The sequence below is a fragment of the Phoenix dactylifera genome, chromosome 14 (genome assembly GCF_051530095.1).
Source record: "Phoenix dactylifera cultivar Ajwa chromosome 14, Ajwa_hap1_PhDact_Kaust_v1.1, whole genome shotgun sequence".
Lineage (NCBI taxonomy): Eukaryota > Viridiplantae > Streptophyta > Magnoliopsida > Arecales > Arecaceae > Phoenix > Phoenix dactylifera.
The window spans coordinates 12,551,357-12,623,445 of NC_143203.1; the positions used below are offsets into that span (position 1 = coordinate 12,551,357).

Sequence of the window (72,089 nt, forward strand, 5' to 3'; positions counted from 1 at the left end):
TTTTGGTGAGATAAGCAGGATCCCTCGAATGCTTTATCTTGTTTATTACAATAGAACATCCTTTCCCACTGCTAAGGGGGAGCAAGAAACTAAATCAAATGATTGTTTTTTCACCAGCGCCGAGAGCAATGTAACTTCTACTTTCAATGATTAGGTGGAAAGGGAGTTCATCCCTATGTTAAATAATTATGCATTAGCTTTTTTATTTCTCTAACCCACCTAGGTTCTTAGTCTTTTCATTGTTGATAGTTGTTTGGTTAGTGAGATTTATGCCAACCAACTTCATCCATATAAACTTCATCCTTGTGAGTCAAATATGTTCCCAAAGATGTTTTACTGTAATAAATATGGTTAAATTTACTTTGAAGTTAACTCTTTAAATTAAAAAATAGTATAAAACCTTTCATTTGATGAAGTTTACCTAATTGGTCAAATGGTGCCTTCAAATTTCTGTTTATTGGTTGAGAATACTTGGATGGTAAATCCAATCTCTGTCAAAGATCCCTTTTTCCTTTTTTTTAAACTTTACTTCATGTTCTTACAACAGTTTGCTCCAGGTCAACACCTGGCATAGTCAGAAAGGATCAGCCAAAAATCTGTTTAAAAGGAAGTCGAATTTAGTCAAATATCATCCTGTTTTGTCTCAAGATCGCTAGAGTTTTCAATTGATCAGTGGATCAGTAGAGTCCTGAATTATTCGGTTGTTTTTTCCACAATAGTTATGCTCATAGTCTACATCACATAAATGAAGTTTGGTATAGCATAATTGTATCTTGTAATTAAATCTCCTATAATCCCTGGTACGGTAGGCTTTTGCTCAAGCATGATACAAATAAGCCTCTTGTCCATTGCTCCTGTCTCCATTTGTGAGACCGCCCTCCTTGTGGCCTTTTGTTCTTGAAGAAGTAATGGAAGAGCAATTCTGTTTGCTCTTGAAAAAATAATTACATAATTTACATTTACTACTTGAAAAAGGAGTAAATGATTTTAAAATCAATGATATAACATCCAAATATATAATGCCTAGAAAAATGGATTTACTACACTAGAGAAGTTGCTCGGAAAACACAAGTTATATATTTTGGTGGTTTCTAACCTATTTGTCAAATTGGCACAAAAATGGGTGATACTAATTATACTATTGTAATAAAATACATGATAGGGCATATAAATTGAAAATCCACTTTATGAAATCTATTGTATGGATCATGATCTATGCATCTTAAAACATGAGTAAATTTTTGTTCGCAAGGTTTTGATGATTAAATCATAGTAAAATGTAGTATCATGTTAATAAAATTGTCTATTCTAGCACTTATTTGATGACTAGATTAGAGACCACCAAAACATAAGTTTAGGTTTCTAGGCTTTCGAGGCATCTCTCTTATAGTTTAGATGATGTTCGAATATTTTAGATCTTCAATTTGGATAGTCCTATTGTTGGTTTTGGATCGTCTTCTCCTTTTTTCTTTTTTTTTTTCTTTTTTTTTCTTTTTTTTTTTTTTTGGTAAAAACCGGCTACTCATTCATATAGATCTAACATGAGTACAACCCGCCACGTCTGTAGAAAGTAAAGACAACAAAAGGAAAGGAGCGTCTAGAGCAGACGTCCACAAAACATCCTCGGAATGCCGGGCCACAAAAGAGGCGACCCAGTCTGCGGTCCTGTTCGCCTCTCCTTTTTCAAGATGTTAATGTAAAGTGTGTAATCCAACCCATATAAGGATGCTTCAAGTTGTTCTTGAAGAAGTAATGGATCAGAACAGAAGCAATGAACCTAATCAGAATAATGTCCAGTTATATATCTTTAACTAAAATTATATAATGGGGTGTAAAACTTATGTGTGTCCATATCAGGTTATCAATTTGATCTTCATATCTTCATATTAGGAATTAGAAGAATGTATGAAACAATTTTGTTTATGGAATCAAATAAGCTTAAAGAATAGATAAAATGCGGAAGTGTCATGTGGGTACTTGGACCAATTCCTTTCTATGTTCTCAGTTGATAGCTATTGTTTTACATTTGGTCCTTCATATAGGCCCTTTTTTTCTGAACGGGAGGCAAAGCCACACAAATTGATTAGACAAAAGATTGCACAAGCAGAAAAATAAAAGAAAAGAATGAAAGGACAGAGTGTCACTGACAGACTACATTTCTAATAAGTTTCGACAAACACTAGGGAGGTGTTTTTAAGGGCAAAGTTTGAACCATTCATTAAACAATCTCAATCCTGTCTTAAGTGTATCTGGTTGTCGAATATTCGAGAATTTCTCTCTCTCTAGCAGGACGATGAGATAACTGCCATTAGTAAGAGGAACTGCAGGTTGGCACCCTTAGGAATATTCTGTTTCCTCCATTTCAACGAGAAGGCTCTAAAAGAATGGGGTAATCATGTTTGTTGAGGGTGCTTAATACTTCTGCCCATATGAGTTTGATAAACCGGCACCTAACAAATAAATGAAGTTGACTCAGCCGTATCCCATGCAGTTCTGCCTCCAAAGTCTTTCCTGTTCTTCCTTTTCAAATTCTCCCTTGTGTTTAAACAATTGCTGATACATAACCAAAGGGACATTTTAATCTTGAGTAGTTTCCATTAGGGATCAGAGACCAAACATCTATGGCCACCGGTGTTGAGGAACTTGGAGTAATCACATAGGCCTTTTGCTCCAGCACCTATTTCTGGAGTAGTGACATACGTGTTCAGTAAATTGTACTAAATTTCTATCATATTTTTGCAATTTCATGTCCTTATGATGTTCTAGATTTGCATGATGGAGAATGATTACACTCAGAGCTCATATTTGACAGTCCCGGTAGAAATGGTAGTACTTCTTCTAGTCTTTCTTGGTCGCCAGGCCTTTCGTCTGACGTAGAAGACGCAGGTAACCTAGGCCCTCAATCTCCATGAGGATTTGGGTTTTCGAGGCGGTGAGAGGGGCGTACCTCCCAAACTTCTGAGAAGGGCTCCTAGGTCGTCACAAGCTCTTCTCTCGCCGAGGTGAGATACCCTTCTGCTCTCTTTTCTCCTTGTCCCCCTCTTGCCTCCTCGGGGAGGTCTCTCACCGGTAGACTCGCAATGGAAGACCATAGCCTCCTCCACATTAGTATACTTGTCTACTCATGCCAGCATTTCGACAAAGTCGACGCGGAAATGCTTCTCCATGGAGAAGAGGTAGCGCGACGGTCGTAGGCTGCTCTTCATCGCTGACATCACAACTGACTAATCTAGGTTGCAGACCTCCAGTGACATCGCGTTGGAGCGGCTGATATAATCCTTAAGGGACTCCTCTTTTTGTTTGATGTCAAGCAGCACATCTGAGTCAGGATGTCATCTTCTACTTGAGACGAAGTGCTTTGCAAAGAGGAGGGCAAGCTGCTTGAAGGAATGGATGGACTCGGGCCAAAGCTCTGAGAACCAGAACCGAGCCGCCTTGCAAAGGGATGCAGGAGAGGTCTTGCAAAGGGATGTAGAAGAGGTCTTGCAAAGCACGTCTTCAATAGCTCCACGCAACATCATGAGAGCCTTGCATCTCTTAAGGTGATCCAGAGGATCCAAATTGTTGTCGTATGGATTTACTTGAGGCAACTTGAACCGAGATGGGATCGGTTCCTTCATAATCTGCCTGGTGAATGGGGGCTCCGAGGAGAAGTTGAGGTTATTCTTCGCCCTCGGAGACTGTCCTTTGAGAGTCTTGATTTGCCACCCATTTTCTTAATTCTCCTATCAAGGAAGGCCTCTCGCTAGGGTGGGGACTCCACGAGGCGAATAGATGAGAGGCTCCAGATGGAGTCCCTGCCTGAATGGGGGCTTATAGTACGTCATTTTTCATCTCGGCTGGGACTGCTCCATCGAGTGCATCGGCTTTGGCGAGACTGCTCCAAATCTTGGTGTTGAGAGCGGTGGCTGATCAGGCGCATGCGATGCGTTAGTGATTGAGAATGGTGGCTGGGCTGGCCATATTTCGGTTGGCCGGCTCCACTCATGCCATTTCCTACTACAAGCCCTAGACTGCCACGATTAGTGTCTGCATCTATTGAATGAGCAGATCGAACTGCTCATTGCCCACAGGTGCGACGGTTGTTTCGGTGGAGCAAGTTTCGAGTTCTGCAACGACTCTCGGAAGGTGGAAGCATAGTGTTGCGAGGTGCGTGATGCACCGTGGGCTCCTCATGACCTCATGCTGGTTATCTCTTCCTTTATTAGATATCGATGTAGCTGGGGCAAGGACCTTCATCTAGCGCTATTCTGTTTCTGCAAGATCCATACCGAGCTTGGAGCGCAGCTCAGACGACCTTGAAGAAGGCTAAAGTCGACCTAAGCAGGCTAGTTGAGGCGTCAGGTGCCGGTATCCTCTGCTAGTGCCTACAAGAGGTCTGCTTCCCAAAAACTTTGTAGCGGGGGACTCTACGATACCTAAGTCAGAATAGAAAGAAAATAGTATGGAAGAAAGAGAATTTAATAGAGTTTTATTCTCCGAGTAGTATGGCATGCATACCTGGGGTCCCCAGGATTGCCCCTTTATATAGGAGAGTTGAATTTGTCATTATTTGGGCTAATGTGGCGTGCACTGATTGCCAGATATCAGTCGATAATACGGCCATGATATGAAGTCAATCTGCATGGGCGGCATGCAGCACTGGTCGGGCGCAGACTGCAGTGTCGCCACGACTACATGGCAGCATGCAATACTGGTCAGACGTAGACAACAGTGTCGCTATGACTGCGAGCTGCCAGGGTTGTCAGTTGTTAGGCTTGTCAGTCCTTGTCGACACGTGTCGAATAGGCTCCTCGGTCGAAGGTGAACTTGCCCACTTCGGGTGGTCATATCCTCGGATGGGGTCGAAGTCGTTCACCTCTGACAGTCAGCTCCTCGGCCAGGGCCAGAATCATCTGAGATCGAGGTTGGTCTTGTTCGAGGCCGAGATGTTCAATATTTTCTCCATCAATAACCATCTACTCAACTCAAAATGTAATCAACTCAGAATGACGACAGCCTCCTCAAGCTCGTCGTACGAGAAAATTGGGTTGCAAAAGGCCTCAGTGGTGGTCTCCCAACCAAGGCCATGGATGAAGACGTTGCGTTGGGCCCGGTCCCGACCAACAATGGTCCGGATGGTGTCAAGGACAATGTCATCGCCGCACATAGCATCTTGAATCATGCCCAGGAGCTGCTCATAGGTGCTTGGTTCCACCATCTTGTGGGTGTCTTTGGGCGTTAGCCTCACTGGAGGCCACAATGGTCGTTCTGGTTGGAATTGTGCTAACCCGCTCTTCCTCTTCCCTTTCCTCTTCATTCGTTGGGAGAAGGCTGCCATTCTGCTGCACATGCAACCCCTTCCCCCTTTGTTCCATTTTTAATCTATATTCCTTTTATCTTAGTAGAAATAGAAAATGTAGAAATTAGAATAAATATCAAATAAAAAAAAAATTCTCTTGTGATTAAATAGCCGCTAATCTGTTTATGGTATGGTAGTTCGATATTTTTTGCATCTTTTATATGAGTTTCCCGTGCTTCCCATCAAAAAAACACTAAACCTCACCATTAGTCCTATAATAACTGATATTTAGGGCTCATGGGCCGACCTGGAGTGGCCAGGCCCAGCCTAACAGTGCCCAGCCCAGCCCTTAGATTTGTGGGCTGGCCCTAAAGAGGCCAGGCCCAAGGCAAATCGTGCTTGTGGCACGATGCAGAGAAGAGACTCCGGTTGGAGTCTTCTTCTTCTTTCTTGATTTTCGGCAAAAAATCAAGGTTATCTAGGCAATCCGAGTTCGATTAGAACTCTAGGTTGCCTATTTAATTCTCCTTCCTCCTCTTGGCTCGATCGATGAACACCGAGATCTAGCCGTCGATTTCGAGTTCCAATTCCGAGTTTCTTCCATGGATTGTCGCCGAGAAGAACCATCGAAAGCTTCGTCGTATTGAGATAATCGATCAAGCCTCTTCCTCCTGGTTTTTTGGCTCCATGGCCTTTGCCGCCGTTGATTTGGGCCAACATGCTACTGAAATAGTTTGAAACAGGGCATTCCCTGTTTTCTTCTTCTTCTCTATTTTTTTTTTGGCCAACCGCCGCTGGCCACCGTCAACCACCATCGCCCTTAGTTGTCTCTTGACTGTACGGCAAGCAATTGGCCGCCCCCCATGGTTGAAAGGGAAGGGAGGAAGGGAAGGGTTGAGCCCTTGATTCTTTCCTCTTTCCTTCCGTCCGATCGACCTTAGTTGTCGTTTCCTTCCATCCGGCCAACCTCAGTTGTCGTCGACATCACTGGGTCGGCTATCATTGTCGAGGCTAGGCTGCATAGTGGTCGTCACCCCTATTCCATGAAAAAAGGGAGAGTGGGCTCTCCCCTATTTTGAGAAGAAATAAGAGTCTTTCTCTCTCCTCTCTCTACTTTCTTCTCTGTTTCTCTCTACTTTGTCTCTCTAGAAGATCTAAGCAAACTAGAATCGAGTCCTGTTGATCTGATCTATGAACATGAGTTGATCCCTAAAAAGAGCCCTAAACTATCCTGATGCCTGGATCGCCTACCGGATCGATCATCCGGTCCTATTAAGTGTCCATGGAACCCACTAATGATGAACTATGTTAAACAACCATGGCCCTAATCGAGTCTGTGCCCTATAATTTACTGATCAAATCACTTAGGGCTGACCCACCCAAAATCGTCGAATGTCCATCCCTATTTCTTATTATTTTAATTTGATTAAAATCGTCAAATAGAGATTAATTTTTTCTTTAATATTGTTATAGGGTTAACTGAATTGCCTAGTGAAGTTTGGCAGTATAAGACGAAAAAGGTAAAGTAATTCTTATAATGATTATCTTATAATGATTATGTCTTCTATGCATAAATTTGCTAGTGAAAATATCATGCTTTTCTTAAAATTATGGATCTGTGTTATAAAAATCATGCTTTATTATAAAAAATAGTTTTATGAATGATTTGATGAAAATAGCTTTGTTATAAAATATGAATCTGATCGTGCCCTTTAGTATTTTTCATCTCTTTATATGTATATTTTAAGAAAAAGATATAAGTTTTCTAAAGGTTCTTAGATTGCTATGATCACCTCTAAAAATAGAGGTCAATCGACATCCTAGAGCTAGCATCTAATAAAAACGATCATCTGCCAATAGATTAAAGTTGGTAACAAATACGAACTATGATATCTTGTCGATTACGAAGATTGCCCTGTTAAAGTTGAAATAAGAGATTGGTGAAATGATTGCACAAACAAAGCCTGATGGGGCGGTTTCCACCTTTCTCCTTAGCCTTTGGTCAGCTTAGAAACTTTGCTTCAATTGGTTATAGTGACCATAGTACAAATATCTGTAAGCAATATTTTCATCCATGATAGGATTATATAATATGAAGAATGATTTATGAATTTATTTGTAATATAAATGAAACTATATTTATAAAAGATGGATGATTCGTTCATGCATGATGCTTTATAACTTTTTTTAATATATTGTACGATGAAATGCTTATTTTGGAATATCTTTTATTTTTTTAAAATGATGCATTGACATGGCAAACTTATGCTTATTCCGGTAAAGTAGTGAAAAGTTTACTTACTAAGTTGTGTCGCTCATATACCTCTATTTTTTATTTTTCTCTCTCTAGATAAATAGAGTCGATAACCATAAAGAATAGTCCAGGCTTGAAGATCGCACTAGCAAGCTTGGAGATCCATATAGCAAAGCAGAATTTTAATTCTTCAGTTGATTATGAATTTGTAGGAGTGATTTTTTTTGAATAGTAAGGATTAAGGCTTTAGTATTTATGTTTGGATTTAGACGCTCTAATTGTGAATCAGTATTGGTTGCATTTATTGGATAATAAAATTGAATTCCTATTTATTAATGTTTTGTTTGTGATGAATTTGAAGGCTAAATGTAATATTGGCTTCGTATTATCGTGACCCCTCGATGGCACGACCATGTCATGCTCAGAATCTGGGGCGTGACAAATCTGAGTGGGAAAGGTATTAAAGGAATAGAAGGCCCGAATTTTCATCTCGTGACATTTAGATCATCATAATTCTTAACAAAGATGGATGCCTGAATCACATTGCAACAAAATAAAATAAATTATGAATGTCTAAATGAAAAATTTTAAAATTTAAGATCAAGTATTTCTCGTCTAAATGTGAAAATATATAGTTGCAATTTACCTTTTATTTACTATGGTAATGTTAAATCAACCCGGACATAGTCCAGCAAATTTGACAAATAAGATTCCTGATTACTTCTTAATAATTTCCTAATATTTGAATATCAAAAAAATTCATGACTACGTCTTAATAATTTCTAAAAATTTGAATATCAAAAGAATTTGCTTGATGGTGAATCATTTTTGAACCATACTTATAATTTCTTAACCTCATTTTCCAGAGTCCACCCCTTGTTATTGTCTAAAAAATTATTTTTTATCGGTAGAATAAAGAAGATTTGATCCAAAAAGTCGAGCAAAATCTTTGAAATTTTTATTCAATGCAACTCCAACCATTCCAAATGATAAAACAAGAAATACATTATTGGAATAAAAGAAAGCAGTAAAAAGGTTTCTGGGTGCTTATATAAATTTACCATGATTCGGAAAAGAGGAGAAAGAAAGTAATGAAAAACAGATGGAAGATCAAGATGTCCATTCAACAAAAACCAAATGCATGGTGATATATATATACTGATAACGATTACATACCAATTCTATTAGTAGCACTAACACTACTAGTATAGCAATAAAACAAAACAGGTGGCTTTAATGTGCTCGACAGAACAATTGGATTGTTGGTAAAATAATAATCAAAGAATCTTTCCATGCTCAAAAGACATAACACAATTACTCGAGATATGTTGCAAGCAAATGCACGTCCCCCGCATGCTTATTAAGGTGTACCATGCCTGTCATAGGAACAGATTATAGAGATCTTTTCTTATAAATGGATAAATAATCAATACATTGCGTCCATGAGCACGTATGGAGAAAGTTGCGGACTAAATATTACAGAGTGCACCTTTAGCATATCCTCCAAAACTTTAAGCACATTTCCATTGCATGGATTAACACCAAAATTCACCAAATATACAACCGTGCCTTCTGTATTTATAGATTACAACACGTCCATATAGTTCAAACATACTGCCTACACATGAAATTACCTAAATGACAATATTAAGTATACTGCCTACACATGAATTATACAACCGTGCCTTCCGTAGTTATAAATTACAACACGTCCCATATAGTTCAAACATACTCCCTACACATGAATTTAGCTAAATGACCTCCTCTTTTGGTATAAAGCTAAAAAAGCTGTTTGAACCCTCAAAAACTGATTGCACACTTTGTTACTACTGCATGGATTAACACCAAAATTAACAAAATATAGAGCTGTATTATCCGTGTTTATAAAATAAAATGCAACTCATTTAGTTTAATGATACTGCCTATACATGAAATCAGCTAGTCCTTTTTTTTTCCAGGGAGAAATCTACAAAGCCTGCTTGGAATCCTGAAAGACTGCCAATTTGCCTGGAAGCATCGGGACCCTCAGCAGTGTATCTCATGGTTCTTTGAAATGGAAGTGCTTGTCTGTAAGTCTTGGACTTACTTTCATGAAAGAAAAAAATGCCAAGAAGAAAAATGGTAATTCTCATGGTCGCTAAGGGCTAAAAAATTGTACCAAGTGAGGTAATTCTTTAGCAAGATGTGAAGAACCATCAGCTATACAATAATAGGGTGATCTTCAATCACTCCAATTATGACTCTCCTGAGAATAGTGGACATATCCTGATCGTAACATATCAACTAACTCTTCATCTAGATCCTCAAGTTTGCCAGCATCAAGCAGCTTAGGATATAGAGGGGCAATGCTGTTGACACCAGCTTCAACTATTTTCCACTGACCAAGGTTTGCAGCAAAGCTAATAATCTCGACTGAAGATCTTTTGTCTGACCTCAGGCATGAAACCACCACTTTCAAGCTCTGTTCTCCAACATCTTCTAAGAACCAAAATTGGGCAAGTGAAGAAAGCTCTACATATGCTCGCAGCTCATGGAGCTGCTGCGCTGCATCCATATTGCTCCATATACAATCAATATAAATACCTCGCAACTCTCCTGAATAAAACCAGTTTACCAATTTAACTAATGCTTCCCAGCCAACAGGAACTTTGATGATCTGCGAATGGCTGCATGCAAAAATGGGCTTTATAGAGCAGCGTAAGAATATGATACAAGTACAGCACAGGCAAACATATCTAAATAATTGAAGGACAGTGAAAATTAAGATGAATTAGAAAAATTATGCAAGTCCAGAAATGAATCCTAAATAAAGTAGCTTTTTTTTCCCCTGTTTGGCAGAAAAAGACCTGAACAATAAGCTATGGAACAGGAGGTAGCGTTTCCCCAATACCCCTAAACAAGTCCCAAACTATGATGAAGGCAGGATGTGTTTAATTTTTATAGTTCTACAACCATTCATGCATGGGCTTATGCTTTTGTAGTAGAGCAAGCTACATAAATATAACTACATAAGTTTGATTTGGCAATTGATTATAGTTACCAGGTAAAATAATATATCAATAAAACGTGGCAGATCAAAAATTATTCAAATTTGGATATGAGCCATAAAGATGCATACACATCAACACCAAATTGCATTGCAGACTGAAAGTCTCAAGTACAAACTCTGCAAAGGTTGTTATGAAGGCTGCCTAACCATGTAAACTAATGTTCATAGCTTGTGTCAATTCTCCACATATAGGGGAAAAGAAAAAAACATTGTCTTACTACCAGTTATTAAAATATCAGAGCATATGGTTTCTTCTTATCCTATAATGTCCTTATCTTTCATCATTCTCAATTCTCATCCTGGTTCATTAAAAGATCAACAAACATCATCACAATCATGTATGGTATCAGAGCAGCAGTACTGCTAAGCTTTGTGAAATAAGCATCTAAGTTTTATCAATTTAGAAATTCAATGGCTCAAGAAATGAATTGTACTTTGCAACAAGATCATAAAGCCAATCCCGATCAAGTCCAAGGCCTAAGAAAACAAACATTAACAATTTGCACAAAGCCTTAAGCACAAGCTTCATGAGGAACATAATCAATAACATTCTACAAAAGCATTCCTCTATCCTTTCCATGCCCATGTTCCAACAATAGAAGCTGGAGAATGGAAGGGATTGTGTGGCTCAGATGGGCTAAAAAGGCATCACCATTGTGACATGAAGTTAACACGCATAAAGATTTAAGCAACTTGAACAATTAATTAGTTAGTTAACAACTTTGAGTAATCCGTTGATCACTAGCAGATTTCTGATGCTATAGTGAAACCTGCTACAAATTTAAAATATGAATCATCTTTCCATCCAGAGATGGGAAAACCAAGTTTGTCTGATGGCAAGTATGGTAGAAACCAATATTTTTAGTCAAAAAAGATGATAAAGCTCTGAGATAAGTTTATCCCCAAAATAGCATTCCAGTTGTACTTTTAACAAGAGAGAAAACTAGACTAGTACAAGGATATACCTTACAATTATCACTTGGTCTTGCGGAGGCCCATAGTTAACTTTTCCAGATTTTTGTGGGCCCATACAAGGTTTTCAGCTTAGCCCCTATCAAGAATAGCCTAGATGTACTCCTCATGTTCCAACTGTTTCTAAAATGGTCAGTCCAACTAATAAGATCGTTCTTGTTTATTAATCCTTCATTTTCAATATATGGGTCCTTGCGCAAAGTTTTAGTAGCACTTGGGCTATCACTTTACGTCCTTATAGGGAACGAATACAAAGAAAACAGTTGCTCAGCATGCTTGAGCAACACTTCATGTGGGAGTCAATGATCAAGATCATGCAAAGAAACAGCTGCATAAGCTGATCTCATAATATGATACACAAAGTTGACTATATTATATAAGTTGATTGTAATGGTCATAGATTATTATTTTTTTGGTGTGTGTATGTTGTTGTCATGCTGCACAAATAACACAGTTTAAGAAGCTGCATAAGGGCTTGTATCCAAATTGGGCCCAACCAAAATAGTCAATGCTTGAGAGCAGCTTCTAATTTCCATAAATGATCAACTACTGGGTTCATCTATATATCCACAAACCAAACCTTGAACATAATGCATTTCTTGAATACATGGTGAGAATATGATGTATAATGTCTTGTAGCCTTGTTGAGCAAGGATTTTCAAAATTCAATATTTGGGATATTAGAAGCACAGCTGTACTCTTATAGCTCCTGTATTAGCTAACCATTAGCAAGCATGAAGGATCCTTACTGCCTCCAATCTTGACTTTATATCATACAGGACAGTTTTGGGCCTATACAAAAGTTTGAGTGCAATGATCATTCAAAAGAACATACTCCTGCTCCCGACTATACAAAAGTTGAGTGCAATGATCATTCAAAAGAACATACTCCTGCTCGCGAAACTTGCAAAGGAGCGCATGATGCATCCACAAAGAAGGGATTCAACATGTACACATATATATGTATGCGTAGACCAGTAAAATACCAACTAATAAAAAGGGTAAGATTTTTGATGATTAAGATGCCATACACTATATAACTTACTTTATGGGATTAACAATAATATCTTCAATTATTTTCTCAAAGAATCATTAAACTGAACTATTGAATCCATTTTTCTGGACTATTTTATGGAATAAAAACTGATTATATTTTAATATTATATACTTAATAACAGTTTCATCAAGGCCTGGATAACATGTCTGAATAGATGCCAGAATACTTAATCTGCAAATATTATCTGCGAGACAGAGAGTCTTTAGGAAAAAATAATTTAAAGAAGTTTGAGTGAGTGAAGGAATTGTTGGCTCTGTTTTTGATGGATAAGATAAATCACTTATTTAATGGGATTTGTTATCCATACTCTTAAAGATTGCAGTCATCAGCAGCCTCCCAAAATCTGTCAGATTTTTTTCTTGAAAAGACTCTCAACAACTCCCACTCAGGGGGATAATTATCCAAGAATAGCGAAGTCAGTATTCAAAGAAGCTACCAAAATATAGGTCATGTGAATAGCCCACAAATGAAAATTTTATGTTCTCATAACTTTGATGACAAAATTAAGTTCACTGATACTATGGATACCTCAATGTTTTTTTCTTAAAAAAAAAATTAAAGACGGAAAATGGTTACTCATATCGATTACATCAAAAAATCTTAAGTTTTTAATAGGTATGTTGTTATTATGAATATAGAATGAAACATGATGAATTTAAAATAACCTACATTCTGCATTGGAAGATTAAACAAAAGAATCATGGATACAAAAAGGTAGTTCTGATAAGTTATCAAGTATGCAAATTTTTGTGGGAACGGATTCATGTCAAATTGGTGGCCTACATAGACATTCTTCGATGCAATGAAGAAGCATGATGAAAGATTTGAAGTGTTGCTTAACATTGCCGTTAATAAAATAAAAGAGCATATGTTATAGTGTTCTATGTTTTGACATGTTGAATTAATAAAACTGAAAGCTTATTAGTGACAACTTTGGGTTCGAAAAAAAGAAATGAAGAAGAAAGAAGGGAGGAAAACACTTGCTCATAAACCTTATGGGAAGAATTTCCTTAATATTTTACATTATACATTATAACAAGATTTAATGGAGAATGATGGTAAGACAATAGTGATATTGATTAAGTCATTGTTTTTAAAAACAAAATATTATTTTTTTAAACTGATATAGAGATTCAATTTAATAATCTTATTTTATACTGATGAAATTAGGTCACATGAAGGACATCAAAGGATCAAGGTTTAATGATAATCATCCTAGTATAAATTGTCATGTTCATGTGCATAACATTTCACCGACCTCTAGAACCATTACAATGGCTATGACAAATATTTTAAAGGCCAATTTTTTAAATGACGAAAGCTTAGGACATTGAATAAAAGGAGCAATCTTGTTTCCACACAATATACAGACAATCTCAATAGGTCCAATTAAATGATTAGTAGGCATCATAGTCAAGACAGGGCTTTACTTTGAGTGGGACTCCAAAATTTTCTAATCAGCATTCAGGATTTCCGAACACCAAAGAATATTGAGATGGACTTGGGAGAGGACTGGTGGTTAGAAAATGTTTTAGACAGCCATGATAAATCTAATTAGACCTGGAGGTAAATATATACAACATATATACACACAAATATAAAGGATTCAGATATTTGGGAAGAGGGTGTACTGATTGTCAGCTGGTACGAGAAGAACCATATTGGCAAAAGGTATGTATTGGTATGGTTTGGTAATGGCAGGTAAGCTTCTGTTCTGGGCTGTGTTGGTGTCACAACTCTCTTTTTTTCCTTATCTTATGATTTATTATTTTAATGTTATATTTTAGCATAAATATGATGTGCATTAATTTGAATGCCCTAGTCATCCTATTAGATGTGTGCTTAAATTTTGTTAGTTCATCACATCACTTTACATAACTTTAACTAAAAATGCATTGAAAATCTACATGCATACATTACAATTGAACAATAGGGGTTTTTAGGAGTGCCCTAGTCATCCTTGTTCTCACCTCCACAATCCATGTTCTTAATTGTTCACACCTTCAAATCTTGGAAAAAACCAAAAAGAGGGTTCAAAGGCTTCCTTGGAAATACTGAGCGATATTGATCAATTATAGAATGCTTCGACATTGATTCTGCAATCTGGCATAGGACGGACAGATTTTGGTTCGGTCAAACCAAAGAGTACTAGCTCGGTAACCAATATGACCAATATTTCAATCCTTAATATACACATATACAAAGGAATAGTATGCACCTAAAAGTATTATAACGACAACAAAATCAAAGGAAAATTCTCATTAAGCCATGTCATGAAGAGAACCTTTTGCCTTTTCCATTTGTCTTCTAGTTAGTTTCCCATTTAAGCATAGCTGAAAGAACCCAAGGCTCATCTCATCCTTGCATACTAAGGCTTCATTTGTCATTGTTTTTGGAGGACCAAAAACCACTTCTTGGAGGGCCAAAAGATCTTTTGAACAATTTTGAAATGTTTGGTAAAAATTTTGAAATGGCTTTCTATTTCCTTCAAAAGCTGAAAGAAGTCCACAAGGAAAAAGTTTCGATTTTGAGCTTTTGCAAAAGTTTTCCTTAAAAAGTGTCAGAAAGTTATTTTTATTCAAATTAAAAATCCATAGAGACAAAAACCAATGACAATATAATAATATTATAATACATAATGTAAGAATATTATTAATATGTATTATATTATATTACATGATTACATTGAATAATACAATAACATTATTTTATTACACTATGGTGACTATACCATACAATAATAATCATATTATGATAATATTATATTGTATAGTATAGTATTATTCCAATATTCTATTAAAATATTAATACCATATTATTTATAAAAATAAAATAATATATCAAATAAATAAATTATAAAATAAAATTGCTTTATAATAATAATTTTTGATAATTCAAATATATAATTGAAAACACTATGCAATATCCTTTATTATGCAAAGCTATAAAACAAGCTCTACTACCTACTACAATGCCAAATAGGGCCTAAGAGCCTCTTCAAGGAAAACCCCCTCCCAAATAGAAGTTCAAAAAAAAAAAAAAAACTCTCCCCCCTCTTCCCTATAATCTCTCCGGCCCTCATAAAATTTTCATGATCATTTTTTCATCAATAAACTTCCCACATCTCTCTTTCTTATCTTTTATGCTCAAAATTCCCATGAGATTATATCTCTTGAAAACCAGCACTGATAAATTTGTTTTGCATCTCAAACAACAAGTTTTATCATCCCTTTGTGATCTTTCATCTTCATCTCATTTACCACGCTACACTATTTTATTATGGCCAAGATGATGCCTAACTATTATACACTCATTATTATGGCAAGGAGATTTTTTTTCCTTTATAATTCAATACTAAGCATCTTTAATCTCCTAATTTGCACTACTGTAATCAATGATGCTATAGATTTAACAGACCAACCCATTTAGACGTAGTGATGGCCTTCAACTTTAGGGTTTCCCTACTAACATCACTACTAGATTGTGCAATAGACAAACATGAATTGGATGTCCCTAACAATGAGTATTAGGAAGACATTATACAGAAAGTTCCATTAGCCCAACTACATAAAGAAGGCAAAGTGCAACCAAGAAGAAAACCAAGTTTGATTTGTTTCAATTTTGGGCCATTCCTGAGCAAGGGTTTCTACCTCATTAGGTTGCTAGACCAAATTCTTAGGCCAGAATGAAATTCATGCTGAGCCCATGTTGACTGACAATCAACATGACCAAACCTGAAATTATACAAATATGTACAAAAAATAAATATGGTCTCTATTAATATGTGTCAAATAATCTTATAACTATAATATTCCTCAACATTTCTCCTTTGTCCAAAACCCAATAACTCCACCTTAATCACCTTTGCTCCCATTCCCCTACCTCTCTCACCTTTAACCCTGCTCCGTATACCTCTTTCACCTCAACCCTCATCTCTTACTACCTCTATCACCCCTATCCTTGTTCCATGTTCCCTCTGCCTCTTACTCTCAACCATGGTTCATCATATCAGTCCGAACTGAACAGTACGAGGTGTACCATACCATACCGGTTTGGTACCCGTATCCAGTACGAATGGCATACTGACACTCGGCACATCGAAAGATTCCGTACCGTACCATACCGATACAGTGCTAATTTGGCACAAGTACGAAATCTGGTACCAAGACGGCGAACTTTGCTCTCAACAGCCACTCATGAGACTACGACACTGCTCGTTGATCAAGTATGTTCCATCTTCCTCTCCTCTCTCTTTGCATACCTGATTGCCGCTACTACCAACTGTCACCATACTTACCAGTTGTGCAACAAATCCTTTGCTTCTAACTATAGAATTGCTCTTGAATTGTCAGATTTGTGCCCTGAAAGTTGGCCACCTTGAGCCATGTTAGCCCCAAGCTTGGAATTTTCCACTCTTGAATAGGCTCAAGAGAATAAAAATATGAAAATGAAGCCAAATTGGGTGGACCTTGGGTCACCATGCTGGACTTTGACACTATGCTATGGCCTAGCCCGAACCTGATCCAACCTGATAATTGTCCAAGGCTAGTGCAAACCATGGCAATCAAACCTTATGCATAAGCACACCACAGTAGTTTTGCTTTTAATGCAATCTTAGTTCTCTTTCAAAGGTCTAAAAACACACTAAACGTATCATCTTACGATATTATTTTTCATACTATAACTTATTTAAACAATCTTTCCTTTTGCATTGGCATCACATAAGATTTATAAATATGTAGGAAAAGATATCAGTTCTTTCTAATGGTATGTTAGTTGATGTAAAATATTTACATCAAAAGTCAAGCATACTTTGATAAGCAAGGTCCACAAAAACAATATTAGGAACTGTACGATTGGTACAATTGGTATGGTAACCAACACTTTTTTCTCACTCCAAGTCATAGCATCGAGCAATACCCGGCAGTACAAGGTGATTCTGCTAGCTTTGGACAAGTTTGGCTCGTATACAAAACTAAACCTTAGTACCGTGTTGGTACCTTACTAATATTATACGTTATGGTCAATACAACAGACCTTGATAAATATCGCATTAGAAGTGGTCTTATAAATTAATGATCTTATTGATAATTTAAACCAGAAACCCCTTCCATTCTTTTCTAAATAAATATTACTTTATTACAACCCTTATGATACAAAATGTTCATATATGTTCTATAATATAGTAAGACCTTCAAGTTGCTAAAATTAAAAATAACAAAACATATTAATGGAACTTAAAATCACTCATCACTCTTTGATCTATTTATTATTGTGTATATGTGGCATGCATATGTATAAAGAGGTAGAGAAATGAAAATATTGTTAATGTCTCTCTTCTTACCTGTCATGCATCCCTGATTGGAATAATGCTCGCAAATAATCACTACTAGACCACAACACAATTTTGTGTGCATGCTTGTGTGGCGATTGAGATTGGCACATAGTACAACTCCAAATCATTCCATCAGCTGCCCTGGCTTCCAAAATGATGTCTCTGCGGACAATATAAATGGTATGTACTTGAGTTAAAATTCACCACATTTAAACCCTTTCTATGACATAAGAACTCGCAAGAATACTTTCATGATGCAACTAACAAACATGACCTCCTTAAAAAGACAAAAGGAAAAAAGAAAAACTCAAATGCACGGAGATATCATAATTTGGTTATTGACAACCTGAATTTCAAAGTCAAATAACACAATATAGCTGAGTAATCTTCCTTCTATATTGTGTTTTATTTATCATTATTTTCAGTTTCTCTATCATTAGCAATAACTATTAATACAGCAGGATAAAGATACTCACGATAATGAATGTCCAGCTGGCTCCAGTGCTCCAGTGAAGTCACAACTGGGACAACTTGTGCCCCACGTTGGCAACTTTCGGTGAAGCATATCTGATAGAGACTTCAAGCCGCAGCACTTGGTGAGAATTTTTAATGGTTTAACAAGGTCATCATCTACATGAATAAATCCTGTATAAACATATTCCATGATCTTGTTTAAAGCAAGACTATCCACACGATTGGACATTCGAACTTCATGTCTCAATCTTCCCTCATCCTGCTTACTCTCTTGCTCTTTGGAAGATCCATCACCCCATGTTTTCTCCTTCTGAAAAGATTCTTTAGGAGGTAGCAAATATGGGCACCTAGCCACAAGAATGGCACCATGGACTGTAAGAGATTGACCATTCGAGAGTAATAATTTCAAGTCAGCAAGTACATCCTCATTAAGTGCTTTCTCCATCTTTCTGCCAAGCTTGCTTGGAAAACCATAAAATCCAAAGAAACTCAAAATGCGTGCACTGTACCATCGAGGTCCAGCTCCTAAGTTGTTACTCAAGATATACTGAAGGTTGTTGATTAAACCTTGAGATTCAAGCCCACACATTGTGCATAAAATAATCTCTCCAGATGTTTTCTTATGGTGATTACACAAGAGATTGGAAACCTCTATCAACTGAGAAAGTGTCTGGAGACTATAGAATAGAACAATGTCCTCACCTTCCCAGTCTTCCACATGGCTCCAGCAGCATGTTTTTCCATCAGAGCTACTACGCAGATGAGAAGCAACACTTGACCTTCTCACATGTATATCACTAGTTAAGCACCTCTTAATAATGGCAGACAATATCTTTATACCTTTACTTTTGACAATGAGCTTCTGAAACAGGGGCAAGGTTGAATAGCATGCCAAACTCATAAGGTTATTAACAGTGTGAAGACTGTCAGACAATAACGAGACTTCTCCAGTAGCATTTAATTGTAGGGAAGCTAGTATGTACTTCAAATGGGCATCACTAAAAGGTCTCACCATATCTGACAGACATTGCCTCGATCGTCGTTGAATGTATTTGGAGAAGGAGAAGACCATCAGTAAAACAGCCCTTAATACAGGTTCCAACTCAGACAAACAGGAAGATGATGAACTGCAACCTTTCCGCATCAAGTCTGCAGCCACTGAACTATAAGCAAATGATCACATCAGTACATAGCATAATGCACAATTTAACAACAAATTTGAAACCGGACGCAGAGATAAAATGCCTATTGGTCATATCCTAGAAAATATTGCAAAAATAAGGTAAAGATTTACCATGCACAAGAAATAAGAACATTCAGGCAGCACAAGTTTCCTCTAGTTCTGCTAAGAAAATCTTCTTCGTAATGTACCATCAGATATCCAAGGATATCCCATACATAGGGTCTTGCATCTGTAACATTATCATTTACTCGAGTTATTAACTCTTGAGGTGAGGGTTCTACATGAGTTAGACAAATAGCGCCGCAATTGCCAAGAATTATATCAAGGAGGATTATATGGATATCATGATTCCAAAAACATGAATGATGATTCCCGGCCCAACGAGTTAGTAATGCACAGCGACATGCTTCCATCACTAAGGCCATCTGATCAGTAGGAATCATCTGGGAACTTGATGACCTCCATTCACCCATTGCATCAATGATTCCTCTGACAACAGGTTCACAATATGAAGTGGTTACCATAGAGACTCCTTTTGCAGATCTCTGTAGGAGAAAGGAAACCAATCATAATGCTTTGTAGATCCAGATTGTCTAAAAAAAGCATATCCTAATTTGGTGTAAATTTAACCCATACCGTTAAATGTTGAAGAAGTGTTAAAGCCTTGACTCTAACACTATAATCATGCATCCTTCCCATGCTTTGCACAATCTTAAAAAGAAGCTCTTTACTTTCAAGAAGCTTCATTGTCCCATTACCGCATAGAGCTGACAAACAGATTTACAATGTTTATTTTACTAAAAATGAAAAGGAATGGACTGGACAGAGATATCACAGTAGAACAAATATACCTAGCACAGAGTATAGCTCCAGAATAGAAACTGCAATGGACGTATCAGTGTTTGCACATTTATCTCCTAGCTTGGCCAACAATCTAGTGTTATTCCATATGTGATATCTAGAGAGAGGCCACCTCCATAGAATTGTCTTGAGAAGAGACGTCATCTCTGTGAAACACTCGAGTGATTGAAATCTATCTTCATAATCTTGCAATGCACAGACAACACTGCCAACTGTACCAGCATTCTTCAAAACATTCCAAACTTCCTCGTGACTTTTGCCTCTCACTGGCCCTAGGTTTGTAAGGATGCAGTTCAATGCAATCGCAGATGAGAAGGCAGCAGGTAATCGACATAATGACAACAAGCGTGATAGAGAAATAATAACCTCCAACATAGGATATTGGCATATGGATTTCCCTAAGCTGTTAACTAACTTCAGGGTCACATCTGCTGCCATGTTTGATATTCTCTCATTTTCTGCTTGTAGAATCCCTTCAAGAGCTACCAGCATATCAAAAATGGAATCCTGGAAAGATAATGGCATGTCTGAGAATTAAATTACAGAAATATCAGTTAGCTCTAATCAAGGACTTACGTATCTAGTGCCATGTCTATATTGTTCCATGCCAACACTTTGCATAGACTGTCACGCTGTGGACACGATGCCAGTTGCACTGGCATGGACTGCATGCAAACATATGAACGATTTTCTTTGCTTTTTCAGATCATAGCACTTTACACATCTTTGTAATGTTGTTAAGAGATCTTCCATACATTAAAAAAAAAAATTTAAAGCTATATACAATGTCACAAATTGAAAATTAAGACATACAAGCATTTGCAATATTGTGCATCATGTTATTGATGCTAATATGACATCCTCACAATTCATTAACATAACATTAATGGCCATCTTTGATAAAAATACAAAGCAATTGTTTATAAATTTTGGATTGGAAAAATTGGAGACTAAGAATCAGAAGAAAAAGAGAAGGCACATGTGTTGAACCACTGCGTGTTGGTTAGTGTCATATTAGATCAAAATTTTGAAATCTAAGATGCAAATGTCAACTTCCCCAACTTTGGACCTGCAAATGCTTGGACATAATAGAATTTATAGCTTTTAAGATTTGAGAAGCTCCCTAGCATTTAAAGTCACCTTTTTGACCAAATTTCAAAAATCTAGAATTTGTTCTTGAGTTAGAATGTTGACCATCTAATTTTCATAGGTATTTTAGTTTCTATCTATCGAATTTTAAACGACATCCACATAAATAAAGTGTTTATTAGTTATCATAAGCAGGTGTGGGTGCAAAAGCAGATTGTTGTGGGAGAAGCAGATCTCTTAATTTTTTTATTCATAAGCATGTGCAGGAACAAGTTTCTAGGGAGATTTCGGAGTAGGTGCAGCACGCTGAGCAGAAGATTCCTTGTACTAATGCTTGCTTTCCCCTTTCAATTCCCTGCTTGTTGAGTTATAGGCTGTCCACAGAAACAAGAACCTCCAAGTCCCTCTCTAAGGTAATGAAATGGTGACAAAAAGGTGTTCAGAACCTTTTTGGCTCGGCACCAATCAGCATAGAGCCATGCCAAACCATATCAAAGCCGTAATGTTGGACATGAGGCAATACAGTATCACTGGGTACCTTGCATTGTGCAAGGTACCCCAGCCGTGTGCCTTGTGCTAGTCAAAGCTCCAACAATCACATGCCTTCATGGAAGTAATAGTTGCTTTTTGACATTCCCTAGCAAGATCTGTCGAATCAAGCCGAACCGCCTGGTTCAGACAGTACCGAACTGACCAGGTGCAAAACCGGATTGGTTCGCCATTTAAATTTGGTTCCGGCCCATAGGAACCGGAACCGGTCTTTGGGACTGGAACCGATCGGTTCGCACCAAGTCAAACCGGGTTGACTGTGGGTAATGCCACAGTGCCACTATTGCATGATTGGGGCCACAAGATGCCTTTGAAAACCACTAAAAGTGTTGGGAGGGCCCGAGAAAGCCTTTCCTACGAAATTTAACATAGGCACCGCCGCTTTCCCTTTCCACACAAACAAGACCGATTCAAGCTATCAGAAGAAAGAGCCAAAGCTAAATAAGGTGTGCTTCCTCTCTCCTATCTATTTTCTTTCTTTTTTAGAAAGATTTAAAAAATAGCTCAAAAATTGCAAAATAAGAAGAGATCATGCCAAATTGTTGATTTGGGCTTGAATTTTTTTTATATATTGTAGATCTATGGATGATGTACACACTGACATAAAAAATTTTAATTTTTGGATCATGTATAATTTTTCAAAATTTAAAATATATTTTCGGATTAAAAAAGAATAATTTTTAAAAAATAAACAGAAAAAATTGTAAAATTAAAACGTATTTAGGGGCATGCAAGATACTCTCTATAAAAATTTGGTGTCCATTCATTAAAGTTTTGATGCGATCATGCACACAGTAGCCAAGATCTAAATTTGAAAAAAAATAAGAAATAAGTAGCCTTTTATACATGTACGAGAGTCTAGAAAAATATATATACCATCCACTATTGGGTTCTACATGGATCTGAGCTAAAATGAATTTTTTAAAATATCAATATTTAAAAATTATTTTTAAATAAAAAAATAATTTAAAATATATAATTAATATCAAAAATTATAAAAATTAGTAGTATGTATTACATAATTCAAAAGTAATTTTTGAAATAGAAATCATATTTTTCTGAATTTATGATATATAAATATTTTTTAAAATTAAAAATTTTAAAAATATATAAATAAAAAAATAAAAATTTAGGATTACGTATTAGATAAATCAAATGTATTTTCTGAGATAAAAAAATATCATCATCGTATTAATTTTTGCTAATTTTAAATAACTGATAAACTAGCGTACTTGATAAACTTGCAGAAATGGAACCATGAAGAAAAAAGGACCCAGAGCGTGTTATTGGCTGGGCACTAGCGCAAAACAGAGTTAAGAGAGAAGGAATAATCAGGTTAAAGCAGCACTTAGCTGGTGATTACCTGTATCTATGCCGAAAATGCCCATAGAAAATTCGACAGCTAATGAAAAAGCACTTCGCTGATTTCAGAGCAGCGAAAAAGAGGATTGCCAAGAAAAAGACGGAAGTGGACCACCAAGCGGCAGAGGAGGCGTCCGCTCCAGATGACGAGGCACGAATCCAAGCTGCCATGCAGGCGAGCCTAGATGAACAATGGCAACTGGATAAGATGGCCAAGCATAGGGCTTGATTTGGACTTCATACTATGAGTCGGGCTCTAGTTCTGCGAGCAGCAGGACAAATCTAGAGTTCAGAAGGACCTTCTCAGTCAAGGAGGCCGTCAGCAAAGGCGATGGCCGGATTGCATCTATGTTGGAGCTTTTGGTAGCAAAAAGAAATCATCCAGAGAGATTCCACTAGGAGCAGCAATCCATGATTTAGATTCACATGCCTTTCCAGCAGAGATTTGAAGCAGCAGAGGGTTGACTCGATACTAAAAAAAATAAAAAATAAAAATATATGGCGAGCTATTGGATTCTAGTTCTACTTTAGTCACATCCCAGCGAATGTGACAGAATCAAGATTCCAAATTTTATGCAATTGGTGAATGCTAAACCAGGTAATGTTGCAAGAATTTCAGGCAGATTCATCTCTATTTGCACTTTTCTCAGCATGGTTATGGCTAAAAATTTTATTATGCAGATAATAAGTTTAGGTTTCTTTTTTTTTGTGCTGATCTAATAACACTGTAGAACTAGCCTATCTTTACTGATTTGTAGGATTGGTGCATTGACCTTAGGAAATACTATAGCATCTGACTTTTTATAAGTTTTCTCTAAACCTTCGATGCTTTGGCTGGTTCGGATAAATACAATTGGGTTAAATAAAGAATGAACTTTATGAAATAGATGGATGACCACTTCATAATCTGTTTGATAAAAAGTAATCATATATAGGATGAATCAAGTAACATTTACAGATATAAAGTGTCCCTTTCAAATATATTCTGGTTTCATGATATCCTATTTCTAAAATAAGTTTTCATGGAACTCCTAAGAGAAATCATATTTCAAGCACTCAATGCCATATGTTTCTTGCAAGAAAAATAATTTTGTTTCCCATAATTGACTGTAGTGATTTGACATAGAACCTTACTCTCAATTTTTGATCTATACAGTAGTGCAAAAACAGTAATGATGAGATATTAATAGATATTTAGATTTAGGATTTTTTGCATGAATACTCTCCTAAATATCGAATTTTGCATGAATACCCTTCCAAAATTAATATTTGCATGTACACCCTCTTAAAACACTTGTTTTGCTATTTTACCCTTTTTTTATTCTTGTTTTTGCATATGTACCCATGCTATCTAACGTCGTTAAAAAATTAATAGTTTCAAATTAAAATGACTAAAATACCCTTAATGAGTAAACGTGCAAATAGAAATATTTATAAGGATATACAAGCAAATAGCAACTTTACAAAGATATTTATGCAATTTTCTATATTTAGAAGGGTATATATGTAAAAAGAAATCTAGTAGATGGAAAGAATTTAGATACATTACTTAATATGATAGCCTTCATAATCCTATATTTATTAGTTAATATCTTCTCTCTAGGCCTTGGAAGAAACTTCATCATGAGCATCCTCTGCATAAAACACTTTGAAATAGAAATAATTATTTAAAACCTATTTGGCACCATCATCATATTTTTGTTTTCATTTTTGTATAAATTAGTGAAATTTCATGTGGAGCTTGACGTGGAAGGTTGCATTTTCAAGGGATATGAAAATAATCCTTTTTATATTAAATAATCCCTACCCCCACTTCTTTAGTTGTCCGAGCTCTTAACACTGCGGGGAATGCACTTAGCTGTCTGAGCTCTATGATATTTTAATCATCATCATCAAAATCACTATTATAAATACTGTGATAGCTACTCTCAGAACCATAAATTTTAGTATCTGTTTTTTGCTCCTCTTGAAATAAAGTTTCATCATTTACCCCAACATAGCTATACTATGTTTCAGCAATCAAAAATGGGTGATACTTCTCCTTTCTTACCATCAAATAAAGTATATGGTATGCAGTTAGAAACCAAAAAACAGAACTTCAATCTAGGTTCACAGCGAAAAATAGGAATGAAATAAAATCAGCTACAACAATCATTATTGTTCTTCTAACACTTGTAATGGTTTTTTTTTGGTTCAAATTAATAGGAGAAAAATAGTATACATCAACGAGAGGGAAGAGAGGGCAAGATGATATTGAAATACCTTTTTTATGATGAACAGATAGGAGAGATTTGGAAGATGGATCGAGTCCACGACTAAATTTTGGAGAGGATAGATTTAGAAGCTAAAAGAAAATTTTTTTATCATCAAATACTATTGGATTACGAAAATAGGGCGGAAGGAGATCGTGAGCCGCGAGCTGCATCGCGATCGCGGTGAAGAGGATCGCGATCGCGAGCCCGCTCAATCGCGATCCCACAAGCGATCGCAATCGCGATACTGATTGCCCGCTGGATCGCGATCACGAGCTGCAAGCTGCATTGCGATCGCGGTGAAGGAGATCGCGATCGCGATCCCACACACGACTCTCGATCGCAAACCCCCGTAGGATCATGATCCCAATAGTAAGGGAAAAAGACAAGGAAAATAGCATAATTTCAATATTTTATTTTATTTTTAATTAATATAAATATGATTTTTCTTAACAACGTTAGAACAACCATTATATTAGGGGCATTTGTACAATAAGAAAGTTTTACGAGGGTATACATACAAATATCAATTTTGAAAAGATATTCATGCAAAATCCGATATTTAGAAGGGTATCCATGCAAAAAACCCTTAGATTTATTGTTTGAATTGGCTTCTGTACTGCAGGACGCACTAAAGGGTTTAAGGGATCCGGCCTTATCTTTAGATGGGCAACAGAAAAATAGGATCACCATTTTCACTGGATAGGGAAGGTTGGTGTTTGATTGATGTCAAAAGATGGCACCAGAAAGCAAGTTAGAGGTGCAAATTAGCATGTTGCTTAGTGTTGCCTAATGGGTCCATCAGCAGTTGTACGGAAGTAAAAGATAGTAGGTTGTCTAAATTGCTGAGCAGAAGCAGGTCTGACTTGCTTCTTGGACTAGTCTCGATGAGGGTTTAAATCAATTGCTCTGTTAAGTTGTTGGGTTGCCTCAGATTTGTGCTCTTTATTCAATATATTCTGAAACAATGATTATTCTTTTTCTTTTGATTATTTATAATTTATGTGCAACTATTTTGATCTCCAAAATTGCACAACATAGCAATATGCAAATTGTGGTGGGTTGATTTTGGAGCAAAGAAGCACTTTGTCTACTAGACGTACACTAGATGAAAGTGAGGCTATTATTCTATTTCAATCAGCCACTGGTGATGTTACCCTCATGCCAAAAAGATTTTTTTTTTTTTTTTGAGACAGATTTATCAAACCACTCTAGTGTAGGTACATCCTACTGAGTTGATAACAGCAGAGCATGAAGGCAAGGGGGTGAAGGAGTCCCAGAGAACAAAGCCCAAACAACTGGCCACATCAGTAGCAAGCTAATCAGCTGCAGCATTGCATTCTCTACAGCTGAAAAGCAAGTTCAATCACATACCTTGCAAGCAAATACTTGCATTGGTAGTATTCTAGTTTCATGCCTCATGGTTTAAATCTCCCAGCGGTTTAATTTGGTTTTCATTAATCGAGAGGAAAAAAACGAACTACAGTTAGCCATTGACTAGTATTACAAAATTGGAATTCATGAATTTATGGAAAAATAATAATATGTGCTGCTGCTGCTGTTTTTGTTGCTGCTGCTTCTGTACTTAATGTTTTATCATCACTTGTATATGGATGCATCACTTAGTTTAATTTTCTTTATGCTTCTGGAATCTATATTAATTTGTTTGCAAACTTCTATTACAAACGTACCTGAACAGTTTCTAATTATGATTTTTTACCATTTGACAAAAGATGATTAAGCCAGTCCCAAAGCGCAAGTAACAGATACGAATGTGCCAAAGAACATATTATCAGTTTTATGGACATGTGGTCTGACAAAAATTCTATTCCAGTTAAAGTTATTCTACATATGAGAAAAAAAATTACAAGATATTCCCATGCATGTTATTAAGAGTTTCACTGTCTCCCCTTTTCAGTACCATATTTGTTTTATGTGACAGGTAAATGTTCCCAAATTTCTTTGATCCAGATCTTTCCTATAAATCATTGCAGTAAAGTGATGGATGATTAAATAAATGACATTGCATGAAACAAAGTCCCAGGCTCAACATCCATACCTCTATAAAGTTAGGATGTGTATTCACAATTTATCTCTCAGCAGAGATACTCCCTCTATAAAGTTAGGATGTCTATTCACAATTTATCTCTCAGCAGAGATGTTATCTGCAAAGAGTTTCACGTTAACCTTTCACATTGGGCCTTGCTTTAAGTTTAAACCAATCAAGACTTTGTGGCATTTGAAGTGCCTGTTTGGATAATCTTGTAAAAACCCACTAGATCGAATTGGGAATGCTCGATCGAAGATAAAGAGGGTTAGGTGAAGGGTGAGAAGAAGAGGAAGAGGGGGAAGGTGGGGGTTTGGTGGGGGGGGAGAGGCCTGAACACCTCAAGTAGAAAATATAGACTTGTGGAGGTCATTTTTTCCTCTCCTCCACAATGGTCTTGAGGAGGTCCAGTCGAAGTGGGTCAGGCCTGGCCTTATGTACTTTCATATTGGAAATTCTGTTCCCGATCACAAATCTTGCGGGATTATCCAACAGGCCCTACAGTGAATAGATGAATCTGTCGGGTCAGTAAGTTATTACATATTTTGAAGGATCTTAGAATCCGCAAACTTTCTAATTGAGCTTCAGCTATTGAGTATTGACAGACTTGGATGGATTGGTGCACAGAGCACTATAATGCTCCTTTAGCAATGACCATTGGACCAGCCCTTCCTGGAAGAATTCTCTCTTCAGCATGAAGCTTAGTTTTTGTTTGTTCCCAGGATCGGTCAGTCCAGGCAGTCAATCCATGCTAGTTAAGTTATTCGTGGATGGAATCTTCCAGTAATGAATGAATAGTAGAATCTTTCCTTTTTTCCTTGACTTTTTTGGTGGGGGATCCAAAAATCTTTAATTTGTATATATATATTTTGCTATTGGAAATTCGATACTGTGCTGGCCCAAGCAGCAACACTAGAGAGCAAAGACAATATATTTACAGAAACATGCTTTATAGTGTATTTTTAAGCAAGAAGCATCAAAAATTGATCTAATCACAAATATACAAGAAATATCTCAAAACTGACCGATAAACAAAATAAGAGTCATAAAGGCAAGCGAAATCCATATGCTCGTGCATGGAATATTGGAGAGGTGCTGATAGAGAGAGTAAACAATAGTGACACCCCAAGGTGAATACAATAGCAATATTGAAAATTTGAAATCTTGATCTCATTTAAGAATAGATGAATTTGTTGACAATCCCGTGTAACTAATATGCTTCCAAACAGAATAATATCTCTAATATTATCTGTACTATTATAACATTGATTTCTTGGCATGGGAAAAAACATGTCCAGGTCAGGATTTCTAGAGATACAATTTCTCTTTATGGGAGGATTTTTCCTTTTGTGCCCTTCAAAGTATGAAATTTGCATCTTTACATCCCTGTCATTTTCCTTTCATTTTTGTCATACTACCTTAGTTTGGCCAGGTTAAAAATAACTTGTCATCAACTACATTATCCTCAATTTTTATTAATTCTTTACACTTCAAGGTTAATATATGAATTTGGTGTTCAATTTCTAATATGAAAGAGCATATCTGCAAAAATCATTGAAAGGATAAAATGATAATATAGCACTCATTTGGAGGACATCATCTAGTAGCAGAGGTGTACATGAAACCATAAGATTTTGGAAGGACAACCATGCAAGTTTCAGACTTTTGGGAAGTTATTTTAGTACTTATCACTTTTGAAGGGTATGCATGCATAAACACTTTTTTCTATCAAATACTGATGTTTTAGCTTCTGCTTCCTCATTGCCTATAAAGGCTCAGCTACTTTTCTCTTATAGACTCTCCCATCTATTCCTGCCTATTTAAAGGAGGGGGTTTAAAGAAAAGTGTTTTTTTGAAAGGCGTACATGTAAATATTCTCTCTCTCTCTCTCCCTAAAGATGTCACTTTAGCCTCTGCTTCTTTGATCCTCGTTAAGGCACATCTTCTCTTCTATCTCCACCTATTTAAGAGGGGAAAGAGGAGGAGAGGGAGGGTGCACTAGCCACAAGAGGGACAGCCTCCATCAAGTTAAATAAATTATAGAAATATATTTAAATCAGATGGTAGATCACAGTTATACATGATTCCTCACATGTGCATTGCACATACGCAATGCTACTCTGGACATGTCAACCTTAAACATAAAGTATAGAACTGTAAACAATCAAAGTTTATGAACATCTACTGGCCAGCATACAACTTGAAAATGACTTTCATCATGAGGTGGTGAAATTCATGATTGAGGCACTTTGCTAGAAAGAGACCTACAGAAAACCTGAAAGAGGAGACTGAAACTTACCATATCGTATCCATAGTTTCAGCTTAAGAAACCAGGAACAACCCAGTTAGATTCCCTTGTAATTGGAAAAACTAAGGATGCAGAACTATAAACCTCTCGCAGTTTTTCATCCAATCTTTGGGAATTTACCACATACAACACTGATATATGAATCATAGTGCACTCTACATGTCAACCTAGTATAACAAAACATCATAAAATTTGGCAAAAACGAAAGCTAGTGCACCCGGAATATGTATACAGATACATATAGATGTACATATACACATACATATACATATATATGTATATGTATATAAATATAGACACACACAATACATATATATGCTTTATCTTCATATAAACAACAATCCAATAGCACAAGCTGGAAACAGAACTACAATTGCACATTTGGATAACAGTAGCCAAAAGCATTCTTCTTCTTCCCTCTCTAACAGAAAATTACTTTCATAAAGAGGACAGGAATACCTTTGTAAGAGGATGCTGTAGTAGAGAGAAAGACAAACAATTGATAAATGCAGTCATTGTTTTAAGAGCATGTGCCTGAATTTCAGCATCCATACACTTCCATTTCTTCAATTTGTTGCCATAAGATCTGCCACATGAAAAAATATGTATATACTCTAAAGTTAGAAAAACTGCAAAAGAAATCATCTAACATAGGAATCCAATTCCGAGAATGTGAAATAAAGTTGGAGTGATGTCACATTGATTCAATTTTTTATCACAAAATGTCAAAAGCTTCCTTCTTAAACTTTACTTTTGAATCGCTTGAACTTACTACTGGAACCAGAGGGACGGGTAGCAATTGGCCTCTGTAAATTTATAGATTGCCTTATGTTCTTTGCCAGATCTGGTCAAGATTTACCACTGACAATCTGGCATTTTTTCTTGGGCTTGCCTCTTTTTACAGTTTTCCACGGAGGCACACTCCTTAAGTTGGTTTTCCATGACCCTATGAACCAAAATCAGTGTAACAGCATCCACAACTATTTTTCCTATACCTAACCTTATCCGACCCTCAGTTCACTATCTAATGCCATCTCAAGTACAACTAATGCAACCCAAGCTGGAGCCATATCTATATAATCGATTCATCCTTTCTACCAAAATACAAGTCATGAAAGGAGCCAAATCCTCTCTTTTTCCTTCTCTCTACCCATGCACAACCCACTTTTAGAGTTTAAATCAGTCATAAAGTCTCTCTCTCTCTGACACAAAAGTTGGACCCAACAATTCTTTAGTACTCGATCTCTAAAACTTCTTCAAGTCTGAATCAGGCATCGTTTCCATGCTTTCTGATTTATCATAGGACAATACCCAGACACAGTTTCAAGGAAATATGTATACAATGAAGGCCCTATATCTTAATGGTTGCACAATATGTTAACATAGACTTAGAGCATGAGCATTGGGTGCAGGTACATGTCAATGTGGCACGTCATTGTGTTTAGGTTTTCTATTCTCTAAATTCCTCTTGCAGACTCATAACCAGATAACTTCACCATGTCTAAGTGGTGCTGCAGGTATTCTGAGTAAGTTGAAGGACCTAATTAACAAAGGTTGGACCTCTCTTCTGTTTTAAACTGTTTTTTAAGTATTAGATATGTGATAGTTGTTTTGTCATGTCTGAAATGACTGGTGGCATGCCCACCATTATTCTCAACAGTAATAATGATAACAATAATAATAGTAGTAATAACAACAACAATCCAATCAAGTTTTGTACGACTCATTTTGAAATGCCCACTCAGCTTGCAAATTATAAATCATACGAGGAAAAGTTAATAGAAAGAGCATGGTAGCATGTAGAAAAGTGGTCAAATTTTCATTGCCAAACTACGCTACAGGATGAGAAAGATCCTTAGCAAATTTGGGGTTAATGACCCTAGAAGTAAGGGATTTGATGGTAATTCATTAACTAGTACAATGGGGCTTTGTCTCAGGATTGATCTTGTTTTGGTTCCTGCTCAGCATAGGAAATGCATGAAGGAAATACAAAGTTTAGGAATGTTAAATAATTAAGCATAGAGATTGTATTAACTGCTAGTTGAGATTTCATAAAAATATAGGGCTTGCTAAATCCTTCCAAAAGCATGGTACAGATTGGGATCAGACTTGTTCTTTCAAAGTTTAAGGCACCAAGATTATTATGGGTAAACACTACAGTTTTTTGCATTGTTTCTTATCCAAACTTGTAGCTAGTTAGTTCTTCCATGTTACTTTACATTTAGTTGTATTTTTTGGCAATTTTTGTACAGTCAATATGTGTCATTTTGTATTAATGGAATTTGATCTCATGGTTGCCGTACAAGTCCACTTTGAGCCTTAAGCTATATTTCAAAGTAACCCCAAAAGACAAATGTGAGAAACTACCCCAAGCAACCCGTAAGACATGGTTAGAAGTATCACTCAGTGATGGTAGAAACACTGGATACCTCAACTTCAGACCAAACCGACCTCAACAGCCTCGGTATAGACCGAGGTAAACAACTTCGGCCCCAGCTGAGAAGCCCGCCAACCGACGTGAACTTCGTATCCGACTGAAGAGTTAGTCGACAAGGACTGACAGTCCTGGCAACTGACCGTCGTGACGAGTGACCGTTGTGGAAGCTCTGCATTTGGCGCACAGTCAGTATTGTACGCCGCCCACGCCGAAGCCGTACTACTGATCGCTGCCTGATGACTAGTGCACATCAAGTCAATGCAGGTAACGACAAAATCGACTCTCCTCCCGGGAGACCTCAGGTATGCGATATCATACAATATCAATCACAGAGAACCATCCATTGCTAAAATTTCTCTCTTCCATAATGTTGCCTCTCTATTCTGACTTAGGCATCGAAGGATCCTCTGCCGAAAATTCTTCGGCAAGCGGACTTCTTGCACGCCATCCCCGGAGTAAGCCAGCTCCAGCGCACCTCGGCCACTCCATTCAGCTCGGTTCCCGCCAAGCTTAATGTCATTCCGGGATGTGATCCAACCTCAATCCGAATTCAGCGGCAACATATTAGTGCTAGAGGAAGGACGCCCCCAATTACATTGTTTCCAAGGGAGAGATCATCAGCATGAGGTTGTGAGGAGCATGCATTGCGTGTCATGCCTCGCAACGCTGTGCTCCACCTTCCAAGGGTTGTTCCGAAGCCCAAAATCAACTCCGCCGAAATAATCCGCCGTGCAGGTAAACAATGAGCAATTCAACCTGCTCATTCAGCAAATATAGGTGCTCACCACAGCAGTTTAGGGCCTGCAGCAGGCAACGGCATGACCGAAACCAATCCGGCCAAAATTCGATCAGCCCAGCCACCACTCTCAGTCGCCAACGCATCACATACCCCTATTCAGCCACCACTCTCGGGGCAGAGACTCAAAACAGTCTCGTCAAAGTCGACGCACCCGACCGAACAATCCTTGTCAGGATGGAAAATGGCATACTCCAAGCCTCCATTCGGGCAATAACTCTATTCAGAGCCTTTCATCTCCTTGCCACGCGGAGCCCCCGCCTCAACAAGGTGCGACCTCAGTAGGAGAATTGAGAAGATGGGCCAACAAATTAAGGCCCTCAGGGGACAAGTTCCAAGGGCAAACAACAACCTCAACTTCTCCTCAGAACCCCCTTCTACTAGCAAATCATGAAGGAACCAATCCCATCTTAGATCAAAATGTCCCAAGTAGAGCCATATGATGGCACTTCGAATCCTCTGGATCACCTAGAGAGCTTCAAAGCGCTCATGATGCTGCACAGAGCCACCGGCAAAAATCGAGCAAAAGAAGTACATCGAGCTCAGTTCATCCGAGCGAAAAAAAGAAAAAAGATAAAGGGTGTAACTTCATTCCTCGCCTTCCCCGCCTTCGCCGCGGGACTTCATTCCTCGCCTTCTCCACCTTAGCCGCCGCTGACCTCACCCTCCTCGCCGCCGCTGACCTCGCCCTCCTCGCCGCCATCTCCGCTTCCACTAGCCTCATCGCCTTCGCCGTCTTCGTCACTTTCTTCACCAAAGTCAGGTTGAAGGCCAGAGAAGTCCATCTCGGGCAAGAGTTGCTAGGCCCAAGCTCGGCATTCCTCGAAGCTCGTCGCAAAGACGTCGATCGCGTTCTCCTCGTACTCGTCATTGCACTGGTTCGAGGAGCAGTATTCCTCGACTGCCTTAGCGACCCTCTACTATGCTTGGAGGACAAGCTCCTTGGCCTCAGCGAACTTCTTCTTGGCTCGAGCAATATACTCTCTTGCCTCGTTGGCCTTCCACTAGGCCTGGACTAGCTTCACAGAAAAGCTCTGTGGCCCTCTACTCAACGGCTTTGAAGGCCTCCCTAGTGGTGGACAGTTGGCTCTCCTTTATTTTTGCCTGGGTCCGCGCAGTTGAGGCGTGGGCTTCGCCAACTCGATCTTGTCTTCGGCAGCCTTGACCCTCTCCTCGGCCTACTAGGCCTGCTCCTCGGCAGCCTCCGCACTCTCCTTGACCAGATGGGCCAGCTCCTCGACAACCTCCCACCTTGCCTGGAGCTCCGAGCCACGCTTCGTGAGCATCATGATTGACTCATACATATAGTTGATCTCGCAAGCATACTGAAAAGAGAAAAAAGGGTTGGTTGCCGAAGTGAACTTAATGAATATTTGTAAGTCAGAAGCTTACCTGGATGACCGAGGCGAAAGCCCCGTTGAATAGCTCGTCGATATTGACGGAGTGCATGAGATCCCTGTTAGTTCGAAGTTGCATGGCTCGGACCATCTCCTTCGCCACCTTGGGGGTCATCAAAGCCGAATCTGGTTCTGGGACTAACCACCTCGGGACGTAGATCCTTTAGGTGAAGGGCAGAACTGAGGGGCCCTCCTCAACTGGAGCGAACGAGCTCGGCCTGACCAAGCAAAGGCAAGGTCTCCGGGGGCAACCGACATGAAGGCGTGGCGGCGGCACGAGGTTGTGCTAGGACGACCTCCTCCAAAGAGGCCAACCTGATCGGCGGTACAATCTCAACCTCGGCGTCAATCTCCACATTCTCCCCCCAAGGTACGGGCACCTCAAGGGAGACCTCGAGGACCAAGGCCTCGGCAGGAACTTCGGTGGTGGCCTCAACAGTAGGGACCAAGGCCTCGACAGCAACCTTAGCAGTGATTTCGGTAGCAGGGGCTGACGAGGACTCCCCTCTGGACTTCTTCCTTTGGGGGGCTTCGCCTTCAAATGCCGCGGCCGCCCTCTTCCGCATCTTCTTGCGGATCACAGCCATGTCAGTCATCATCGCTACAACAGCAGCAAAATTGAGGATGAGGTCAGAAAAGAATAGAACAAAGTGAAAAGATAGAAAAAATTCAGGAGAAGCTTATTCTGAGGGTCGGCCAAGCTCAGACCGACATTGATCGGCATCTCCTCAAACAACTCCTGCAGGGCAGGAATCTCGAATCGATATTGGAGAAGTTTGTCTCCAAGGCCCCTTGATCGTTGCCAGACAACCTAGGAGGCGATTCAAATTTCTCCTGAATGTCCTCCGTACGGTTTCAAACAGCCATAGCTGCTCGAAAGAGACGAAGAAGAACCTCCCTTTCTATCCATGGATGGAAGAGGGAGTACCTCGAATCAACTGGTGTCCTTTCAAAAGAGAAATGTACCACCAGTTGTTGTCTCGAGGATGCCGCTTCAAAGTGAAGCATCCTTGGAAAAGCGAAACCGAGGCGGGAATGTTCCAAAGAAGGCAGAGGGAGAGAAAGCCGATGAGGATCCGCCAGAAGTTCGAGACCAGTTGGGTCAGAACGAGGTAGTAGACCCTCAGCAATTGGACGAAAAGGAGGGAAGGGGAACTCTCAACCCGGCCCTCAAAGTCTCCTCGTACAGGCCGAGCCGAGGAGGTATGGTAACCCGGTCACTAGGACTGGCAAGCTCGAAGACAACTCGGGAGGAATGAAGTGTTGGGCTCAGGCGATGTCCATTTCCCCTTATGTGAGGGCGGACACCCTGCAGTCCGGGCCCGATCGGACCTCAAGCTCAGCCAGAAGCGATGGCTGCCAAGCTTGAGAAAAATGGCCTGACGACCAACTTCTCTCTGATGCACTGACCCTAACTTCACTCATGTAGAAATCACAGAGAAACAAAGAAGGAAGATGAAGAAAGAAGGATAAAAAATAATGCAAAAGAAAGAGGCCGAGCAGCCAAGGAATGGGTATCCACCGAAAATGGCGAAACACGTTGGACGTCGATATCGAAAAAATGGAACTTTGTCGGAGCACCGCCCAGAAGTCTGGACACTTGAGCACTCAAGCAAAAAAGCAAATGAAGCAATAAACATAAAATGAAGGGAGGGGCCATCCTTATATAGGGGCGCAGACGGCCCTGATCGAACCACCGGTTTGGCTACCAAGGCAGATTGAGCCACGTGTCAGCTCAAGGTACGGTGCGAGCGATTCACCAAAATCGCTGCAGTAATAAGCCTCAAGATAGCCCTCCATTAATGGAGCCTCGGGATGGCCCAAATATGGTGACGCTTCGAGAAGTCGGATCAACGCATTTATTGCCCCCTAACAAAGATTCTGTCCTCGATTGAGGTGACAACGTGATTTCTGTCGCCACCTCAACTTCGAACCAAACTGACCTCGACAGCGTCGGTACAATCCGAGGTAGACAACTTCGGCCTCAGCCGAGAAGCCAACCAACCAAGGTGCTCCGACTGAGGAACTAATCAACACGCGCCGACAAGAACTGATAGCACTGGCAACCGACCGTCGTGACAACGACTAGTCGTTGTGGCAGCTCTACATTTGGCGCGCGGTCGTACCATACGCTGCCCATGCCAAAGCTGTGCTAATGACCGCTGCCTGGTGATTGGTGCACATCATGCCGACCAAGATAACGACAAAATCGACTTCTGTATGTGAAGGGACAGTCCGAAAGACCTCAGATATGTGATATTATGCAATATCAATCACAGAGAACCACCCTCTGCTGAAATTTTTTGCTTCTATACTATTGCCTCTCTATTCTGACTTAGACATCGGAGGATTTTCCATCGAAAACTCTCCGACAAGTAGACTTCTTGCAGGCCATCTCCAGAGGAAGCCAGCTCCAGCGCACCTCGGCCACTCCATTCAGCTCGATTCCCGCGAACCTCAAAGTCATTCCGAGTTGTGCTCCGACCTCGGTCCGGATTCAGCGGCAACACTCAAAAACTCCAAAGTTAAAAATAAAACTGGCCCAGGCTCAATTTGAAACTAGGGACAGTTTCAAAGTTCTAGACAAATTTGGTTTATAGTGCCAACTGTAATGTGTATATAGGTTGAATGATTTTATTATTTAAATTTTTTGATTCTTTAATTATTTGGAAGCATTTTATTTTGACTAAACTTAAACGGTTTTGAAAACATTTGGAATCACTGTTACATTAATTTCTGAAGAGATTAAGGATAAATAATTTATTTTGACATGGGTTGCCTATACTAGAACTTAAAATTCATTAAAAAAAAAATTGAGAGAGATGAGTAAATATTTCAGAATAAACATTTTTATTTCATAAACATTTTATTACCATATATTGAACTCTCAATCATATAGAACACTCAAAATATGTCTTTCTGAGGAAACAACCAAAATATTGCATATGAGGGTCTTACATAGTCTAATATATATTGATAAGATATCAAAAACATTAATCTTGACCAGCATTCTTTTTCTTCATTATATTAGTTTTTTTTCGCTTTAGTTGTACTTCTGAATTTGTTTATTTTTTGCAACCAAATAACCAGAACTAGAGAGAAACCACCAAAACTGCTACACTTGCCAAAACCAAAACTTATTTGGTCTAGCCAAAACCTATTTTGAAGTTGAGTTTTCAAACCTTAGTCTAGATAATAAAACTTAACATCCATTCAAACAGCATAACTGAGCCAAGTTCATTAAGGCATAAGCATCAAAGTGAGTTATATATAAGCTAAAAGAAAGGACAAAGAAACTTATGTGGGCATAAGATTACATAAACTAAAAATAAACAAGGACAGATGCAACATTATTTCCTATGAAAGCAACCTGTTAAACTTTTGAAGTGCAAGATATGGAATACGGCATAAATATTACATAATACAGATATACTGGCACAAGAAATCTTGAAAAATAGAACATATTGTGCCAAAGACGCATTGTATCTACCAATACATATATATTCTTTTTACACATATTAAATAAAGCATAGCAAGTTTTCATTACAACATAAACCATACTCCATACAATAATATCAAATCCACAAACTCTACCATTTACTTGTTATTCAAATCAATAAATCAAAAGCCATGCTCCATACAGTAATGCTAAAATTAATGATCCATCATCGAAAGGTCAAGCCCTCTCCTCTTATCTTCAAAGGTATCCACAAAGTATTCAGATGTAAACAGGACGCATCCGAAGTCATTTTTTAATTTCAAGAATACGATAACCAAAGATTTGTAATGGACTGTAGCCATATCCAGCAAGTATCAAAATCCGATACACCATGCACAAGGCATGAAATTTAAAGTACTTGTAGTTCTTAGGTTTAAACCTGTTATGGGGGAATTGAGCCGCCATGCCCCACGTGATCGGCACGCGTATCCAGGAAAGCTACAGCTGCCCTATGATCCAGCACTCCGACCCCGAGTCGGACCTCCTCGGCTCCGCAGCCCGACCCCGGGTCGGCTGCCCTATGATCCAGCACTCCGACCCCGAGTCGGACCTCCTCGGCTTCGCAGCCCGACCCCGGGTCGGCTGCCCTATGATCCAGCATTCCGACCCCGAGTCGGAGATCTTTTGATAACGACAGGCTATTCTCCAGAGGCACGCCGCGGCCTCCTGCTCCACTACTCCCTGCAACGGCTGTACCCGATGCTGCCCACGATCTCCTGTATCAACCGTACAAAGCGGAGCTCCACTACGCCCTGCCATGACCGTACCCAGCGCTGCTCCACGACGCCCCGTAACGGCCATGTCAGTGGCCATTCTATCGTGCTCCACGACGACAAACCCCCCTGAGAGACCTCCCAGCCAGGTATATATGCGGCTGGGGGGAGAAGGGGGGGTAAGCAATACCTCCCAGAGCACTCTCTCCCACTTGTGATTATCATCTCTCCTCCTCCAATCTCCTCTGACTTGACCGTCGGAGGGCCATCACCACCCTGGTGGTGGTGCAAGGCTTGTTTGCAGGTTCCTTGGCGGAAGGTGGAGCGCAACCAGCACCAACCAAGACAACTCAGGCGGAACCCCGTTCACACCGTCGTGTCAATCGTTCTCGGTTTGGACCACCAGCAACAGTTGGCGCTAGAGGAAGGGCCGAATCTCAGAACGATCGTAATGGCACGGCGAGGTGGTCGCGGAGCTTCCAATGCTTCCGGTCGCGGAGCCTCTCGCGCCTCTGGCCGGGAGGCTGCTGCGTCCCCAACACACTCTCAGCAGCATTCCACCGCTTCTCCTCCCATTCAGACGGTCGAACCTGCTCAGTTCGACCAGCTAGCCCAGCAGGTTCGCACCCTCGCGGAGGCAGTGCAGAATCTGCAGGGTGTGATCTCTCGGGTGCCGCAGCGGGCTCAGGAGCCGCTGCTCCCCGAGCACTCGCCTCTTCCTCACAACCCGCGCTCCTTCCTCTCCCATGGAGAGGAGCGCCGGCGCGGGGAGGATTCTCGAGTGCGGTCCATTCTGCCAGGACCTTCTCATCGGAGCTGCGCGGGGTACGAGAGGCGGACCCGGGCGCGTTCTCAGACACCCCAGTCCTCGAGGGGCCCGCACTCCAGTCGGTCCCCCTCGCGCCGCTCCTTGTCTCCCACCCACCGGTCGCGCTCCCTGGACCGGCGGGTGGACGATCTCCACAGACAGCTCCAGGTCCTGAAGGGCCACTCCAAAGATCCCTTCGCCGACTTGGAAATCTCCTCCCAGCCGGCGCTTGCCTCAAGGATCCTGCGAACCCTAAACCCGCCGGGGTTCAAAATGCCGGCGATCGAACCCTACGACGGGGCGGCGGACCCACGGGACCACGTGGAGAGTTTCAGGACTCTTATGCTCCTCCATGGAGCATCGGATCCTCTCCTCTGCAAGGCCTTCCCGGCGACCCTCCGCGGCCCGGCAAGGGCGTGGTTCGCCGGCCTGGAGGCTAATTCCATCCAGTCCTTCCACCAGTTCACCCGTCTCTTCATCAGCCATTTCGCCGTCAGTAGCCGGCGAAGACTGGTCTCCGACTCCCTCTTCGATGTCCGGCAGAACGAGGGAGAGAGCCTGCGGGATTATCTCACCCGCTTCAACAAGGCAACACTGGAGGTCCGGAATTTGAGCCAGGAGGTGGCTCTCTCAGCCCTGAAGCGAGGCTTCCGGAAGGGCAGACTCACCTTCTCCCTGGACAAACGCCTGCCGCGGAGCTTCCCGGAGCTGTTGTCTCGGGCAAACCAGTATGCAGACGCCGAGGAGGCAGCCTCCCACCGGAACAAGGAGGCCGCCGAGGCCCCTCTAAAGCCCGGGAAGAAAAGGCGAAAAGAGGCACCCCAGAGGAGGAGCCCGATGCCTCAACGCCGGCGCAGAAGCCCGTCACCAGCAAGGAACCACGGCGCCACACGCCCTCGTTCTCCGCACCGACGCTTCAACCGGTACACCCCACTCCTGGCCCCCCGGGCCCAGATCCTCATGGAGGTCAAGGGGCGGGAGGACCTCCCGGTCCCGAGGCAGATGAAGAAGATCCCTGGGAGGAAGCCTTCTCGGGCGTACTGTGAGTACCACCGAGACCACGGCCACGATACCGAAGACTGCTTCCAGCTTCGGGACGAGATCGAGGCTCTCATTCGCCGAGGGCGTCTCGGTCGATATGTAAACGACCGACGTCCCCCCGCAGACCCGCGTCCAGCCGACCCGGCCCCTCAGGAGCCTCGGGAGCAGAATCGACCCGTTGCGGGAGTGATCCACACCATCACTGGGGGCTGCTCTCGGCCCGTGAGGAACGCAGGGGGCTCGGCGGAAGTATCAGGAGTGGCCGTCGCGAAGAGGCAGCGGGTCGGAAATGTAATCACTTTTTGTGATGAAGATGTAAAGGGGGTTCAGACTCCCCACGATGACGCCATGGTGATCTCTCTCACTATGGCGGACTATGATGTAAGGCGTGTTCTTGTGGATAGTGGAAGCTCAGCTGATATTTTGTATTACGAGGCCTTCCAAAAGATGGGCTTTTCCCGACAATTGTTGCACAAAACATCCACCCCCCTCATAGGATTCACTGGAGACGCTATCTCGGCCGAAGGTGTCATCGAGCTGCCTGTGACTGCGGGCATTGCACCCGCAGAAGCCACGGTGCGGCTCGGGTTCTTGGTCGTCCGTGTCCCCTCGGCCTACAACGCTATCCTCGGACGACCCGGACTGAACGCCCTTCGCGCGGTGGTTTCTACCTACCATTTGCTCATGCGGTTCCCCACAGCGGCCGGGATTGGAGAGGTCCGAGGTGACCAGCCGACCGCACGGCAGTGTTTCCTAGCAACTCTCAAAGGGAAGAAGCCCATGGAGGCCCTAAGCGTCGAGTCACTTGACGCCAGAGACGAAGTGGCCTTGCGGCACGGGGAGCCGGCCGAGGGCGTAATCGAAGTTCCCCTCGAAGAAGGCCGCCCGGACCGCACGGTCCGGGTCGGTGCCAACCTCGACTTGGAAGCTCGGCTCCGGTTAGTGGAATTCCTCCGAGCCAATGCAGATGTGTTTGCCTGGTCGGCGGCCGATGTACCTGGGATCGACCCGGAGGTCGTTTCTCACGCCCTCAACGTCGACCCGACCCACCGACCAGTAAAGCAAAAGAAGAGACACTGTGCCCCGGATCGGATCCGGGTGGTCGACCAGGAGGTAGACAAACTCTTGGAGGCAGGTTTCATAAGAGAGGTGAGCTACCCCGAGTGGCTGGCAAACGTCGTACTTGTCCGGAAGGCGAGCGGGAAGTGGAGGATGTGCGTCGACTACACCGACCTGAACAAGGCGTGCCCCAAGGATAGCTTTCCGCTTCCACGGATAGACCAACTGGTCGACGCGACTTCCGGATATCAGCTACTGTCTTTTATGGACGCCTTCTCCGGCTACAACCAAATAATGATGGCTCCACAGGACGAGGAGAAAACTGCCTTCATAACAGACCGGGGGCTGTACTGTTACAAGGTAATGCCCTTCGGTCTGAAGAACGCTGGCGCCACTTACCAGCGCCTCGTCAATAAAATCTTCAAGGAGCAGATCGGCCGGAATATGGAGGTGTACGTGGACGATATGCTGGTAAAAAGCCGCCATGCAGACCAGCACATTGCAGATCTGGAGGAGACTTTCACCACCTTGCGAAAGTTTCGCATGAAGCTAAACCCAGCGAAGTGCGCTTTTGGTGCTTCGGCCGGGAGGTTCCTCGGTTTCATTGTCAACCAGCGCGGGATCGAGGCCAACCCGGACAAGATCAAAGCCATCCAAGATATGTCCCCTCCGACCAAAGTGAAGGAGGTTCAGGAGCTCGCTGGAAGGGTCGCCGCGCTCGGACGATTTGTGGCAAAGTCGGCCGAACGCTGCCAACCATTCTTCAAGGTGTTGAAGCGCCCAAAAGACTTCCTCTGGACGGCCGAATGTCATGCGGCGTTCGACCAGCTCAAGGAGTACATGGCGTCTCCTCCCCTGCTGTCCAAGCCGCAAGAGGGGGAGATGCTCTACCTTTACCTGGCGGTCTCCCCAACCGCAGTCAGCGCAGTACTGGTTCGGGAAGAGGCAAGACTTCAGAAGCCTGTATACTACATCAGCCGAGTCCTCCGGGATGCCGAGACGCGGTACACGAAGGCTGAGAAGATCGCCTTCGCGCTGCTGACTGCGACCAGGAGGCTTCGCCCCTATTTCCAGGCTCATTCTGTCACCCTTTTGACCGATCAACCACTGCGGCAGATTCTCAGCAATCCAGAGAATGCGGGACGGCTGGTGAAGTGGGCAGTAGAACTTGGTGAGTTCGACATCCGCTACCAGCCCCGACCAGCCATCAAGGCCCAGGTGCTCGCGGACTTTCTCGCTGAGTGCACTGTGCAGGAGGCGGAACCTAAGCCGCCGGAGACACCCAGCCTCGATCTCCCGATCTGGACGCTCCACATTGACGGGTCGTCGAACCCTGAAGGTGGAGGGGCTGGGCTGGTCCTCACCAATCCCGATGGAGTGATAGCCGAGTATGCCTTGAGGTTCGGATTTCCAGTGACCAACAATGAGGCGGAGTACGAGGCCCTAGTCGCGGGACTCAAACTCGCCAAGGAGCTCGGCATCCGGCGTCTGAAAGTCTTCACCGACTCCCAGCTGGTGGTCGGGCAGGTTCGAGGGGAGTTCGAGGCGCGGAGCCCGACCATGCAGAGCTACGTCCGGAAGGTGCAAACACTCATTCCCGACCTCGGCAGTGTTGACATTCAGCAGGTCCCGAGGAGCGAAAATGCCAGGGCCGACAGGTTGTCCCGCCTAGTGGACGCAGACGCGCACAACTTGTCGAGGGCAATCTACCTGGAGACCCTGGATGCCCCGAGCATTGACGGGGCTGGAGCGGTGATGGCAATTGATCCGGAGCCGTCTTGGATGGACCCGCTCGTCGCCTACCTCGCCGAAGGAATCTTCCCTGAAGACGAAGATCAGGCCCGGCGGCTTGTAAAGAAGTCCGCCCACTACGTACTTTATGAAGGGAGGCTGTATCGGACCTCGTTTACCGCCCCCCTCTTAAGGTGCCTCCGCCCCGCGGAAGCGGCCTACGCCCTCGGCGAAGTCCACGAAGGCATCTGCGGATCGCACTTGGGGGCTAGGTCCTTGGCGCATAAGATCATGAGGCAAGGCTACTATTGGCCGACCTTGTTGGAGGACTCGAAGGACCACGTGCGGAAATGCGACGCCTGCCAGCGCCACGCCAACGTCCAGAGAGTCCCCTCTGTCCCCTTGGCGCCAATCACCGCGCCCTGGCCCTTCGCACAGTGGGGAATGGATATCCTCGGACCATTCCCCGTCGCTTCGGCCCAGCGGAAATTTTTGATTGTCGCCATCGACTACTTCACCAAGTGGGTGGAGGCAGAGCCACTGGCCACCATCACGGAGGCACAAGTCCGGAAGTTCGTGAAGAAGAACATCATTGTCCGATTTGGAGTACCTCGGGTCCTCATCTCGGATAACGGTCGACAGTTTGATAACAAGCACTTCCGGGACTTCTGCGAGGAATTCGGGATCGAGCATCGGTTCACATCCGTGTCGCATCCCCAAACCAACGGCGAGGCCGAGGTCACAAATCGGACAATCCTCCAAGGTATCAAAGCGCGGATCGGCCGGACGGGGCAAGCTTGGGTCGAGGAACTCGAGAATGTCCTTTGGGCGTATCGGACCACACAACGGACTCCTACTGGAGAGACGCCTTTCAGCCTAACCTATGGCACGGAAGCCGTTGCCCCCGTGGAGCTCGGACTCCCCTCGCCTCGGGTGGCCGCGCACCGACCCGAGGCCAATTCAGAGCAACTCCGAGGGAACTTGGATCTCTTGGAAGAGGCAAGGGAAATGGCTCAGGTACGGATGGCAATGTATCAGCAGAGGGTGGCCCGATATTACAACTCCAAAGTCCGACCGAAGCTTTTCAGAATTGGAGATCTGGTGCTGAGGCGAGCTAAGGCATCTCAACCTACGGAAGGTGGGAAGCTAGCGCCAAATTGGGAAGGCCCGTATAAAGTTCGTTGGGTAAACCGACCTGGCTCCTACCAGTTGGAAGCCCTAGATGGCCGAGAAATTCCAAGGGGCTGGAATTCCGCTAACCTGCGGATGTATTACCAGTAGAACAACAAGGCCAGAAAGACAATTTAAAAAGGTGCAATACTTTTCATTTCAATAATTTCTGGTTACAGTGGCGTGCTCGTGTGATTACAAGGAATTCCCAGAGGGGAATTAGGGAGTAAAGAAAGTAAAGAAGAGGTGGGGACCCAAACCCTCAACCCAGGGCGGCTGCAGTCCCACCAGAAGTGGGTGCTTCTAACCGGAGGCGCCATCCAGCACCTCACCAAAAAGAGGAGGAGCCGCCGCAGAAGAAGCTCCCGCTGCCCCCAGGGGAACGCCGCCTCCAAAGGATATTCCCATCTTCCCCAGTGGTAGGGAAGAGAAGGGATTCAAGGGGGAAGAGTATATGGAGGCGCGGTCCCGGATTGAGCGTCCGGCGCAGAGCTCAACCGGGAGGCTGAACTTCAAGGAGGGGAGATGTGATCCCGGATGAAACGCCTAGAGCGGAGTTCCGCCGGGGAGACCCTCCTTGTTGATCCCAGATGAAACGGCTAGTTGGCTGAAGTTGTAAGGGGAGCGCCTCCCCTTTCCTTCGACAGGAGTCTCTCAGTCATATGCCAAGGAGGAGGTCCGCGATCCATGGCAACCTGCAGCTCCGGCTTGGCAAATTCCATCGTACCTGCACCTGTATTTATAGCCAAGCTGCGGCCCCCTGGTAGTTCCGATACGGGTGGCTCCAATAAATGCAGGCGCACTGAATCCGGAGCCGTTCCGGCTCCCGAGGCGTATCTCCCCGCGATTTCCTAAGCGTCATTCTCCTTAAATCGCATTCTTTGTGCAGGACGATCCGGGTGACGTATACCCCTAGGTCCACGTGTCTCCGCTCGCGCCCAGGCCGCATCCTCCTCGAAGAACCCGCGTATCGCGGCCGCTCAACTAACACTCCTCACCAGCAGCAACTGGCGATCCGATTTCCCAGGTAACGCATTAATTAGCGTTTAATACCCTTCTCGTGTTCCCCCCAGGCAACGCTTGGAGGAGAGGAGAAACACGGTCGCGGCTGGGCACAGAGAAACCCCGATGGGCGGCGAGCGACAAGTGGCCGACCAACGAGTGGAATGTCCCGAGGCTCGGCCCTCGGATGCCTGGCTAACCCGATGATCATCCCGGGAGCAGACTAGCCGGAAGCCCCGACCGGTCGCCTCGGCTTGCGCCAGCCTTGGCCGACCAACGAGCGGAATTTCCCTGAGGCTTGACAACCCTCAGATGCCTGGCTAACCCGATGATCATCCCGGGAGCAGACTAGCCGGAAGCCCCGACCGGTCGCCTCGGCTTGCGCCAGCCTTGGCCGACCAACGAGCGGAATTTCCCTGAGGCTTGACAACCCTCAGATGCCTGGCTAACCCGATGATCATCCCGGGAGCAGACTAGCCGGAAGCCCCGACCGGTCGCCTCGGCTTGCGCCAGCCTTGGCCGACCAACGAGCGGAATTTCCCTGAGGCTTGACAACCCTCAGATGCCTGGCTAACCCGATGATCATTCCGGGAGCAGACTAGCCGGAAGCCCCGACCGGTCTCCTCGGCTTGCGCCAGCCTAGGCCGACCAACGAGTGGAATCTCCCGAGGCTCGGCCCTCGGATGCCTGGCTAACCCGATGATCATCCCGGGAGCAGACTAGCCGGAAGCCCCGACCGGTCGCCTCGGCTTGCGCCAGCCTTGGCCGACCAACGAGCGGAATTTTCCTGAGGCTTGACAACCCTCAGATGCCTGGCTAACCCGATGATCATCCCGGGAGCAGACTAGCCGGAAGCCCCGACCGGCCGCCTCGGCTTGCGCCAGCCTTGGCCGACCAACGAGCGGAATTTCCCTGAGGCTTGACAACCCTCAGATGCCTGGCTAACCCGATGATCATCCCGGGAGCAGACTAGCCGGAAGCCCCGACCGGTCGCCTCGGCTTGCGCCAGCCTTGGCCGACCAACGAGCGGAATTTCCCTGAGGCTTGACAACCCTCAGATGCCTGGCTAACCCGATGATCATCCCGGAAGCAGACTAGCCGGAAGCCCCGACCGGTCGCCTCGGCTTGCGCCAGCCTAGGCCGACCAACGAGTGGAATCTCCCGAGGCTCGGCCCTCGGATGCCTGGCTAACCCGATGATCATCCCGGGAGCAGACTAGCCGGAAGCCCCGACCGGTCGCCTCGGCTTGCGCCAGCCTTGGCCGACCAACGAGCGGAATTTCCCTGAGGCTTGACAACCCTCAGATGCCTGGCTAACCCGATGATCATCCCGGGAGCAGACTAGCCGGAAGCCCCGACCGGTCGCCTCGGCTTGCGCCAGCCTTGGCCGACCAACGAGCGGAATTTTCCTGAGGCTTGACAACCCTCAGATGCCTGGCTAACCCGATGATCATCCCGGGAGCAGACTAGCCGGAAGCCCCGACCGGTCGCCTCGGCTTGCGCCAGCCTAGGCCGACCAACGAGTGGAATCTCCCGAGGCTCGGCCCTCGGATGCCTGGCTAACCCGATGATCATCCCGGGAGCAGACTAGCCGGAAGCCCCGACCGGTCGCCTCGGCTTGCGCCAGCCTTGGCCGACCAACGAGCGGAATTTCCCTGAGGCTTGACAACCCTCAGATGCCTGGCTAACCCGATGATCATCCCGGGAGCAGACTAGCCGGAAGCCCCGACCGGTCGCTTCGGCTTGCGCCAGCCTTGGCCGACCAGCGAGCGGAAGAATTTCCTGAGGACTAACCCTCGGATGCCTGGCCTAGCGCCGGAAGAGTTTCCTGAGGCCTAACCCTCGGATGCCTGGCTCAGCGCCGGAAGAGTTTCCTGAGGCCTAACCCTCGGATGCCTGGCTTAGCGCCGGAAGAATTTCCTGAGGCCTAACCCTCGGATGCCTGGCCTAGCGCCGGAAGAGTTTCCTGAGGCCTAACCCTCGGATGCCTGGCCTAGCGCCGGAAGAATTTCCTGAGGCCTAACCCTCGGATGCCTGGCTTAGCGCCGGAAGAATTTCCTGAGGACTAACCCTCGGATGCCTGGCCTAGCGCCGGAAGAGTTTCCTGAGGCCTAACCCTCGGATGCCTGGCTCAGCGCCGGAAGAGTTTCCTGAGGCCTAACCCTCGGATGCCTGGCTTAGCGCCGGAAGAATTTCCTGAGGCCTAACCCTCGGATGCCTGGCTTAGCGCCGGAAGAGTTTCCTGAGGCCTAACCCTCGGATGCCTGGCCTAGCGCCGGAAGAGTTTCCTGAGGCCTAACCCTCGGATGCCTGGCTCAGCGCCGGAAGAGTTTCCTGAGGCCTAACCCTCGGATGCCTGGCTTAGCCGGAAGAATTTCCTGAGGCCTAACCCTCGGATGCCTGGCTTAGCGCCGGAAGAATTTCCTGAGGCCTAACCCTCGGATGCCTGGCTTAGCGCCGGAAGAGTTTCCTGAGGTTTAACCCTCGGATGCCTGGCCTAGCGCCGGAAGAACTTCGGGAATCAAAAGTCAGCAAGAAGCAACCAAGAGCTAAAAAAAAAAAAAAAAAAAAAAAAAAAAAAAGAGGACGAGGGCGAGATGAAGAAATATTCAACGTGCATTAATTTTCAGGGCCGAGGCCCATACAATTGGGCAAAACGCCGACATACAAAAATAAAAAAGACAATGAAAGGTACAAGAGGTCAGCTTGGAGGAACTCCCGGGTCGGGAACGCCGGGCTCGTCCGCGGGAGGTAGGGAAGCAGCAGGAGAACCAGCAGGCGATGGCGCCGGAGAGGAGTCCAGGAGGGAGATCTCGCTCAGGTCAACTTCGGGATACTTAGCCGACACCCTTGCCAGGCCCTCCTCGAAGCCCAAGGTGAAGGCTTCGGCCCCCGCGTCCGACGCGTCATGGACAAACTCGTCAGACTGGCGATAGGTCCGCACTGCCTCCGACATATCATGGGCGAACTCGGCGGACTGGCGATAAGCCTCTACCGCCTGACGCCCGATTTCCGCCCTCTTCTCGGCCAGCTCCGCCTCAGCTCGCTCCATAATCTGAGCCTTGGCCTCCAAGACCTTCGCCACAATCCGGCCTTCGGCCTCAGAGGAGACCCTCAGCAGATCAGCCTGAGCCTCTTTATGCTTCGCCTCGGTAGCAACCCGAGCGGCCTCGGCTTCCTTCAGGCGCGAACGGAGCTCTTGGACGTCCGTGCATGACTTCTCCAGGGCCGACTCCAGTTCGCCTAGTTTGGCTTCAAAAGAGCGGATTCGGTCGCAGGCGTTGTCGGCAGACCGCTGGGCCTTCTCCCACCGCTCTCGATAGTCCGCGATCTTCCGGGACTGCTTTTCAGCCCGTTCCTCCGCCTTCTTGACCCTGCTTTCGAGGCCCGAGGCGGCTTTGAGTTGCTCCCGAGCCTCTGACAGTTGCTCCTCCAGGGCGGCGAAGCCGAGTGCCCGCTCTTCGGCCTCCCGGAGCCTCGCCTCGAGGTCCCCGGTCGTCCTGCCTGCCGCAGCCCGGCCTCCCTCTTCCATTGCTTTCAGCCGGTCCTCGGCCTTCGCCAAAAGCCCCGCCTGTTCCTTGTAGCACTCCTCCAGACGGATCATGTACTGGGCGAGCTAAGAAATAGGAAAAATAAGGGAGTCAGGCGGAGAACAACAGAGCCAATAAATGGTGAAAGACGGCCAGAAGAACACTCACCGACATGAGACAGACGCAGCTGGCGGCCCCAACGTCAGAGACATCCAACTCCCGGACCCGCCGACGGTCCTTCTCCAGCAACACTGTTTCGATGAGATTTCGGGCGCCATCGGTAGTGAAGGCAGACCCCGATTTCTCCCCGGAGCCGGATGGTGGTTCTGCAGCCTTACCCTTATCCATCGCCTGGGGAAGAGTCCGGCTGATCGCGCTCGGGGCGGGGGTCGCCCCAGGAATTGATAGGGTCCCGCTCGGCCGGGGCCTCGGCGCGTCCCTCCTCGAGTCATCAGGAGCCGACCGAGTCGAAGGCCGGGTCGGGGACCGATCACGTCCGACCCGTCCGTCTTGAGCAGGCTCAGGTGGCACCTCCGGAGTAGCGGCAACCTTACCACCGGAGGGCTGATACAGCGTCAGCTGCCGGTTGGTGCCCACGACATCTCCCTGACCGGTGGGCCCGGACTCGTCGGTCGGCATCGGAGGTATCTCCTTACGGGACTTCTTCGCCGGTGGGGCCCCGCTCGGAAGAGCTCGTTTCCTCCTCCGGACTGCTTCCAGCAGGGACGCCCTACCAACAGCCTTCGACTTCACCGACCGCATGACGTCGTCGACCTCTGCAAGAAGGACGGGATGGTCAGGGACTGAGAAACCGAAAGGAAGAAGGAACGAAAGAGAAGAAAAGAGCTAAAGAAACGATGGCGGACTCACGGTCGGTGGGGACCGAGCTCAAACCGACGTTCACCAAGGTATCCTCAGAAATAAGGCGGCCCACCGGGGGAAGCTGGCCCTCGGCGACCAACCCCTTCAAGGCGGCGACGCCCTCGGATTCCTCCCTCGACAACTTCGACAGGCCAATTGGGGACTTCACCGGCGTCCCCCAGATTGCCCTGATTTCCCAGGAGGGGTCTGCATCAACGAAAAAGAAGCGCTCCTTCCAGTGGTGAATGGAGGTAGGACCCTCCTTGACAAGGCCGCACCCTCGCCGCGCTGCGAAGCACCACCACCCTTTGTCCTGGGGGTGGCCGCTCAGGCCGTAGAGCTCCCAGAAAACGTTCAAGGTGGCGGGAATCGCATGCAAGCGACAGAGAACCTGGAAGACCGTCAGAGCACGCCACGAGTTCGGCACCAGTTGCGTCGGTGCCATTCCTAAACCCCGGAGCACCTGTAAGACTAGGTCTGAAGGGGGAAAGCGGAACCCGGCCTGGAGGATGCCCTCATTGATGGCGATCTTCCCTCGAGGAGGATGAGACATCCTCTCCTCAGGCCCTGGGAGCGTGACATTGCAGGCCTCGGGAAGGTGGTACCAAGCCACAAATCCGTCTAAGTCCTCGGCGACCAGTTTTGACTTGATGCTATCTGCTCCCACTTCGCCCATCCCTAATGGCCAATCTACGGTCAGGACGGGGTCAAGAAGGAGGGAAAGGCCGGAACGACTGGGGTGCACTAGTACAAAAAGAAAAAGTATGAAGAGCTCAAAGTAGAAGAGTGGGAAACTCACTTGAAGAGGAGGAAGAACGGCTCCGAGAGCGTCAAAGGAAAAGCAAGCGAACGTTTCGGCGGCAACAATGGTAGCGCAAAGGAGAAACTCGAAAATGTCCGTAAAGAAGAAGACGGACGGGGGAGGGCCCCCGATTAAATAGGCGAAAGGGCAAGTGACACCTCGATGACGCCAGAAGACGCCTGGCCGCCGAAGGGTCGCTCGCACCCCAAAGGCGAATCGACACCATTAAGGAAGGATGTCCGCCGAAATCCTCAGGTTGCCAGGTCAGCAGCAACCGCCATACGCCATAAAGAAGGCGGGAAGCTTGAAGCGCGCGCGCCTCTCCGAAGGATGGCGGCAATCTCGAAACATCACTCCCTTCACCTGTTCCCCTTCTGGTTCCAGGCTCGGAAGTGGGGGGCTACTGTTATGGGGGAATTGAGCCGCCATGCCCCACGTGATCGGCACGCGTATCCAGGAAAGCTACAGCTGCCCTATGATCCAGCACTCCGACCCCGAGTCGGACCTCCTCGGCTCCGCAGCCCGACCCCGGGTCGGCTGCCCTATGATCCAGCACTCCGACCCCGAGTCGGACCTCCTCGGCTTCGCAGCCCGACCCCGGGTCGGCTGCCCTATGATCCAGCATTCCGACCCCGAGTCGGAGATCTTTTGATAACGACAGGCTATTCTCCAGAGGCACGCCGCGGCCTCCTGCTCCACTACTCCCTGCAACGGCTGTACCCGATGCTGCCCACGATCTCCTGTATCAACCGTACAAAGCGGAGCTCCACTACGCCCTGCCATGACCGTACCCAGCGCTGCTCCACGACGCCCCGTAACGGCCATGTCAGTGGCCATTCTATCGTGCTCCACGACGACAAACCCCCCTGAGAGACCTCCCAGCCAGGTATATATGCGGCTGGGGGGAGAAGGGGGGGTAAGCAATACCTCCCAGAGCACTCTCTCCCACTTGTGATTATCATCTCTCCTCCTCCAATCTCCTCTGACTTGACCGTCGGAGGGCCATCACCACCCTGGTGGTGGTGCAAGGCTTGTTTGCAGGTTCCTTGGCGGAAGGTGGAGCGCAACCAGCACCAACCAAGACAACTCAGGCGGAACCCCGTTCACACCGTCGTGTCAATCGTTCTCGGTTTGGACCACCAGCAACAAAACCAATTATACTTATTAGATTTTTTTCGATATTATAGAAGGATGGTGACAGAAATATTCTAAGATGCAAGAAAGCCCATTCAATACCTGACTCTCACAAGATGCAATCAACCTACAAGATGATAAGTTACCCCAATTTCATATCAGCAGGTTATCCTTAGAAAAGATTATTTTCTTCACGTTAAATTCTTACAGCAAGATATCAAAAACGGATTTATGAGGACATTACTAAGCTAAGCAATCTAACAATCTCAAAAATACCAATAATTTTAATCCATGATAATGAGGGGCTATTCAAAACCCAGTATCCACAGGATGAAATCACTCGAGCGCAAAATTATCCAGATTTAGAAGATCAAGACGAATATATTGTGTGTCTGAAATGAGGGTTTAGATGGAGGAATTCGGAAGAAAAGGGGAAGTTCAGCAAAGAAAGTGCATGAAAAGGAGACAAGCGCATACTTGATTCCGAGGGAGAGAGCCTCGTGAAGGCGTCGTTGGAGGGTGAGTATGTGATCGCTGAGCTCGCGTTTCTTTCCCTTCCCGGGCTTCGAAGAGGAACCCATGTGCCTCCACAAGCGAAGAGAGAGAAGGGAGGATTATTACGACGTCCTGTAGGGCGGTCACAGCCCGGCCCCCTAATTGGGTCCGCCGGTGAGGCAGCGCCGCTCCCCTTCCAACTAAGCGGCGGCTCCAATTTTTTTTTTTTTTTGTTTTATTCACCGCGTGCGCACGCCGACCCCACCGCCTCGAACCTTCTCTCTCCATCCCGTCTCCTCTACCCCCTCTCTTTCTCGGCTTCGGTTTGTATCTTTCGCCCGAAAGAATTTTTGCTCTTTGATCTTCCTTTACAGTACCAATCGTTGGATCTCGTTTTGCATATATTTTAAAGAAATCCAATCTCTTTTCTCTACTATCCCTATTCATTCTCTCACATGCGTACATTTTTTTTAAGTTTTTTTTATGTAAATACTTCAAAATATACAGAATTATATGGATTTTTTCATAAATTTACTATTTACATTTATATCTTCATAAAAAACTTATTTTGTATATATACTTTTCTTTTTCTTTCTTTTTTATATATGTATCCATACCATCTAACGTTGTTAAAAAAAATGATTTAAATTTGAAATGACTGAAATATTCTTACAGGTAGATGCGCAAAAAGAAAATTTTATAAGGATAGACATGTAAATAACAACTTGACAATAATATTCATGCAATTATGCATATTTTAGGGGGTATACACTTAAAAAATTCATTAAAAAAAAAAATTTAGTAAAGATAATTCGGTTGTTCTTAATAAAAAAAAGGTGAGAAAAAAAATTAATATTCTTATACCACATGATCTTGTGTTAATATGAACTCTTATAGAATGAATTATATTACTTTTATAAAATTCTCACCTCAAAAACAAACAACAACTCAATATTTATAAATCACTAAAAAATATTTCACTAATCTATGCATCTATAATTAATTTAAATTTGATATACTTCTGTTGCTGGTGGTCCAAACCGAGAACGATTGACACGACGGTGTGAACGGGGTTCCGCCTGAGTTGTCTTGGTTGGTGCTGGTTGCGCTCCACCTTCCGCCAAGGAACCTGCAAACAAGCCTTGCACCACCACCAGGGTGGTGATGGCCCTCCGACGGTCAAGTCAGAGGAGATTGGAGGAGGAGAGATGATAATCACAAGTGGGAGAGAGTGCTCTGGGAGGTATTGCTTACCCCCCCTTCTCCCCCCAGCCGCATATATACCTGGCTGGGAGGTCTCTCAGGGGGGTTTGTCGTCGTGGGGCACGATAGAATGGCCACCGACATGGCCGTTACGGGGCGTCGTGGAGCAGCGCTGGGTACGGTCATGGCAGGGCGTAGTGGAGCTCCGCTTTGTACGGTTGATACAGGAGATCGTGGGCAGCATCGGGTACAGCCGTTGCAGGGAGTAGTGGAGCAGGAGGCCGCGGCGTGCCTCTGGAGAATAGCCTGTCGTTATCAAAAGATCTCCGACTCGGGGTCGGAATGCTGGATCATAGGGCAGCCGACCCGGGGTCGGGCTGCGAAGCCGAGGAGGTCCGACTCGGGGTCGGAGTGCTGGATCATAGGGCAGCCGACCCGGGGTCGGGCTGCGGAGCCGAGGAGGTCCGACTCGGGGTCGGAGTGCTGGATCATAGGGCAGCCGACCCGGGGTCGGGCTGCGGAGCCGAGGAGGTCCGACTCGGGGTCGGAGTGCTGGATCATAGGGCAGCCGACCCGGGGTCGGGCTGCGGAGCCGAGGAGGTCCGACTCGGGGTCGGAGTGCTGGATCATAGGGCAGCCGACCCGGGGTCGGGCTGCGGAGCCGAGGAGGTCCGACTCGGGGTCGGAGTGCTGGATCATAGGGCAGCTGTAGCTTTCCTGGATACGCGTGCCGATCACGTGGGGCATGGCGGCTCAATTCCCCCATAACAGTAGCCCCCCGCTTCCGAGCCTGGAACCAGAAGGGGAACAGGTGAAGGGAGTGATGTTTCGAGATTGCCGCCATCCTTCGGAGAGGCGCGCGCGCTTCAAGCTTCCCGCCTTCTTTATGGCGTATGGCGGTTGCTGCTGACCTGGCAACCTGAGGATTTCGGCGGACATCCTTCCTTAATGGTGTCGATTCGCCTTTGGGGTGCGAGCGACCCTTCGGCGGCCAGGCGTCTTCTGGCGTCATCGAGGTGTCACTTGCCCTTTCGCCTATTTAATCGGGGGCCCTCCCCCGTCCGTCTTCTTCTTTACGGACATTTTCGAGTTTCTCCTTTGCGCTACCATTGTTGCCGCCGAAACGTTCGCTTGCTTTTCCTTTGACGCTCTCGGAGCCGTTCTTCCTCCTCTTCAAGTGAGTTTCCCACTCTTCTACTTTGAGCTCTTCATACTTTTTCTTTTTGTACTAGTGCACCCCAGTCGTTCCGGCCTTTCCCTCCTTCTTGACCCCGTCCTGACCGTAGATTGGCCATTAGGGATGGGCGAAGTGGGAGCAGATAGCATCAAGTCAAAACTGGTCGCCGAGGACTTAGACGGATTTGTGGCTCGGTACCACCTTCCCGAGGCCTGCAATGTCACGCTCCCAGGGCCTGAGGAGAGGATGTCTCATCCTCCTCGAGGGAAGATCGCCATCAATGAGGGCATCCTCCAGGCCGGGTTCCGCTTTCCCCCTTCAGACCTAGTCTTACAGGTGCTCCGGGGTTTAGGAATGGCACCGACGCAACTGGTGCCGAACTCGTGGCGTGCTCTGACGGTCTTCCAGGTTCTCTGTCGCTTGCATGCGATTCCCGCCACCTTGAACGTTTTCTGGGAGCTCTACGGCCTGAGCGGCCACCCCCAGGACAAAGGGTGGTGGTGCTTCGCAGCGCGGCGAGGGTGCGGCCTTGTCAAGGAGGGTCCTACCTCCATTCACCACTGGAAGGAGCGCTTCTTTTTCGTTGATGCAGACCCCTCCTGGGAAATCAGGGCAATCTGGGGGACGCCGGTGAAGTCCCCAATTGGCCTGTCGAAGTTGTCGAGGGAGGAATCCGAGGGCGTCGCCGCCTTGAAGGGGTTGGTCGCCGAGGGCCAGCTTCCCCCGGTGGGCCGCCTTATTTCTGAGGATACCTTGGTGAACGTCGGTTTGAGCTCGGTCCCCACCGACCGTGAGTCCGCCATCGTTTCTTTAGCTCTTTTCTTCTCTTTCGTTCCTTCTTCCTTTCGGTTTCTCAGTCCCTGACCATCCCGTCCTTCTTGCAGAGGTCGACGACGTCATGCGGTCGGTGAAGTCGAAGGCTGTTGGTAGGGCGTCCCTGCTGGAAGCAGTCCGGAGGAGGAAACGAGCTCTTCCGAGCGGGGCCCCACCGGCGAAGAAGTCCCGTAAGGAGATACCTCCGATGCCGACCGACGAGTCCGGGCCCACCGGTCAGGGAGATGTCGTGGGCACCGACCGGCAGCTGACGCTGTATCAGCCCTCCGGTGGTAAGGTTGCCGCTACTCCGGAGGTGCCACCTGAGCCTGCTCAAGACGGACGGGTCGGACGTGATCGGTCCCCGACCCGGCCTTCGACTCGGTCGGCTCCTGATGACTCGAGGAGGGACGCGCCGAGGCCCCGGCCGAGCGGGACCCTATCAATTCCTGGGGCGACCCCCGCCCCGAGCGCGATCAGCCGGACTCTTCCCCAGGCGATGGATAAGGGTAAGGCTGCAGAACCACCATCCGGCTCCGGGGAGAAATCGGGGTCTGCCTTCACTACCGATGGCGCCCGAAATCTCATCGAAACAGTGTTGCTGGAGAAGGACCGTCGGCGGGTCCGGGAGTTGGATGTCTCTGACGTTGGGGCCGCCAGCTGCGTCTGTCTCATGTCGGTGAGTGTTCTTCTGGCCGTCTTTCACCATTTATTGGCTCTGTTGTTCTCCGCCTGACTCCCTTATTTTTCCTATTTCTTAGCTCGCCCAGTACATGATCCGTCTGGAGGAGTGCTACAAGGAACAGGCGGGGCTTTTGGCGAAGGCCGAGGACCGGCTGAAAGCAATGGAAGAGGGAGGCCGGGCTGCGGCAGGCAGGACGACCGGGGACCTCGAGGCGAGGCTCCGGGAGGCCGAAGAGCGGGCACTCGGCTTCGCCGCCCTGGAGGAGCAACTGTCAGAGGCTCGGGAGCAACTCAAAGCCGCCTCGGGCCTCGAAAGCAGGGTCAAGAAGGCGGAGGAACTGGCTGAAAAGCAGTCCCGGAAGATCGCGGACTATCGAGAGCGGTGGGAGAAGGCCCAGCGGTCTGCCGACAACGCCTGCGACCGAATCCGCTCTTTTGAAGCCAAACTAGGCGAACTGGAGTCGGCCCTGGAGAAGTCATGCACGGACGTCCAAGAGCTCCGTTCGCGCCTGAAGGAAGCCGAGGCCGCTCGGGTTGCTACCGAGGCGAAGCATAAAGAGGCTCAGGCTGATCTGCTGAGGGTCTCCTCTGAGGCCGAAGGCCGGATTGTGGCGAAGGTCTTGGAGGCCAAGGCTCAGATTATGGAGCGAGCTGAGGCGGAGCTGGCCGAGAAGAGGGCGGAAATCGGGCGTCAGGCGGTAGAGGCTTATCGCCAGTCCGCCGAGTTCGCCCATGATATGTCGGAGGCAGTGCGGACCTATCGCCAGTCTGACGAGTTTGTCCATGACGCGTCGGACGCGGGGGCCGAAGCCTTCACCTTGGGCTTCGAGGAGGGCCTGGCAAGGGTGTCGGCTAAGTATCCCGAAGTTGACCTGAGCGAGATCTCCCTCCTGGACTCCTCTCCGGCGCCATCGCCTGCTGGTTCTCCTGCTGCTTCCCTACCTCCCGCGGACGAGCCCGGCGTTCCCGACCCGGGAGTTCCTCCAAGCTGACCTCTTGTACCTTTCATTGTCTTTTTTATTTTTGTATGTCGGCGTTTTGCCCAATTGTATGGGCCTCGGCCCTGAAAATTAATGCACGTTGAATATTTCTTCATCTCGCCCTCGTCCTCTTTTTTTTTTTTTTTTTTTTTTTTTTTTTTTTTTTTTTAGCTCTTGGTTGCTTCTTGCTGACTTTTGATTCCCGAAGTTCTTCCGGCGCTAGGCCAGGCATCCGAGGGTTAAACCTCAGGAAACTCTTCCGGCGCTAAGCCAGGCATCCGAGGGTTAGGCCTCAGGAAATTCTTCCGGCGCTAAGCCAGGCATCCGAGGGTTAGGCCTCAGGAAATTCTTCCGGCGCTAAGCCAGGCATCCGAGGGTTAGGCCTCAGGAAACTCTTCCGGCGCTGAGCCAGGCATCCGAGGGTTAGGCCTCAGGAAACTCTTCCGGCGCTAGGCCAGGCATCCGAGGGTTAGGCCTCAGGAAACTCTTCCGGCGCTAGGCCAGGCATCCGAGGGTTAGGCCTCAGGAAACTCTTCCGGCGCTAAGCCAGGCATCCGAGGGTTAGGCCTCAGGAAATTCTTCCGGCGCTAAGCCAGGCATCCGAGGGTTAGGCCTCAGGAAACTCTTCCGGCGCTGAGCCAGGCATCCGAGGGTTAGGCCTCAGGAAACTCTTCCGGCGCTAGGCCAGGCATCCGAGGGTTAAACCTCAGGAAACTCTTCCGGCGCTAAGCCAGGCATCCGAGGGTTAGGCCTCAGGAAATTCTTCCGGCGCTAAGCCAGGCATCCGAGGGTTAGGCCTCAGGAAATTCTTCCGGCGCTAAGCCAGGCATCCGAGGGTTAGGCCTCAGGAAACTCTTCCGGCGCTGAGCCAGGCATCCGAGGGTTAGGCCTCAGGAAACTCTTCCGGCGCTGAGCCAGGCATCCGAGGGTTAGGCCTCAGGAAACTCTTCCGGCGCTAGGCCAGGCATCCGAGGGTTAAACCTCAGGAAACTCTTCCGGCGCTAAGCCAGGCATCCGAGGGTTAGGCCTCAGGAAATTCTTCCGGCGCTAAGCCAGGCATCCGAGGGTTAGGCCTCAGGAAATTCTTCCGGCGCTAAGCCAGGCATCCGAGGGTTAGGCCTCAGGAAACTCTTCCGGCGCTGAGCCAGGCATCCGAGGGTTAGGCCTCAGGAAACTCTTCCGGCGCTAGGCCAGGCATCCGAGGGTTAGGCCTCAGGAAACTCTTCCGGCGCTAAGCCAGGCATCCGAGGGTTAGGCCTCAGGAAATTCTTCCGGCGCTAAGCCAGGCATCCGAGGGTTAGGCCTCAGGAAACTCTTCCGGCGCTGAGCCAGGCATCCGAGGGTTAGGCCTCAGGAAATTCTTCCGACGCTCAGCCAGGCATCCGAGGGTTAGTCCTCAGGAAATTCTTCCGGCGCTAAGCCAGGCATCCGAGGGTTAGGCCTCAGGAAATTCTTCCGGCGCTAGGCCAGGCATCCGAGGGTTAGGCCTCAGGAAATTCTTCCGGCGCTAAGCCAGGCATCCGAGGGTTAGGCCTCAGGAAATTCTTCCGGCGCTAAGCCAGGCATCCGAGGGTTAGGCCTCAGGAAATTCTTCCGGCGCTAAGCCAGGCATCCGAGGGTTAGGCCTCAGGAAATTCTTCCGCTCGCTGGTCGGCCAAGGCTGGCGCAAGCCGAAGCGACCGGTCGGGGCTTCCGGCTAGTCTGCTCCCGGGATGATCATCGGGTTAGCCAGGCATCTGAGGGTTGTTAAGCCTCAGGGAAATTCCGCTCGTTGGTCGGCCAAGGCTGGCGCAAGCCGAGGCGACCGGTCGGGGCTTCCGGCTAGTCTGCTCCCGGGATGATCATCGGGTTAGCCAGGCATCCGAGGGCCGAGCCTCGGGAGATTCCACTCGTTGGTCGGCCTAGGCTGGCGCAAGCCGAGGCGACCGGTCGGGGCTTCCGGCTAGTCTGCTCCCGGGATGATCATCGGGTTAGCCAGGCATCTGAGGGTTGTCAAGCCTCAGGAAAATTCCGCTCGTTGGTCGGCCAAGGCTGGCGCAAGCCGAGGCGACCGGTCGGGGCTTCTGGCTAGTCTGCTCCCGGGATGATCATCGGGTTAGCCAGGCATCTGAGGGTTGTCAAGCCTCAGGGAAATTCCGCTCGTTGGTCGGCCAAGGCTGGCGCAAGCCGAGGCGACCGGTCGGGGCTTCCGGCTAGTCTGCTCCCGGGATGATCATCGGGTTAGCCAGGCATCCGAGGGCCGAGCCTCGGGAGATTCCACTCGTTGGTCGGCCTAGGCTGGCGCAAGCCGAGGCGACCGGTCGGGGCTTCCGGCTAGTCTGCTCCCGGGATGATCATCGGGTTAGCCAGGCATCTGAGGGTTGTCAAGCCTCAGGGAAATTCCGCTCGTTGGTCGGCCAAGGCTGGCGCAAGCCGAGGCGACCGGTCGGGGCTTCCGGCTAGTCTGCTCCCGGGATGATCATCGGGTTAGCCAGGCATCCGAGGGCCGAGCCTCGGGAGATTCCACTCGTTGGTCGGCCTAGGCTGGCGCAAGCCGAGGCGACCGGTCGGGGCTTCCGGCTAGTCTGCTCCCGGGATGATCATCGGGTTAGCCAGGCATCCGAGGGCCGAGCCTCGGGAGATTCCACTCGTTGGTCGGCCTAGGCTGGCGCAAGCCGAGGCGACCGGTCGGGGCTTCCGGCTAGTCTGCTCCCGGGATGATCATCGGGTTAGCCAGGCATCTGAGGGTTGTCAAGCCTCAGGGAAATTCCGCTCGTTGGTCGGCCAAGGCTGGCGCAAGCCGAGGCGACCGGTCGGGGCTTCCGGCTAGTCTGCTCCCGGGATGATCATCGGGTTAGCCAGGCATCTGAGGGTTGTCAAGCCTCAGGGAAATTCCGCTCGTTGGTCGGCCAAGGCTGGCGCAAGCCGAGGCGACCGGTCGGGGCTTCCGGCTAGTCTGCTCCCGGGATGATCATCGGGTTAGCCAGGCATCCGAGGGCCGAGCCTCGGGACATTCCACTCGTTGGTCGGCCACTTGTCGCTCGCCGCCCATCGGGGTTTCTCTGTGCCCAGCCGCGACCGTGTTTCTCCTCTCCTCCAAGCGTTGCCTGGGGGGAACACGAGAAGGGTATTAAACGCTAATTAATGCGTTACCTGGGAAATCGGATCGCCAGTTGCTGCTGGTGAGGAGTGTTAGTTGAGCGGCCGCGATACGCGGGTTCTTCGAGGAGGATGCGGCCTGGGCGCGAGCGGAGACACGTGGACCTAGGGGTATACGTCACCCGGATCGTCCTGCACAAAGAATGCGATTTAAGGAGAATGACGCTTAGAAAATCGCGGGGAGATACGCCTCGGGAGCCGGAACGGCTCCGGATTCAGTGCGCCTGCATTTATTGGAGCCACCCGTATCGGAACTACCAGGGGGCCGCAGCTTGGCTATAAATACAGGTGCAGGTACGATGGAATTTGCCAAGCCGGAGCTGCAGGTTGCCATGGATCGCGGACCTCCTCCTTGGCATATGACTGAGAGACTCCTGTCGAAGGAAAGGGGAGGCGCTCCCCTTACAACTTCAGCCAACTAGCCGTTTCATCTGGGATCAACAAGGAGGGTCTCCCCGGCGGAACTCCGCTCTAGGCGTTTCATCCGGGATCACATCTCCCCTCCTTGAAGTTCAGCCTCCCGGTTGAGCTCTGCGCCGGACGCTCAATCCGGGACCGCGCCTCCATATACTCTTCCCCCTTGAATCCCTTCTCTTCCCTACCACTGGGGAAGATGGGAATATCCTTTGGAGGCGGCGTTCCCCTGGGGGCAGCGGGAGCTTCTTCTGCGGCGGCTCCTCCTCTTTTTGGTGAGGTGCTGGATGGCGCCTCCGGTTAGAAGCACCCACTTCTGGTGGGACTGCAGCCGCCCTGGGTTGAGGGTTTGGGTCCCCACCTCTTCTTTACTTTCTTTACTCCCTAATTCCCCTCTGGGAATTCCTTGTAATCACACGAGCACGCCACTGTAACCAGAAATTATTGAAATGAAAAGTATTGCACCTTTTTAAATTGTCTTTCTGGCCTTGTTGTTCTACTGGTAATACATCCGCAGGTTAGCGGAATTCCAGCCCCTTGGAATTTCTCGGCCATCTAGGGCTTCCAACTGGTAGGAGCCAGGTCGGTTTACCCAACGAACTTTATACGGGCCTTCCCAATTTGGCGCTAGCTTCCCACCTTCCGTAGGTTGAGATGCCTTAGCTCGCCTCAGCACCAGATCTCCAATTCTGAAAAGCTTCGGTCGGACTTTGGAGTTGTAATATCGGGCCACCCTCTGCTGATACATTGCCATCCGTACCTGAGCCATTTCCCTTGCCTCTTCCAAGAGATCCAAGTTCCCTCGGAGTTGCTCTGAATTGGCCTCGGGTCGGTGCGCGGCCACCCGAGGCGAGGGGAGTCCGAGCTCCACGGGGGCAACGGCTTCCGTGCCATAGGTTAGGCTGAAAGGCGTCTCTCCAGTAGGAGTCCGTTGTGTGGTCCGATACGCCCAAAGGACATTCTCGAGTTCCTCGACCCAAGCTTGCCCCGTCCGGCCGATCCGCGCTTTGATACCTTGGAGGATTGTCCGATTTGTGACCTCGGCCTCGCCGTTGGTTTGGGGATACGACACGGATGTGAACCGATGCTCGATCCCGAATTCCTCGCAGAAGTCCCGGAAGTGCTTATTATCAAACTGTCGACCGTTATCCGAGATGAGGACCCGAGGTACTCCAAATCGGACAATGATGTTCTTCTTCACGAACTTCCGGACTTGTGCCTCCGTGATGGTGGCCAGTGGCTCTGCCTCCACCCACTTGGTGAAGTAGTCGATGGCGACAATCAAAAATTTCCGCTGGGCCGAAGCGACGGGGAATGGTCCGAGGATATCCATTCCCCACTGTGCGAAGGGCCAGGGCGCGGTGATTGGCGCCAAGGGGACAGAGGGGACTCTCTGGACGTTGGCGTGGCGCTGGCAGGCGTCGCATTTCCGCACGTGGTCCTTCGAGTCCTCCAACAAGGTCGGCCAATAGTAGCCTTGCCTCATGATCTTATGCGCCAAGGACCTAGCCCCCAAGTGCGATCCGCAGATGCCTTCGTGGACTTCGCCGAGGGCGTAGGCCGCTTCCGCGGGGCGGAGGCACCTTAAGAGGGGGGCGGTAAACGAGGTCCGATACAGCCTCCCTTCATAAAGTACGTAGTGGGCGGACTTCTTTACAAGCCGCCGGGCCTGATCTTCGTCTTCAGGGAGGATTCCTTCGGCGAGGTAGGCGACGAGCGGGTCCATCCAAGACGGCTCCGGATCAATTGCCATCACCGCTCCAGCCCCGTCAATGCTCGGGGCATCCAGGGTCTCCAGGTAGATTGCCCTCGACAAGTTGTGCGCGTCTGCGTCCACTAGGCGGGACAACCTGTCGGCCCTGGCATTTTCGCTCCTCGGGACCTGCTGAATGTCAACACTGCCGAGGTCGGGAATGAGTGTTTGCACCTTCCGGACGTAGCTCTGCATGGTCGGGCTCCGCGCCTCGAACTCCCCTCGAACCTGCCCGACCACCAGCTGGGAGTCGGTGAAGACTTTCAGACGCCGGATGCCGAGCTCCTTGGCGAGTTTGAGTCCCGCGACTAGGGCCTCGTACTCCACCTCATTGTTGGTCACTGGAAATCCGAACCTCAAGGCATACTCGGCTATCACTCCATCGGGATTGGTGAGGACCAGCCCAGCCCCTCCACCTTCAGGGTTCGACGACCCGTCAATGTGGAGCGTCCAGATCGGGAGATCGAGGCTGGGTGTCTCCGGCGGCTTAGGTTCCGCCTCCTGCACAGTGCACTCAGCGAGAAAGTCCGCGAGCACCTGGGCCTTGATGGCTGGTCGGGGCTGGTAGCGGATGTCGAACTCACCAAGTTCTACTGCCCACTTCACCAGCCGTCCCGCATTCTCTGGATTGCTGAGAATCTGCCGCAGTGGTTGATCGGTCAAAAGGGTGACAGAATGAGCCTGGAAATAGGGGCGAAGCCTCCTGGTCGCAGTCAGCAGCGCGAAGGCGATCTTCTCAGCCTTCGTGTACCGCGTCTCGGCATCCCGGAGGACTCGGCTGATGTAGTATACAGGCTTCTGAAGTCTTGCCTCTTCCCGAACCAGTACTGCGCTGACTGCGGTTGGGGAGACCGCCAGGTAAAGGTAGAGCATCTCCCCCTCTTGCGGCTTGGACAGCAGGGGAGGAGACGCCATGTACTCCTTGAGCTGGTCGAACGCCGCATGACATTCGGCCGTCCAGAGGAAGTCTTTTGGGCGCTTCAACACCTTGAAGAATGGTTGGCAGCGTTCGGCCGACTTTGCCACAAATCGTCCGAGCGCGGCGACCCTTCCAGCGAGCTCCTGAACCTCCTTCACTTTGGTCGGAGGGGACATATCTTGGATGGCTTTGATCTTGTCCGGGTTGGCCTCGATCCCGCGCTGGTTGACAATGAAACCGAGGAACCTCCCGGCCGAAGCACCAAAAGCGCACTTCGCTGGGTTTAGCTTCATGCGAAACTTTCGCAAGGTGGTGAAAGTCTCCTCCAGATCTGCAATGTGCTGGTCTGCATGGCGGCTTTTTACCAGCATATCGTCCACGTACACCTCCATATTCCGGCCGATCTGCTCCTTGAAGATTTTATTGACGAGGCGCTGGTAAGTGGCGCCAGCGTTCTTCAGACCGAAGGGCATTACCTTGTAACAGTACAGCCCCCGGTCTGTTATGAAGGCAGTTTTCTCCTCGTCCTGTGGAGCCATCATTATTTGGTTGTAGCCGGAGAAGGCGTCCATAAAAGACAGTAGCTGATATCCGGAAGTCGCGTCGACCAGTTGGTCTATCCGTGGAAGCGGAAAGCTATCCTTGGGGCACGCCTTGTTCAGGTCGGTGTAGTCGACGCACATCCTCCACTTCCCGCTCGCCTTCCGGACAAGTACGACGTTTGCCAGCCACTCGGGGTAGCTCACCTCTCTTATGAAACCTGCCTCCAAGAGTTTGTCTACCTCCTGGTCGACCACCCGGATCCGATCCGGGGCACAGTGTCTCTTCTTTTGCTTTACTGGTCGGTGGGTCGGGTCGACGTTGAGGGCGTGAGAAACGACCTCCGGGTCGATCCCAGGTACATCGGCCGCCGACCAGGCAAACACATCTGCATTGGCTCGGAGGAATTCCACTAACCGGAGCCGAGCTTCCAAGTCGAGGTTGGCACCGACCCGGACCGTGCGGTCCGGGCGGCCTTCTTCGAGGGGAACTTCGATTACGCCCTCGGCCGGCTCCCCGTGCCGCAAGGCCACTTCGTCTCTGGCGTCAAGTGACTCGACGCTTAGGGCCTCCATGGGCTTCTTCCCTTTGAGAGTTGCTAGGAAACACTGCCGTGCGGTCGGCTGGTCACCTCGGACCTCTCCAATCCCGGCCGCTGTGGGGAACCGCATGAGCAAATGGTAGGTAGAAACCACCGCGCGAAGGGCGTTCAGTCCGGGTCGTCCGAGGATAGCGTTGTAGGCCGAGGGGACACGGACGACCAAGAACCCGAGCCGCACCGTGGCTTCTGCGGGTGCAATGCCCGCAGTCACAGGCAGCTCGATGACACCTTCGGCCGAGATAGCGTCTCCAGTGAATCCTATGAGGGGGGTGGATGTTTTGTGCAACAATTGTCGGGAAAAGCCCATCTTTTGGAAGGCCTCGTAATACAAAATATCAGCTGAGCTTCCACTATCCACAAGAACACGCCTTACATCATAGTCCGCCATAGTGAGAGAGATCACCATGGCGTCATCGTGGGGAGTCTGAACCCCCTTTACATCTTCATCACAAAAAGTGATTACATTTCCGACCCGCTGCCTCTTCGCGACGGCCACTCCTGATACTTCCGCCGAGCCCCCTGCGTTCCTCACGGGCCGAGAGCAGCCCCCAGTGATGGTGTGGATCACTCCCGCAACGGGTCGATTCTGCTCCCGAGGCTCCTGAGGGGCCGGGTCGGCTGGACGCGGGTCTGCGGGGGGACGTCGGTCGTTTACATATCGACCGAGACGCCCTCGGCGAATGAGAGCCTCGATCTCGTCCCGAAGCTGGAAGCAGTCTTCGGTATCGTGGCCGTGGTCTCGGTGGTACTCACAGTACGCCCGAGAAGGCTTCCTCCCAGGGATCTTCTTCATCTGCCTCGGGACCGGGAGGTCCTCCCGCCCCTTGACCTCCATGAGGATCTGGGCCCGGGGGGCCAGGAGTGGGGTGTACCGGTTGAAGCGTCGGTGCGGAGAACGAGGGCGTGTGGCGCCGTGGTTCCTTGCTGGTGACGGGCTTCTGCGCCGGCGTTGAGGCATCGGGCTCCTCCTCTGGGGTGCCTCTTTTCGCCTTTTCTTCCCGGGCTTTAGAGGGGCCTCGGCGGCCTCCTTGTTCCGGTGGGAGGCTGCCTCCTCGGCGTCTGCATACTGGTTTGCCCGAGACAACAGCTCCGGGAAGCTCCGCGGCAGGCGTTTGTCCAGGGAGAAGGTGAGTCTGCCCTTCCGGAAGCCTCGCTTCAGGGCTGAGAGAGCCACCTCCTGGCTCAAATTCCGGACCTCCAGTGTTGCCTTGTTGAAGCGGGTGAGATAATCCCGCAGGCTCTCTCCCTCGTTCTGCCGGACATCGAAGAGGGAGTCGGAGACCAGTCTTCGCCGGCTACTGACGGCGAAATGGCTGATGAAGAGACGGGTGAACTGGTGGAAGGACTGGATGGAATTAGCCTCCAGGCCGGCGAACCACGCCCTTGCCGGGCCGCGGAGGGTCGCCGGGAAGGCCTTGCAGAGGAGAGGATCCGATGCTCCATGGAGGAGCATAAGAGTCCTGAAACTCTCCACGTGGTCCCGTGGGTCCGCCGCCCCGTCGTAGGGTTCGATCGCCGGCATTTTGAACCCCGGCGGGTTTAGGGTTCGCAGGATCCTTGAGGCAAGCGCCGGCTGGGAGGAGATTTCCAAGTCGGCGAAGGGATCTTTGGAGTGGCCCTTCAGGACCTGGAGCTGTCTGTGGAGATCGTCCACCCGCCGGTCCAGGGAGCGCGACCGGTGGGTGGGAGACAAGGAGCGGCGCGAGGGGGACCGACTGGAGTGCGGGCCCCTCGAGGACTGGGGTGTCTGAGAACGCGCCCGGGTCCGCCTCTCGTACCCCGCGCAGCTCCGATGAGAAGGTCCTGGCAGAATGGACCGCACTCGAGAATCCTCCCCGCGCCGGCGCTCCTCTCCATGGGAGAGGAAGGAGCGCGGGTTGTGAGGAAGAGGCGAGTGCTCGGGGAGCAGCGGCTCCTGAGCCCGCTGCGGCACCCGAGAGATCACACCCTGCAGATTCTGCACTGCCTCCGCGAGGGTGCGAACCTGCTGGGCTAGCTGGTCGAACTGAGCAGGTTCGACCGTCTGAATGGGAGGAGAAGCGGTGGAATGCTGCTGAGAGTGTGTTGGGGACGCAGCAGCCTCCCGGCCAGAGGCGCGAGAGGCTCCGCGACCGGAAGCATTGGAAGCTCCGCGACCACCTCGCCGTGCCATTACGATCGTTCTGAGATTCGGCCCTTCCGCTAGCGCCAACTGTTGCTGGTGGTCCAAACCGAGAACGATTGACACGACGGTGTGAACGGGGTTCCGCCTGAGTTGTCTTGGTTGGTGCTGGTTGCGCTCCACCTTCCGCCAAGGAACCTGCAAACAAGCCTTGCACCACCACCAGGGTGGTGATGGCCCTCCGACGGTCAAGTCAGAGGAGATTGGAGGAGGAGAGATGATAATCACAAGTGGGAGAGAGTGCTCTGGGAGGTATTGCTTACCCCCCCCCCTTCTCCCCCCAGCCGCATATATACCTGGCTGGGAGGTCTCTCAGGGGGGTTTGTCGTCGTGGGGCACGATAGAATGGCCACCGACATGGCCGTTACGGGGCGTCGTGGAGCAGCGCTGGGTACGGTCATGGCAGGGCGTAGTGGAGCTCCGCTTTGTACGGTTGATACAGGAGATCGTGGGCAGCATCGGGTACAGCCGTTGCAGGGAGTAGTGGAGCAGGAGGCCGCGGCGTGCCTCTGGAGAATAGCCTGTCGTTATCAAAAGATCTCCGACTCGGGGTCGGAATGCTGGATCATAGGGCAGCCGACCCGGGGTCGGGCTGCGAAGCCGAGGAGGTCCGACTCGGGGTCGGAGTGCTGGATCATAGGGCAGCCGACCCGGGGTCGGGCTGCGGAGCCGAGGAGGTCCGACTCGGGGTCGGAGTGCTGGATCATAGGGCAGCCGACCCGGGGTCGGGCTGCGGAGCCGAGGAGGTCCGACTCGGGGTCGGAGTGCTGGATCATAGGGCAGCCGACCCGGGGTCGGGCTGCGGAGCCGAGGAGGTCCGACTCGGGGTCGGAGTGCTGGATCATAGGGCAGCTGTAGCTTTCCTGGATACGCGTGCCGATCACGTGGGGCATGGCGGCTCAATTCCCCCATAACAACTTCAATCTTTTAAAAATAATGAAGAATATATAGATGTCATATATTCAATAATGATAATGATATCAAAATTAAATAGAAAATAATATTATCGAAATGATCATCTAATATTCCAATTTGACCGGATCATGATCTTAAAAAAAAAAAATAAACAATCTAGCTCAATCCTTTTTTGACTTGTCAATTCAACTGAATCATAATAGATTTAGTAAGTTCCAGCCGAGTTCTAATCTTTTATTAATAATTTTTTTAAATGCATACCCTTTTAAATATGAGAAATTGCATGAATACTCTCGTAAAGTTGCTATTTGTTTATATACCCTTATGACTTTTTTTGCATATCTATCTGTAAGGATATTTCAGTTATTTTAGTTTTAAGCCGTTTATTTTTTAATGATATAGGTACATTTACAAAAAAAAGGATATAAATGCAAATAGTAATTTTATGAGGGTATTTATGTAATTTTATATATGTAGGAGGGTATATATGCAAAAAATTCTTTTTTTATATATGGAAAGGTAGGATTTACTCTATAGATCTAGCATCTGAAAGCTACCGCATGCCTTATCTTTGTGAAGCTACCATTTGCCCCACTAAAATGGGTCGATAGAATAAATTACAAGGACAAAAATATGTTTTTCTATCCAAAAAAAAGAAAAATAGAAGAAAAAGAGTATGTTTTAGGTAAGTTTTGGGCAGATTGGACGTTCTAAATAATTAACGGTCCAAACCTAGCCTGATCATTTAGACCAACTTTGAGCACAAGGTCGTGCCCGATCAAGAGTACAATTTTTTTCCTAGTAGAATAAGGAGCTCTTGAGCTATATTAGTAATAAACAAATAATAGTTACAAAACCAAGATATACAATAGCCTATTTCTAAAAATAGAAGTCAGCATTATTTGTACAAGATAGGCTAGTGGAGTGAAGGATATCGGTGTAACAACTAAACACAGGGTAATGAGAGGAACAAAAACCCAGCTGAGAAGTAAAATACAAGTACGAAGATGTGATTGACTCATAAGACTGTTGGGAAACCGTGCATGCTGCAGAAAAATAAAATCACAGCGGAAGATGCGTGCACGGTTGTTCATCTCATGAACAAAACAAAAATCGTTCATAAATAGTTAAGATTAATTCGTTAGAGGAATGATCGTATCTTTACCTTGTGCGGGTAGATTTTCACCGCAATCTGATGATTGTGGTTATCTTGAAAGGGTTCGATTGAAGCCGCACATATGTCCGGCCTCTACGGTTATCCACACGAGGAAAAGGACCGATCCAAGCGTCTAGATCTCACTGGGGTGCTAGCTCCCTTGCAAAGATCACCTTTGATGGTTGAAGCTCTCCCTTTTGCAATCAACTCTTTGATTGCTCTTAAAGAAAGAGGAAGAAAAGAGGTAGAGGAAGAGGCCATGCCCTTCTTCTATTCTTTCTTACTTGCGGTGGAAGGAGGAAAGGGGAGAGAGGAGGCCGCCAAACCCAAAAAGAAAAACTCAACAGGGAGGCTGTCGGCCTCCCTTTTTATTTTCCATTTGCCCTAGGCGTGGTGTCCCCTAAAAATTAGGAGGAGCACCATGCCAAGCCCAATTTAAGTAGGGGCATGTAGCCCCTTTTTATTTTAGGTGCATCAATCCTCCTCTAAGGAGGATTAGGTGGCCTAATCCAATCATGGGCTCGAGGACTCTTAATCCTTATCTAATAAGAAGTCATATTGCAATTACAATTCTTTATTTAAGATTTTCAGTCCTAATCTAATTAAGACTCTAGGAGTCCTACTCCAAGTAGGACTCTTATAATTTGCAGTCCTAATCTAACTACTCCAAGTAGGACTCTTAAACCTTATCTAATAAGGTCAAATCTAATTTAATTAAATCCAATTGATTCAATCAAATTGCAATCTAATTTCAATTGTAATTATTCCTTCTTCGACTCACTAATTCTTTAGTGGGTTAAACCAATTATCAATCATAATCATGATCTATTGTGATTCCAAATCACAATCCAACCATCGGATCAGTCAAAACTTCTTATATATGTGACCCTATAGGTTCTCTTCTGTCTGATAATGAGTTATATTGTGATCCCTATCACAATATCAGTAAAAACTTCTTTCAATGGGTTAGAACAATTCCAAATCATCTCACTAGGGATCATTGACCATCAAGATAATTCCTGTGAGTCTCACCATCCACTAGTGACACCTAGCAGTATGTAGTGGCAACCCAGCAGAATAGAATGAATGAACCTCTAGGTGCAGTTATCGTATGATACAGTCCTTTTATCGTGGATCCCTACAAGATGGATGTCATGGATAACTCGTCAAACCCTATCATCTGTCATATGTCCAGATTTATTCGACTATAGTTCGAGAGTGAAAAATTTCTTTTCCACTGTATATACTGCCCCGGGCGAAGTCTTTCGAACTCAGTCCTATAAATCACATAGAACCACTCCTTATCTACCAAGGTCGATGAATTCCATATAGGTGTATACCCTACTCCTACAGTGAACCTACTGCAGCCAATCTGCACCACAAGAATCCATATGGCTAGAGACCATATATATGTGCAGTCAAACTATAGCAACCTCACTATGAATAGCCGAAACACCGTAGGTCAAAGGACCAGTCATACTACTGCAACATCAAGTAAGTCACTAACGAGTGGATATACATCTAAGTGAATTCTTGCTTTGGTCATGCTCGGTACCCTTATTGTCTAACAAGCACATGCACTATTACTCTAGTGTCCCTACACTATGGACTCGAGACTCGTCTATCCAAAAAGAAAGCGATCTGTGTACTAATCTCATCGGATCAATCACCATCCCCATAATGATCCATCAATCAGGAGCATTTAGAAATTAATCACCAATGACACATGGCTCAAATTCTTAACTCTTAAGAATATGTATCATTATCTTATTAATTTCTTGGACGATTCATAGACACATATATAATATGAATGGAAAAAGATGCCCATTATTATTAAATAATAGTAAAGTCAAGTACAAAACTATATCCCAGAATAAATAATGTGTTAGCCAGATTGGCTTATAGGGCATACATCTAACAATCTTCCACTTGTACTAAAGCCAATTAGCCATATATCTAAGCCCCATCTTCTCAAGATGGGCTTTAGTCTTCTGCTGACTAAGCTGCTTAATGAATAAATCCGCCACATTGTCCATGGAGTCTACTCTCTGCACCTCGACATATTTCTTCTCGAGGTAGTTGCGTATGAGGTGAAACCACCGCTCTATATGTTTGAATTTCTGATGAAACCTAGGCTCCTTAGCAAGAGCTATGGTACCATTTTTATCGTAGTAGAGTGTTATGGCATCTGATGACATTATATCTAACTCTGCAATAAACTTTTTGAACCAGAAGGCTTTCTTTATAGCTTCAAAAGCGGCGATATACCCAGCTTCAATAGTAGAATCAGCAATGATCGGTTGTTCGGAACTCTTTCAATTTATCGAACCACTATTGCACAACAATACATATCCTGATGTAGACTTTCTATCATCAATTTCAGTCATAAAGTCTGAATCTGTGTATCCTTTTACCTTTAACTCTGATCCTCCTCCAAAGACCAAGAACATATTTTTAGTTCTTCTCAAGTACTTAAGAATGTTCTTCCCAGCTATCTGGTGCTCCTCGTGTGGATTCGACTGATATCTACTTGTGACACTCACAGCAAGGGCTATATCAGGTCGTGTACATAGCATGACATACATAAGGCTCCCTATAGCTGAACAATAAGGGATCTTGCTTATGCGCTGAATATCTTCAAATGTGTTAGGGCACATCTTCTTGGAGAGATGTATCCCATGCCTAAGGGGTAGAAGTCCTCTTTTAAAGTTTTCCATGCTGAACCTCTTCAGCACCTCCTACATAATCATCATTGATGATTTTGGAATACATACACTTGTCATGATCATCAATATTGAAACCAAAAGATTGGATAGTTTCATCAATCTTTTTATACCATTGTTTAGGTGCCTATTTTAGACCGTACAGGAACTTAACAAGTTTGCAAATTTTGTTTTTCTATCCTTTATAATGAATCCTTCAGGCTATTCTATATAGATCTTTTTATCTATATCTCTATTTAGGAATGCAGTCTTCACATCTATTTGATGAATGATCAACTTCTAGATAGAAGCAATGGCAAAAAAGATTCTAAATGTTGTGATTCTAGCTATAGAAGGATAGGTATTAAAGAAATCTTAACCATTTT

The 72,089-nt window shown here is 46.7% G+C and overlaps 1 protein-coding gene across 7 annotated transcripts; it reads right to left on the reverse strand.

The window, feature by feature from the left end:
* Positions 1-9,032: 9,032 nt before the first annotated feature.
* On the reverse strand, positions 9,033-52,927 carry LOC103719138 (BTB/POZ domain-containing protein). Of its 7 annotated transcripts, none has more exons than XM_088710853.2 (9): positions 52,530-52,756; positions 30,533-30,659; positions 20,833-20,973; positions 20,457-20,738; positions 20,242-20,372; positions 19,717-20,150; positions 18,425-19,585; positions 17,958-18,110; positions 9,033-10,201 (listed from the first exon to the last, which is right to left on the reverse strand). In XM_088710853.2, exons 3-9 carry the CDS (start codon positions 20,852-20,854, stop codon positions 9,757-9,759), a joined length of 2,628 nt encoding a protein of 875 aa, XP_088566979.2. In that variant the 5' UTR covers positions 20,855-20,973; positions 30,533-30,659; positions 52,530-52,756; the 3' UTR covers positions 9,033-9,756. The 7 variants fall into 7 exon arrangements, 6 of the variants coding, with proteins under 6 accessions (XP_088566979.2, XP_008806460.4, XP_088566981.2 ...); XR_005507643.3 differs by adding an exon at positions 14,584-14,716 and having other exon boundaries at positions 9,327-10,201; positions 20,457-20,973; positions 52,530-52,927; XM_008808238.6 differs by having other exon boundaries at positions 20,457-20,973; positions 52,530-52,927.
* Positions 52,928-72,089: the final 19,162 nt, after the last annotated feature.

What these genes read in the sequence shown, in the direction of transcription:
- LOC103719138 (XM_008808238.6), bottom strand. Translation starts at nt 52,633, where the DNA reads ATGGGTTCCTCTTCGAAGCCCGGGAAGGGAAAGAAACGCGAGCTCAGC. An exon ending in GGAGCTATACTCTGTGCTAG is followed by an intron (nt 20,373 to 20,456) that starts GTATATTTGTTC and finishes TCTGTTTGTCAG; the next exon opens with CTCTATGCGGTAATGGGACA. An exon ending in GTTCTTATTTCTTGTGCATG is followed by an intron (nt 19,586 to 19,716) that starts GTAAATCTTTAC and finishes ATTTGCTTATAG; the next exon opens with TTCAGTGGCTGCAGACTTGA.